Source organism: Amaranthus tricolor, chromosome 14 (assembly GCF_026212465.1).
Source record: "Amaranthus tricolor cultivar Red isolate AtriRed21 chromosome 14, ASM2621246v1, whole genome shotgun sequence".
Lineage (NCBI taxonomy): Eukaryota > Viridiplantae > Streptophyta > Magnoliopsida > Caryophyllales > Amaranthaceae > Amaranthus > Amaranthus tricolor.
The window spans coordinates 9,969,245-10,041,152 of NC_080060.1; the positions used below are offsets into that span (position 1 = coordinate 9,969,245).

Sequence of the window (71,908 nt, forward strand, 5' to 3'; positions counted from 1 at the left end):
GTTGGATCTTAGTTATTGAGAAGTTGTACCAATGGTTGAGGAGTACTTTTGGAGCTAAGGATCGAGGTATGTCACATGGGGTGATTTTTAAAGGATTTAAGAACAAGTTGGGAAAGTTTTGTATAAACTTGTTTTTTTTGAAAAAAAAAAGTTCCCAAAAGGAAGTTCTTAAATTTTGAAAAATGATATCAAAAAGATAATTTTGAGTATGGAATGATTTATTACATGTATTATTATTGTAGGCATTATGCATGTTGATTTTTTGAAATGTTGTATGTTTAAAGGCATGATTAACACTACTTTGTGAAATTAATTGTGATAGAAATGGTTATATGGACTTGAAAAATATTTGAAGTGCATTTTAAAAGTATTTTTCAGTAGCTATATGTTAAGAAAATCTCTTGGATATTTTTTTTGAATTTATTCGTTAAAATGATATTTTAATGGAATTTAAGGTGTTAAATACTCTTATTATGAAACATGGTATTTGATAAACTCTTGATCATCAAGAATAATTAATAACATCATATTATAATGTCTCCAATAAGATTTGGCCAAATATAGTTAGTTTGGAATTTTTCATGATTTTTGAGTAATTGTTAAATTGTTTATCGGTAAATGTGAAATAGTAAAATATAAAATAATTACCAAATAAAGACATTTAAACTTGAAGTTTTTATCACATACTCATATGGACAGTAACTAATATTGGTAAAATTTTGGGAAGATTTTATTGACATTTAAGGACCTTAATAAGTTTTATTCGGTTATTAATAATCGGTAAGCTAGAAAACGGTAAAATATAATATACATACTGAATTCCAATTAGTCTTTGCCTTCATAATTCGAGGCGGTTACAATATTGCTAAAATGATTTGTTATCAAACTATCAAAAAAAAATTTGATTAAAAAAAAAAAAGAAAACTAGGCTTAAATGTTTGTGAGTTTAAAGGCGTAATATAAGAAAACAATTATTTTAATTGGATATCTAGTATTTTGCTCCTGTGTAAACTGGATATCCTATTTAACCAAACCAGGACTAAATCATGGTTTATTTTTACTCTGCGAAAAACAAAATATCTAAATTGATCCAATACCTAGATTTGAACATCCATACCTTAGGGGTGTGCAAAAATAATCAATCTGGAATATCCGGTATTTAAGTGCGACATACGAAGCTGTCTGGCTCAGAAGGATATTGATCGATCTACAACATATGCAAGAAACACCAACTACAATATTCTTCGACAACATGTCAACTATAGCAATAACAAAAAATCCAGTGATTCATAGCAAATCAAAACACATCAAGATACGACATCACTGCATTCGCGAATTGACCGAGAAGAAAGAGATCAAGCTACAATTTTGCCAGGCGGGAGAATAGCTCGCATATATTTTCACTAAGCCCATATCAATAGCAAAATCTATCGAGTTTAGAAGACAATTTAAGGTTCTAGATTTTTCAGATTAAAGGAATTGTTAAAAGTAATCTACGAAAATCTAGGACTTTAAAAATATTCAATTAGAAATGTCTTGACTAAATAATTAAAAAATAAAAATAAAAAATCTAAGATATTATCATAGAAGTTGCTAGAAAGGATTGAAGGAGTAAGCTTATAACCCACATTGATCACTATAAATACCCATTTATGTAATTATTTGTAGCAATAAAAAATAAATAGACATTTTACATATTTGCTCATCTTGCTCTCCAAATAAATCAATTCACTAGTTTTTTATCTAAATTTTCCTACATTCTTGACCTGTAATTGACTAACTACTATCAATATTTATTGATTTTCTTGTTTATTGATATTGTTAAAATACTATTATCAACGTATATAAATTAGCTCTAAAAAACACGATCAACTTATCAATCATTGAGCGCAAAACTATTTAACCATGTATTACTCCATTTAAATGAACTCCTACCACTCATGTAATGAAACGTTATTCTTAGCAATTTAAAGTTGATAAGAACATAAAGTATTCATCTTGAGTTCTATCAAATGCATGCAACGGTTATTATTGGATATGTCCATTTAGATGTTCAGGTAAACTTTAATTATAATATCACAATTTGAATTAATTTATTCTTAAGAATTCATAAATATATTGATAATCTCATTCTAATTCATATATGTCAATTATTTTATATTATATTAAATAACACTCAATTTAAATTAATCAGGTGAATTTTAAACAAGTAGGTATATCCCTTTGCCTTAAAAACACGAAAGCCAACGGTCACCAATGGATAAGAGGGTTGACCACAAACCAATTTACTTTTCCTCAAGTTAAGCTAAGTTGGGCCTACCATTTTCCACCAAAAGTCACATGCAAATCTCAATTATCACAAAGTATAAATTATGACTCCAATTAAAAAGAACTCCTTCCTTCTACGATAAGCTTCTAGGTCCTCCAATCAAACAATATAAGTACACTTTTTTTCTTTTACTTACTCGTTTAAGTTACCATAGCTTAAAAGTATTTCCCCCAAAATAACCTCATTTACATATTAATTTCTTACAAGAAACAAACAATTTTGTCGGAAAAAAACTCAATTAAAATTTTTTGCCTATAGTTAAGATATGTTATAAATTTATTAGGTCTTTTTAAACAATTTTTGTCGATCATGTTAAAAACCAACTTAATTATAAACTCAAAATAATAATTGTAACTTTATTAAATACTTCTTCGTTTCACAATATTGATTACATTTTACTCTTTGCACATTTTTAGTAAAAATTCGAGTCCAATTACTTATTAAGACACTTTATAAAAAAATATTAAAATATATATAAGATTCTATACATTGAGTCGAATCAAACTAAATTTGATTATGCAGACTTCTCTTGGATTATGACTATATTAGGATGCAGGTTGGGTTGGTGTGTGAGAATTCAAGGTCTAGGACTTAACTCGATTGATCATTATGTTTTTCGTTGTACTACGTTTTTCTTCGGATCTATTAGTAGCTTTTTTAGACGTCTTAATTACAGTTATGAAGTTGTATTTAAATCGTTTAAGGAATTTGACGTTCACTTTCCGCTATTAACTCTTTTATCTTTATGCTTGTATGTTTTCTCTATCATCGGAACACAATTCTAAGATTAAGATTAATTTTTAGTTATTACAAGTTCTTCACTGCATATTTTTTTAGTTAACAATTTGAAATGCCACTCGAATATTACCATGTGGTAATTTTATCTAGATCGATTTTATTCGGACTACTAGAGCTGGTAATAGGGCGGGTGTTTCGGTCCAAAAATTGTGTAAAGAAAACCAATTACAATAATGAGAGTTTAGTAGTGTTAGGTTAGGATTTGATGTATTCCTTGCTTCGTGCTTTATGTGACCTCGTATTCTATTTTGTTGTGTTTTGGTTGTCTTGGTTTGAATTATTTTTATTTTATGGTCCCTTACTTGACTAGTGACTAGTGAATGGATGTAGTGTTATGCATGAAACAAATGGATAAATAGAAGGCACAAATAGAAATTCAACCCCATGAAAGAGTTGGAGGCCAACCTAGCCTACATTACATGTCGTTATGGAGGGACGTAGAAGTATTAGTTATGTGGCAGTTACATGAAGGTGAAGGCCTTTACCAATTTGAAGAGAGGGTCGATATGATCTAGGTCGAAGCTTTGAGCGTATACGAGAATCCTGAGTCTTATTGGATTAGGGTTACTAAACTTTTAAAAGGTATGTCTAATGCCTGCTGTACAACTTATTGAAGTTGTTGTTCTTAAACATCGCTTTGTTGGTTATATATATAGTTATGTTCATCATAGTATTACAGCGGCTCATCACGTTGAAGTCGAGTTGAGTGATACAAATGTCAGTGTTTTGTATGGAAATGTTTTACTAAGTTATCCTTAATTTAACTGCTCATGATTTGAATTAATAAAAGTTATAGCTTAAAGTTTAAAAAATTATGAGCATTTCAATCATAGAACACTAAAAGAAATAAGTAAAATAGTAATGAAAAACATCGTGATTAAATTGTCGATGAAAACCATCACTATAATGGTTCTACTAGAAACCTAAAGGTTACAGACAAACTTAACGTTGTCTTTTTTGTTTCGTCGCTAATTTTACATGTTTTACAATTTTCTTTTAAATTTTTGTTGTCGTTTTAGTGTTAGCTTGTCGCTAGTTTGTCATTATATAAACATTAATGCTAGCATTTATTTGAAAACAATATAATACTTGCATCAATACAAACATGGGATTGATTTCTAAAATACCCAAAAGTTCTGGAATTGGGGTGGTAGAAAGAACCACGATAGCCATATTTTATGGAAAGTCTATTTTCATTTTAACTATATATATATATATATATATATATATATATATATATATATATATATATATATATATATATATATATATATATATATATATATATATATATATATAATTGTTTGATTTAGAGCTTTGTTAGATATTTTAAAACATTACTTGATTTTGGACTTCGTTGGATAATATAATTAAAATGTGATCGTTGTACATTGAAAACTGAAAGACTTGATGAGAATTTTTGTTTTAAGAACTTGAATATTAGAAAACGTCATATATTTGGTTGCTCATTTAGTATGAAGTTTTATAAGATCCTTGTTGGTTGAAATTGTTTTAATAATTTTATACGAATGGACAAATTTTGTTAATATACTAAAAAAAATATAATTTTTTTAAACCTAGATTCGTCAGACCCTAAGGATATGAGACTATAAGAAATTTTTCAGATTCTGTGGTTCTTAGTCCGAATTTGCATTTGATAAAAAAATAGGGTCTAAATTTGGGTCTAGTTGAACTTGACCCAAATTCTCGTTCCCCAATGTATAATAATTTTGCCATTTTATCCAGCCCGTCTGATTATATTTTCTTAATTTTTATATTTGTTTATTATCCACACCGTTACATTAATTCTCATCCACACAATTATTTAAATTTTCATCTTAACCACAAATTACTCCCACTATGTAAAATATGTTTTTTTACCGCTTTTCTCACTTAACTTAATTTACATATAATTTGTACTTTTAGCAAATATAATAGAACAAAAAGAGTATACGCACATGTTTGCTTAGTGATCGGGTCATTATTGGATGAGTCATTTTCTAGTCGGGTCAATTCCTAATCGAGTCTTTTCAAATTCGGGTCGGGTTTAAATCGACTCAAGGAGTCAAGAATTTTGAAAAATATGTATTTTTATATTCTTAAAAAAAAATATATATATCATAAATTTTTATTTTAAAAGAAAATATTTTCTTATTAAATGGACTAATACATCTATTTTAATGTTACAATATAAAATGTTGACTCAATATATAAAAATTGACTAGAATTATAATGTGTGTTAGCTTAAAAATGATAACGTGGAACTGAAAATGATGATAAGTAACTGAAAAAGATGACATAGAACAAAACACAGGTCAAAACAATCAAATTTAACCAATTTCTTTCCTGTATTTTCGGGCTATGAGTCAAAAGTTTGGGTTGTGACCTACTAATTTTCAGTTGAATTAGGTCAATTTCGAAGCAAACTAAATTTTGATAGGTTTACTAATAGCTGTAAGTTAATTGGAATAATTGATGAAACCAACTGATTTTATCAATTGGTTTGACCAAATGTTTCAATATGCCTATAAGAGCAATTTATTCAAAAATATGTTTATAATAAATATTCCCTCCGTTCTTTTAAGTTCTTCCACCTTACTATAACGGGTAGTTTCATAAGTTCTTTCACTTTAGAATATTTTTTGTTTTTAGAAAGTTTTTATCCCACTTTTACCCCTTAAAACCCCCCATTTTTTTTTGTACCCGGAATAATCATCTGGATTCTTTAAGTTTTTTGGGCGTTGGGGTTTTCATTATTACCCCTAGTAATTCCTACTCCTCCTCCTCCTCCTTTTGAAGAGTACTTTCTCTCTCCTCTTTAAAACTATTTTCATGGCTTCAATTGCCCTTTTCCCCCTATTTGTTCTTCATTTTTAGTGCATTTTAACTGCATTAAAATATAAATCGGTTTATTCTCATCATTTTGAGGTTCGTTTTGTTTGTTTTGGCAAAGTTTCGAAATTGCATGCCCCCTGTTCTGGAATCCACCATTACCTTCTTCTTGAACCTTTAATTCTTTGCAATGGATAACAACGAATCTAAGAGTGACTCTACAATTCCTTCATATCTTTATGATGGTCTATGCGATTATGGTGAGTTGTGTTCTTGTTCCCTCCATGGTCGTTTCCATTTTTACTCAAATGAAATTTTGAAGTGGTCAAAAAAGAGCTTGAGGCATATCACAAGTCTCTTGAAGATGATGCCACATATTTGTATCATGAATCTCCACCAACTTCTCCTTCTGTTGAAAAGGAACCAACACCAATAATTGTTGAATGGATGTTGACTCCCCATCTGAATTAAATCCATTAACTCCAACTAATGTAAAAGAAGATCAAATCAATTTGGTTGTCCCTGACACTCCTGAAGATGTTATTACTTCTAGGGCAAAATTGAACCCTAAAAAACGTGTTTGATGATTGTAAGGTTATTCTGATTTTTCGTTAGTTTTTTTCTGTACTTAAATTTGACATATTGGTGCTGGTTTTATGTGTTGCTGTTTTCTGCTGGCTTATGATGATCTTTAATTTATGTTTGATGAAATTTTGTTGATATTGTGTTCTTTTGTTGATGTTCTTCTGATTTATGTTTAGGTTTATATTCTGGGGTTTTTTTGGTTCTTACTATTGGTATTATGTTGTTGTTTGCTGTATATGAGTAATTTTTTTCCGATCTGATTTATGAGTTGATGTTTGTTGCTGGTTTTATGTGTACAAACCCCTATGATGTCAGTTTGTTGAACCTCTAAATTCTGAAAAATTTACTTTAATTACTTGGTTGAGTAGCATTTGGTAAACCAAAACCCATCACTTGATTTTTTTTAGCATGTTCAGTTACTTCATTTGTTGATGAATAATTATAATCTGAGAGGTTTCATAACCTCTATGAAGAATCAGGGGCTTTTTTTTTCTGAAATTATGTAAAATAATGAAGTGACTAATTAAAAACATGCACACTAATCATTAATATGGGTTGTGATTGACAAATTGTTGCTCCTAAGTTTTAAAAGTCACAATTTTAATGATGATTTGAACAAAATAAATTGAGGGGCTTTGATGTTTGTCATCCTTGAGTTTCTTCAATTGCCTGATCATAATCTTCTTGAATGATCTCTATTGTTTGTGAGTCTTGTCTTAGGCTGATTTTGTTGCTGTGGTTCTATTTCTTCCATATTTGGTGGTTCTTCTTCTGATTCAGAACTGGATTCTAGAACGTATGAATTCGATCCAAAGTACCAAGCCCGCTGTTGCTCATCTTCACTTCCTGAAGCCATTGAAGGCTAATGATGCGATGATCTTTTTTACAAACTGTTTGGCTACTGTTTTGGAAGATACTTGAAGAATTTGTGGACTGTTAATTATGGCTTTGTTGCTGAATTTTGGTTTACTGTTTTGCACAACAGCCTTTATAGTGTGATTAGGAATTGGTAAAGTCTTTTTTTTTTCAGATTACGAGATTGTAATTTCAGATTAGAGGAAAAAATGATGTTAATCCATATAAAAATAGATTGTCCAATACAAGGCTGTTTTGTTTTTTTTTTGTATGAAGGGATTAACTTTCCTCATTTTTGCTGCTGGTTGGAGCTCCAAACTTTCCTAATTTGGAAAGTTTGTTAATTTCCTTTCCAAATGTAAGGTTCTCTCTCCTCGTTAAGTGTTTAATAAAATCAGATTTTTTTTTATTTAGTTTTATTTATAATTATTTTCTCTCTCATACTTCCAATACAATCATTACTTCACACTACTATTTTATTAAAATAATACCCACTACAATCCAAGATTCTATCTTCCTTAATATGTGTGAAAAACTCAAAGTGAAAAAACTTAAAAGAACGAAAAGAGTAGCTGTTTTAACCAACTAATTTATGTGATATTAAAACTAGATTATTTAGACAAAATAAACTAAATTTGCTTAATAATCCTTTTTTTTTCAAAAACAACCCGTTTACGTTTTTGAGAATATCCTAATCAAACCATAGTCAATTGGCTATTTTTATTTGGTAAATATAAAGAAATTAAATTCCGCAGTAAATAAAGCGCTCCCTCAACAAAAACCTCGACTGACTGCCCGAGACTCTTTTACACCGACATCTCAGTCTCTCTCTCTTGTCCCCCCTCTCTTCCATTTCTCTCTCTAAATATGCAGCGCCAATCGTTAGGATCTCCAGGCAGAGGAGGAGGAGGGTTAGTAATAATCGCCAAAGATGACACTGTTTCAACTTCCGATGACCAAATACGACGCGAATCATCACCGTCTTCACTCACCGGCGACGATGACGAAATCAAGCCGGACAAACCTCTTCGGCGATGTCATTCTCCACCTGAAAAATTCATTCACTGTATTCCTATCCTCATTCTTATCTCCTTCTTAATCCTGTATCTCTTCTCTCACGATCCTTCTCCTAAAGGTATTTCAATCTTTTTCATTCCACTGGTACCAGCATCCATTTTCATCTATTGTAATCATATTCATGAAACTAATATTTCCACTGCCTTTTCTTTTCTATTGAATGTAGATTTGGCTCAGTTTCCAGGATTCACGAATCCAGAGAAAATCATCGGTAATATTTTCATACTTTTACGGCTGTATTTGATAATTGTTAACTACCTCTATTAAGTAAATGAATTCGAGCAATTGATTGTATTTGCTTTAAATTTTCAGATTCGACGGACATTGACGACATTGGAAGAGTTGATGGCAATAACTTGAAAAGAAGTGGTGTGTTTGCGATACGAAGTTTGCGGAATTTGCAAGAGGAAGATAATCAGAAATCTCGTTCTCATCGGAAACTCGGCGATTTTTAGTATGCGTACGAAGCTCACGAAATCTCACGCGTATAAGCATTTCCCGTCGAAAAATTTGCATACTAAGTTTTGTTATTTCATTTTAATTTATTTTTTTGGTTTTTTTATGATCTGAAAAAAGGCTGATGTAATTTGAAGCTGGATATAATTTTATAGGCAATATTTGTGTACAAATAAAATTCGTTTAAATTTACAATAAACATCTGCCGACACAGAAAAAAACAGGGGGAATTTATGAAGAAAAAATCAACTCCTATCTCAGAGTAGTGACTAGTAATGCTAAATTGCGCAGAAAAGGGGCGCAATGTAGATAGATATGCGCTGGTTGTTGGAGTCCAGCTGGGAGGATCGCGCCATTACTCTGGTGACCTTGGAGTGCGGTTAATGAGTTGGAGTTTGGGCCTGCCAGCCTGGAAATTATGTTATTTTTAAAATTTTGTTAATTACTTTATGAGATAGTACTAATTCTATTTTATTTTTATTACTGGGCTCCGTTGTCTATAACGCAGAGGAGGGTCAAGGGACAGAAGTGGGGAATTTCTGAAGGAAAAATCAGGTATTGCTTTGTCTAGATATTAGAAAATGGGCCTAATAAAGTGAAAGTGATTTGTTTTAATTTATTCATACTCAGCTTTAGTAGTTTTGTCGCACCCTGATATGTACAAATGGTATTAGGATCCTCTTTATTAGTATTTTTCTATTATTCATGCTAATATTTTAATATTTATTTTAAAACAAAAAATAAAATATCAAAATTATTCCTATTAAAACTCCATTAAATAATTATAATTATTAGATTAAATAATAAATCCTTTATTATATTTTAAGTAACGGAGAGGATAACTCCTACAAATGTCGGTAAAGAGTATTTACATTACATTTATTGAAATGTCTTTAAAATTAGGTGGTTAATTATTTTCTGTAATTATACTTTGCTGTTGTGATTTCTGGTAATGATCTAATTATATTATTACAATGTATGGTGTTCCGTTTCACCATCTACATGCTAACAAACATTGATGATGTATGGTAATTGTTAATACATGCTATAACAAGAAAATCGGGTTTCATCGTCATTAAAGAGAAAATATCACTTTCTTTTACATAAAAATTATTGGTTCGATTATCACCTTTTTCGGCCTAACTTGTAATGGAAAGTATATGCTATGGTGGTTTATAATCTGTTTTACTTCATTTGTTTTTTTTTTTTTTTGTTTTTTTACCTTTAAAATGTTTTTGTTTGACTTTTTTTTTTAGTTTTTAAAATTGGGAATAGGATGGGTTTTCAATTTCATATCCTCTGTAAGTTAATTCTTTCTCTCAGTAGGTTGTAACACTCTAAATACTTTTGCCCTGTTGGTTAATCTTTTGGTTTCAACATATAATTTAAATATCATAATACAACGGAATTTGGTGAATTAAATGCAAGGATGAGTTAAATTGGATGTGTTGTTTAGGACACTTCATTCTTTTATACTTGTTTTTGAATTTGCTTAATTTGGGAGTTTTTATAAAGTCAGAAGTGGTAAAAACTCAAATGCATGGAAAGGGTATCTAAAAAAGACCGCCCATCCTAGTTCCTTACATGTTCCTACTCCCTGTGATCTAAACTCAGATATGCCTATCAATTTCAGGGTCATTAGGGTTGCCAAATTATACTGATTGATGCTTCTCTTTGTTTGTGAAAACGTCCTATTACAGACAAGAAAGGGTTGCCAATTGCAAAAGACAGATGGATGAATATTGAATATCATAAATTGAATCCTCATTTCCCCACCAAAAAATAAAGATATGAAGACAAATGGAGGATCAAATAATTTACTTAATTTAATCGTGTCTCAAATAATACTTGTATAACTTAGCAATTAAGTAGTAAAAATCAGCCAGGTGTCCAAATGCTAGAGCTATGCATCACCTTTTCTAGGTATATAGTATAGATGCAGGCCCGGCCCTGGGGTAGGCCCAAGGGGCAACTGCCCAGGGCCCAATCTAAAATATCATAAATTAGGTTTAAAAAGGACCCATGTTTCAAAGCAACACTGAAAGGCAAAGGGGCCCAAATTTGAATGAAATCGTAACCGTGAATGGCTTTTGGAAACCACAATCAAATTAAAGAGGGTGGGAAAAATTAATCTGGAAAGAAGAATGACTAAATTCATACTTGTTGGGAATATCAATGGTGATCATAGACTACGATGTTTGAAGGATATGATTCCCTGTGTTTAAACAATGCCATTAGCCCATTATCTGTGTATTATTATTAAAGTCTATTTGCATTAATTTGGATTGTTTCTTTATTACCGTTCAAATTCTAACCTACTTTAATATTATATATTGTTCTTGAGAAATATAAAGAGACACAAAAATAAGATGGAAAATATGAGTAACAAATTACTTTCTAAATAAAGAATCCATAAATGGAGGGAGTAGTATAATTTGTCAGTCCTTTTTAATGGCTACACTTCTTCCATACAACTCTCATATAAAAAGAAGTGGAGCTACTATAAAAAGTGTAAAAGGAAATATTTTTAAATAATTTTAAGTTGTTTAAATAATTTTCTATAAGAGGCCCTTTTTTTTTATTTTGCCTATAAAATGTGGAAGACAGATGATGGCTTTAGTGGGGTCTATCCTCAATCTCACTTTCATTACAAGTTTATCGTGGACTTGATATTGCCCATTGTTTTCTTTTGCTTAAAAGTTTCTCTTATGTTCCATAAATCATATGCTTTGTTTAATAATTTAACTATTTAAGTATTATCCATGAGAAATGCAATTTTGGCATCTTTTGTTATTTTGTACTTATATTACCTACCTTCTACCGACAATACGTAAATAACTAAATAAATTTTGTGTGAAAACTCTAAATAACATTAAACGGAGAACTAATTTAATACTCATATACTCATTATTACTTTCATAATTTTTCATTAACCAAGTATTATTCTAAAGGCTCAACCAAATTTACATAGAAAAAATTACTTAGAATAATTATGATTTTCCTATAATAATCCCATCTATTGTATAGCCATAAATAATCTCAATTTTAACGGGTATTTTCCTAAAGTAAATTAGGTAATTGGATGACCTGCTATAGCAATTTTATTTTAAAAAAAAAATAAAATAATATCAAAAAAAAATATTTAAAAATGTTAAAATTTCTTTTTCCTAAATTTTTTTATTATTTAGAATTTTTTATGTAGATATTTAAAATTTTTCTTTGATTTAATATTAATTTTTAATTTAAATTTTATGATAAATTACCTACTATAACTTGCCATCTAGTTACCTGAGTTTACTCTAGGAAAATACCCTCTAAAGTTGAAATTATTAATGATTAATCAATAGGTAAAATTATTACAGGAAAATTATAAAAATGATATATTATTCTAAGTAATTTTTCCATTTTCATATTCCTTTAGTTTTATTATTTTATATTCAAAGTATGCATCCTATTTTTTCCATATTTTATCGAGTACTTTTTTCAAATATTTTAATTGTTGGTATTAAGGTGGACTTATTACATACATAGACACAAGGACACGAGAATGAGTGATAGCCAAAGGCCCAATATAGAAATGATTTTGGTTGCCATTTTATTTCAAAAGAAGAGAATAAATACAAATTACAATCAATAGTTTTAGGAAATAATATATTTACACAATAATTACTAAGATATGAATATTTACACAATATTCTAATTATTCTATTCTAGCACACCCCCACAGTTGAATCGGGAGGTTTGTGGACGCTAAGACTGGAGCGAAAATCATCAAAGAGGACTTGAGGAAGACCTTTGGTAAAAATGTCGGCAGAGTAGTCGTACGAATAGGACAATGGTGCTCTAGAAGTAAGTTTCGAACCCAACAAGTTTCAGAGACAACATTAGCAACACCACGGTATTCTGCTTCGGCACTGGACTTAGAGACTGTAGGTTGTTGTTTGGCAGACCAAGAGATCAGATTATCACCTAAGAAAACACAGTAACCAGAAGTAGAGCGGCGAGTATCAGGACAACCACCCCAATTAGCATCAGTATATGACAAGAGATAAGAAATGGGAGACTTATACAATTGCGAACCATAACCAAGAGTGCCTTAAATATATCGAAGAATGCGATGAATATCAGCCATATGTTTAACTCGAGGATCATGCATAAATAAACATACTTGCTGAACAACATAAGAAATGTCTGGGCAAGTGAAAGTGAGATACTGCAGAGCCCAAGCCAAACTGCGATACAAAGTAGGATTATCATGAGGAGAACCAGCATCTGCACAAAGTTTTCTGGAAGTAGCAACAGGAGTAGGAGTTGGCTTGCATTGAGACATGCCAGCTTTGTCAAGGATCTCAGAAGCATATTTGTGTTGAGAGAGAAAAAGACCTGTAGAATTCCGAGAAATAGCAATACCCAAGAAATAACTGAGAGGACCCAAGTCCTTCATAGCAAATTCTGAACTCAATTTAGACATAATGGACTGACGAAGAGAATCAGATGAAGCAGTAAGAATAATGTCATCCACATACAATAGAATATAAGCAATGTCAGACCTATGGCAATAAACAAGCAAAGAGTTATCAGAAATACAATTATGGAAATCAGTGGTAGTCACAAAATCAGCAAACCATTGATACCAAGCTAAAGAGGCCTACTTTAGACCATAAAAAGACTTTCAGAGAAGACACACATGATTGGGTCGAGTGGGATCACGAAAACTCAAAGGTTGATGCATGTACACAGTTTCATTCAAATGACCATGGAGAAAAGCATTTTTAACATCCAGTTGATGAATAGGCCAAGACTTAAACAAAGAGATGCTTAAAACAATGCGAATAAAAGTGGATTTTACGACCAGACTAAAAGTCTCATCATAATCAGTGCCCTCCCGTTGTGATTTACCATAACCAACAAGATGCGCTTTATAGCGCTCAAAAGTACCATCAGACTTAGTTTTCACCCGAATATCCATAATGACCGAATAACATTAGCATGAGGAGACTTTGGCACAAGATCCCAATTATGATTCTCAATTAAAACATCAAATTCTTCCTGCATGGCCTGTTTTCAGTTCGGGTCACGAAGGGCATGGATGGGATTTTTGGGAATCGGAGAAAAGGAAATATATATATATATATATATATATATATATATATATATATATATATATATATATATATATATATATATATATATATATATATATATATATATATATATATATATATATATATATATATATATATATATATATATACACATATATATATACACATATATATATACACATATATATATACATATACATATATATATTATATACATATATATATATATATATATATATATATATATATATATATATATATATATATATATATATATATATATATACACATATATATATACACATATATATATACATATACATATATATATTATATACATATATATATATATATATATATATATATATATATATATATATATATATATATATATATATATATATATATATATATATATGGGAGGGATTCAATAAGAAGGATATTTAAAAGGATAAGGATAAGAAGCATTCTACACCCTTGGTTTGAAGTAAATAAAAAAATCTAAGGTCACAATCGAGCTAGAAACACTTAATTATAAAAGTTACTTTTTACACAGAAAATATACTATGTCATAAATCTGAAATATGTTATTAATTTATAAAATAGTATCCTTTTATGTATATATAGTGACTGACAATAAATCTTTCTTATCGTTTAAAATCTTTCTTATTTGCTGTTAAATTTCAAATTTAATCTTTGTTGAGTTAATTAGTATTTATACAATTGTTTGAAATATTTTCTAATGTAAAATTTAATTTATATGCTTATTAATAAAATACCCCACATGCCTTTGTTAGGTAGACTTTGGGAAGCGGAGCTCTATAAAAGGATGGCAATAAGAATTCAACCCCAAATGCTGAGATCCTTCATGGAGAAATAATATATCTACCAATTAAGACAAGACTCGATATTATGTAAGTGTTTATTATGATCATTAGGTCGTTTTTGATTCAGAGTTTTTGAGTCAATTGAAATTCGGATCGTGTGTCACATTAGTGGTATAATTTTAAATTTTAATTGCATTTTTATGTCATTACAAAGTCAAATTTAATTACAAAATTTGTTAAATATCAAAATTTCAAATCTAATTTAAACCCCTTAACCACTTATAATAAAATTAATTTCCTTAATTTTATTGTGGTAAAGACCACTTACCCGAATGATCACGAGAAGATCTTGATAAATAACGGTTATTTGTAAGGTTAATAAATCACTCACACGTAGTAGAATTTGATAGGGTAAGAATTTTATTATTTTAGTTTATTTTTTTTTGTATTTTGTTTATTTTATTATTATTATTTTTATTTTTTTGTGGTAATTTGCAAATCACTGTGATTAATTAGGAATTTTTACTGATCACCGTCCTCTCCACGGGATTATTAACAACTTTTGGAATCTTCTGTTGCAAAGTTCGACTACAATTGTATAGTAATAAATTAAGTTATAAACAATAATGGAAAAACTTGTATAGTTGCAATTTTTTTTATTTTTATTTTATGACTTCATATTGAAAGAAGTATTTTTTTGTTTTTTTATATCCGAGCAGCCTATTGTATACTCCCTCTGAACCATTTTATATGTCCCATTTGCTTGGGTACGGTTATTAAGGATGGTGTAAGTAGTGAAGGGTAATTGGGTAAGTAAGGTATATAGGGGTATATTCGTAATTACTTGTGTGAACTAAGGATATTAAAGTAAAAAAGATTGACAAAAATAGAAATAGGACAATTAAAAAGACTTTGCCAAATAAAAAAAATGGAACAACTAAATTGGTTCGAGGGAGTATTATTTTTTATAAGTGTTTTAATGATTATTTTTGAGAGAATTAAATGCAGTGATGACGTACCTTGAAGGATATCGTGTGTGTAGTTGACGTTTGGGAGGTCATGAGATATTTACACTGTTAAAAGTTCTTAATTATGACCGTTGTCTCACGCCTGCCACGTTCAAGCAGTTGTTTTATTCTTCCGTGCCATTTTTAGGTTAAGTCATTACCCTAGTGAAAGTACTAGACCTGTGGTTGTAGGGGGACTAAGTGATATTTTGCCTTAGCTTGTCATACATGTTTATATAATGGGCATCCATAAAGAGTCGGGCCGAATAAAATTAGGGCTAAATAAAGTTAGGGTTGAATAAAATCTGGTCTAAATCGCAAATCAAACCAAAACAAACCGTAATTTTAGTATTTGATTTGGTCTACGGTCTAACTGGTTGGTCTGTTTTTTCAAAAAAAAATCACGGTTAACAATCTGATCTAGGTTTTTTATTTTTCAAACCAAACCAGACCGCAAACCGAAAACTATGACCAGAATTTTTACTTTGGTCTGATTTTAGTATTAGACCAGACTAAACCGGTCCATGTGCACCCCTATAAAAAGAGTATTAATTCAAAGCATCTCTCTAGTTTTCCATCAATGTGCCTTCATGGGCTTGCCATATTGGAAAATTGCTAATAGATTACGCCTAAATTGAATAGTCTGGTCCACATGCATACAATCTGCATCTCTTACCATTAAAGCATGGTATGTACAAAGCCCATCAGTTCCTCTAGAGGTCAGTTGTGTCAACTTCCCTAAGTGCCTACCGTTCTTAGAAGAGCTTTGTCTTGGTGAAGTCTAAAAGTGGTTCTATAGTTAGAAGAATGTCTATTTAAGACTCTCTTAACACGTTTTTATGTGACCTTGTTTACAAATGATCCTTTGGGATTATAATTCTGAGATAATATTTCTAGATCATATGACTCTGAGAAGAAATTTTTTGGGAGATGTTTCCTGCCCAGATGCTTGAAAGAATGCTCGTTAGCGTGCCACGTAATTTTGTTCCAAAGACTTGACAATCGTAATAAATGCGACAGCTAGGGTTCTCTCTTTTTTTTTTTTTTTTTTTTTTAATCATCATTTGTTACGGCTTGGGCACTGTTTGCATTTAATGCACTTCAAGCTGTCATTTCATTTCAAACATATTTGTTCTGCAACTGTTGAAGCTCTTGAAATGATTTTCTGGGGAAGCTTTGAAGATGAGCCTGGAAGCCAGAGGTGTTGTGCTACTGTCCCAAAGGGTGAAGGGATATCCTCTGCTGGAACTCCTTTTCCAGAGATAAAAGATCATGTCCCTTCTTCCCTTTTTACAAACTTTGTTAGAGTAAATTTTTCCTTTTAGTGGGAGTGTGTATGCCCATATATATATATAGCGACCTATCAAGTTTCAATTAGTGTGTTTAACGCCTGATAATGGATTAATTCAGATCATAAAATCTAGACATTCGATTTTTCTTATGCTACACAGATCCTATGCATTTAAATAGAATATTCCGATTTTGAATAACAAGTCTATGTCAAATCGAATATCAAATATCTGATTTAAAAATTAATGTGTGCTTTTGCATGTAGGTATTTAAATCTACTTCTCTTTCTTTAACCAAAATTATTTTAATAATTTGGAAAATAATTCATATACGCAATATGATTGGGTGTGTAAACGGCTAGGTTAATCAATAATTGATATTATTCAATGTAATTGTAGTTGAAAATTATCATGTTTAATGTCTAAATAAAATTTTTCCAAAAAAAAATTTAAAAGAATTTTAAATCGGATATCTAGTTTCACTAGAACCCATATTCGGATCCAAATCGAATATTCAACCTGAATTATCTAAGGGTTTCAAAACATGATAAATTATCCGATTTTTAAATCGGATATTGAATATTCCAAATCGGATGATTATGTACACCTTAGTTTCAACCTTCTACACTATTCACATATAATTGTGTTATTCATACCAATCTCTATGGATAGTTGGACCTGAAGCATTACAAAGTGACAGAAAGAAAATTAATGGTTGGCGTATATATAAAGTATAGATAATAACCAAATATACAGAGTACCTTCTACAACGATGAAGCCATGAAGGCTCAATTCACAGTCTACAACCGACGTGCACATGACTCTTTAAACCAAAGACTGACCAATACCATTAAAATTTTCAAATAATCAGTGTTCATAGAAAGGGATGTTAAGATCCACGAAATATTTGAACATGTTGTCATTTGGAACGTATAATGGTTATCGGAAATAATAAATTAATAATTAATTGGAAATATCCCAAGATTGCAAAAGTTTATGTTTTGGTATAAGATCAGGTTGCAGCTCGCGACATTACTCGCGCCTCGTGAGTTGGCCTAGTAGCGGCTTGCGACTTTCGCGCTGGTTTTGCAATGTTCGTTTTATTCGGTTTTGTTAGTTATGCAATAACTACCTACGGTTAATATGATTATATTAACTGAATAATTGGGATGGATTGATTTAATATTGACATTAATTAGTGAATCGATGTTGCGGTTCATGAAGTAACATATTATTTCATGAATGGTTGTATGCTTTTCTATAAATATAGAAGGCATATGTAAGTTATTTCTTACATGAGATATATATGGAATATACATGTGATTTTTGAATTTATTATCCTCTTTAACACTTTACATAGAGAATTTACAATCACTCGATTGTAAATTTCCATTTTCTTCTTCCACTTAAGTTTTCTCATATGGTTCTAATTACTTGGTGCTAGGAATATAATAAAATTCTTTATATCTTAGAACATGTTTTCGGTTTATATTCCCAAGCATCGTAGTAGGAAGGAAATGATGTTTTAAGATAGAGTATCTCGCTTAGAATTTATATCAAGTCACATACAAAATCTTCTTGTTACTATGTTCGACATATGGTGATTCCCGATAATGAAGTTCACATTTGGTGTATGTAAAGCAAAGGTTTGAACTTGTCATATGTTTTGTAACCTACTAAGTTTATGTAACTTTATTTTATAAGTTTAATTATAAATTTAAAGTCACAAAATACAACAGAACATCCACTTATAAAGCCAACCTTGTTACATTGGAAACTTCTGAAAGTTGATGCAATAATGATAGTATAATTCTGGGGCAAAAAATATATACATTGAAAGCGCATATTGAAGGACAAACCTTATGCTGTTTCAGGTTTTGTAGATTACTGCTTTTCAGTTTGGGAAGAATCCTTGGGAGCAGATTCAGCTTTGGGTGAAGACTCGGCTTTGGGTGAAGGCTCGGTGTTTGGTGATAATTCAGTTTTCTGTGATGATTCATCCTTGGGGGATGATTCAGCCACAGGCGAGTCAGATTCTGATAGATGAACATGAGCAAAGTCATCCACAATTTTCCTTTTCTGTTCATCCTCTACCATTTCCACTTTCTCTACCGTTTTCTGCCCGACTTCACTAGCAGCTTTCGTCACCCTGTTATAAGCCCCAGTAACCCAAGTCGTACCAGTAAGAACATAGCGGTTCTTCATAATAGCAGATCCTGCACTATTGACCTTTTCCTCAGCAGCAGCAAGTGCTGATTTTGTTTTCTCAGAAACTTGGTATTTTTGATCCAGATCCTTCACTTTGTTGTTGACAGCAGAAGTACCCATGCTAATCTTTTCTGTAAGACCAATCTTCTGGTCCAGAGATGCAATTTTATTAGACGCTGTTGAAGTTAGCTGATGCTTATTGTCAAAGGATTTTGCCTTCCCTATTGCATCTTTCCCTAAGATAAAGCCCTTTGCTAGCATGCTGGTCACAACATCCTCTGCTTTTCTCAGAGCAGCTTGAGCACCTCCGGGGGCATCCTGAGGGATTAGGCAAAGTTAAAAATGTTTGAACAGGACTAAGTGAAAAATGAAAATTGCGAGTAGTTTCTTACAGCAGGAGCTAAAGCTTCAGGAGACAGCTGATAGTCCGGATCCAAAGCAATTGTAACGGTCTTGTCAACTATAGTTGCCCCCTAGTACAAGCACAAAGCGATTCGAAAAATCAATAAAAAAAGCAGAGATCCGATAAACAAGGACATTTACGGATACAACAGTCGTCTTCACCAATTTCAAGTGTACATTAGAAATCAATGAGTGATGAAATCACATCATTCTGAAATATATAAGATAGTGAATATCTGATGCTAAATTTACAAGGCTTCCTACTGAGTAATACCAAATGGAATCAAAAACAGATGAGGAAAACACTAGTTGTTTGGCTAACATTGAACATAGCTTTATCCAAGTCACAAGGAAAACACTGAAAACATCACGGACAAAAGCTAAGGATTTGTGTGGTAACAGATCACCAATATCAATGCTGAAAGGTGAAACACAAAATACTCCACAGATCTTAATTCCAGACATGATTAAAGCAGAATGTTAATGATAGAGGCTCCACACTCACTGCAGCATGCTACCATTAGCACTTTTTTTTTGGGTAACAGGGTATGTTGAGTGAAGGGAAGGGCTAGGTGAGATTTGATACTAATAAATCACAATTGAATGATTAGGACAACTTTTTTTTGATTATATCATAATAGACAAGGCAACTAATCTTAATATCTATGAGACGGCCGAGAAAATTTCACTATAGTTTTTAAAGGCGGCTGGAATCTAAAAAAGAAAGCAGCAGGAGATTTCAATTTAAAAACTGCAACAAAAAATGAGTCCATGAAAATCACATCAGACTACTCTAACAAGTCAAAGATTTGATTGATGTTTGCCTCAAGAATAATAGAGTGATACTGAGCTTCAACAAAACATTGAAACATGTTCACAAATGATCAAGCAAACATCAACAATATTCGCTGACGCTATCAACCTCAAACAAATAATGTCATCACAAGAATCGAAGAAGATAGATGAAGTGAAAGTAGTGGCTATGGTGTAACACCACCAATGGAAAGATGTTCAAGGGAAGAAAAAACTCCAAAAGAAAACTTCATATCTGAAATTTTTAGATCTTTTAATCCCACAAAACAGGAAGCGTAAAAAGGACAAGTGGAGAAGAGTTTGTCGGAGCATCTGATCTGGAGATGACTTACACCATCTACGTTAGTCGTAGAATCAAGGATAAGTGTGGAACTAAGAGGCTAAGGAGCTAACTGTTACCCTGAGTAATAAAATGTCACGACTGAAGGGCAGAAAAATACAATTGTGTATCGTAGGAGGAACAAATGAGTTAGTATAGGCCATAACAGAAAGTTGTTGAGAAATAGGGAATTCTTTAGAATGGAAACTTTTGTAACCAATTTGTAGCAGCAAGTTTTATAAATACTATGATGTAATAATTGGTTAGGTATCCAAAAAGTAAAACACAAATATTCCCTTCTCATTCTCTTCTCTAAATTTCTGAACTCTTTTGTACTCTCTCTTTTCTTCCCCTTCTCATTCTTCTTTCTGTCTCTTTCTTCCTTTCTCTTCTTTTTGTACTTGATATCTAGCTGTTGTGCTTGCTGGCTCACCACATAAAACTAGAGGGATCAGACCAAGTGATGGAGAGGGTGTGACAGATTCATTGGGATGGATAGATTTCCAATAGGGCTGAAGCAATAACCATTGCTTCAGCTTGAAGATAATGTGGCACTTACGCCCATGGGCATTGCCATGGATCAAACAAACAATCCATCAAGCACAGAATATAATTAGAAGAGGAAGCAAGCAAGCAAGAGACAACAAGAGGCTGATGCACCTGTGTATAGTTAGAAACATGCCAAACAAAGATGTTGGCTAATGCAAGAAAGTCAGGGTGTCCTTGATGATGTAGGTAGAAGTATCTTCTAGACAAATATTTTGTATTAGAAGTAATATTGTAGTTTTATTTTTGTCAAAAAGGCTTTTGCAGTAAGGCTAGAAATTAGAATGAGCCTATAAGTATAGAGGAGAGGATATGCGAATACTTCATCAGAAAACTGTAGAGTTTTCACTTCTTTTCTAAGAGAGAACAATCCTCTTAATAGCCTGTAAATATTTTGTAATTTTTGCCATTAATAAGTAGACAACCTTACCCTAGCATCTTTATATATTGACCACATTTTCTTCATTCTTATTTTCATTGAATTGCAAGTTTAGTTTCATTTCTTTAAGTAAAAAGGAATTATTGCTATGTAAACATAAAAGAATAGTCGCTTCATATCATCATGCCAACATACAATATTCCAAAAGCATCATGACGAAACAACAAGAGTAGAGACATATATGTCCTAGTGACTTACATGTTTTAAACTTACATGAAGTATTAAAAATTGTCCTTTTTCTCGATAGAGCAAAAAAAGGCTAATTCTTTGATTAAAATTATATAATGAACCATAATAATATGACTCATTAAATCATGCAATTTTCATTTATGTCACACTACAATTAATATGTGCTACCAAGGATCAATTAAACACAACTTTGTTTAACACAGTGAAGATGCGTCCATCGAAGACCCCTTAACTCCGCCTAAGTGGAAGCAAGAGCCACTAAAATGGGTGTGGCTAAACCAGATGTTAATATCAAACAATAGACAAATTACCGTAAGCAAAACAGCCGTCTCGGCTCCTTGCAAATCCGTAAAGGTAACATATGCTGCTTGGCATTCTTCACTTTCTCTACAAATTGAGGCAAATCATATTGATCAAGAGCTAATAAGTAACAATGACCAACAAAATTAAACATGTACATGAATCAAACCTCTTCGTCTCCAAATAGATAATATCACCAGAAAAAGAAAAGAACTCCTTAAGCTCTTTTTCAGATGCCTTTAGAGAAACATTGCTTACTTTTACTGTGCTTACCTAAAATATAAAAAAAAATAAAAACAAAGTTAAGCAGCAATGATCATAGTTCAACTTAGTTTTATAAAGCACAAGGCACTTTAAGGTGCAAAAGGTCCTTAAAGCCTAGGTGCAAACCACATGATGAAGGCGCAAGCTTTTTTAGGTGAGGCACAGTTTTTTCTAAAAAGCTAAAATATACTTAAAACAACAAGGTGTTTATAATATAATAGCAACAAACTTAAAAGCATTCATTATTATTGTAATAATACTACTTTTGCACATAACTATTATAATGAGAATATGAAGAATATTCAAAGTTATTTTCTTTTTCTTCACTTGCTTTTCTATTTTGTATCTATATAAAAACAGCCGTTTCTTGAACTTCTATTTAAGTCAAGTTATATTTATTTTTCAAACAAACAAACTTAAGTTAAGTACGCAGCCCAACAAGAAGACGCACAAGGCGTGAAATGCATCTATTTAAGTCAAGTTTTATTTCTTTTTCAAACAAACAAACTTAAGTTAAGTACGCAGCCCAACAAGAAGACACACAAGGAGTGAAATGCAGCTGGGTGCACACCTCTTGTAATGTATTTTGCCTCACCTAGCCGAGGCGTTATCAGTCGAGATTAAACTCAAGGCATGGCACAGGCGCAAAATAAGGCTCACTTTAGTAAAATTAAGTTGTTCAAGAACTAAACTTCTGCCAAATACACGTAAAAATCACATGCTTACTTAAAAAAAAACGAAAAAATGACCAATAAAAATCCAAATGGCCAATGGGGAAAGATACGAGACAACCATCAGAAAATGAACTTTAAAATAATACATAAAATTTTCATAATTTGTTTTGTTCCCTTTATGAAATTCTTGAACAATTAGTTTTTCAAATATTCCTGTGGGTTGTGGCAACGGAGTGTTGTCAGGTGTAGCACAAGTTTCACTATATGAACGGTATCAGGTGTCATCATTTCAGAACAATGAGATGGCAATGTTCCAAGACTACTCACCACCCCATCGACTAAGCTACTTTTGCTCTCTAAAGCTATCACATTGAACAAGCAAATGTAGCAAATTGAGTGAGACGGGTGTATATACCATCTTCACACAAGATGAACAAGAATCCAATCGCAATCAAAATTGTCTTAAAGTTTAAACAGAGAACCTAGATGTTCCATAGCTGTCTTTGTTTTGTTTTATCCCCACCCTAAATTCTCTCATCAATACAGCACATCACAATTCAGAAGTGCGCAGGCATATGAAATTTTTTTTCTTTGCAAAAATGGCCGTCTAAAATTTTCCAACACAACTCTCATCTAACATTTCTAAGTGCAAACCCAAGTACAACATAAATTTCTGAATTGTACAAAGTAAACTGGATAACAATCGAACAACTATGATAAAATGGAGTGAAAAATGCATTTAGTTTTTTAGCTATTCTGTTCTCTTCTGTTCAACTCCATCACCAATCAATCCATTTTCCAACTTCAAATATTAGAAAGAAACACTCCATTTATAAGCAATCATTCAGGTCAAATACTGTATCAATTATTTCTGAAATGAAAATTTCTCACAATTTAATCAATCAAAGAATAAAAGTCAAAAGTTTAATTGCAAACCAGATAACGCGTAACTCACTAACTATTCTGATAAAGTTCAACTCATTCACCATTAAATATTTATTTTCAAAAGGAAGGCCAAGACCAAAAGTATAAAAACGTTATCCAATTGAACGTGATATTTTAAATATTTCTTTTAGTAGGTGAATAAGATAAAACAAAAATCACCTTCAAAACCACATTATAATATTGAAAAATTACAAAATCAAACAAAACAAAACAAAGCAAAATAAAATCATCTTTAGAATTCGATAAGATAAGCAGAATGAATTTGCAAAATGAATTACAATAATTACAGATCTAACGGAAATCTAACAATAAATGTCATCCGATTCAACAGAAAATAATCAGAATGGAAGCGAATGAATTGAATCAACAAAGAAGAAAGAGAAAAAAGATGAATGCTTACCGACGCCATATTTGATTGTGCGAGGGGAATGGAATTGAAAGTAGACAGGGAATTGAGGTTTTAGGAAGAAGAGAGATAATTTTAAAACTAGAGGAGAGGATGGACAGTTTTTATTTTGGTTTGAAATAAATAAATACTGCAAAATTTCAATTTTCAAAGGGGGGAAGTCAGAAGAAAATAAAGGGGACGAACATAAAGAAGAGGGAAAAAGGTATGACCGTATAGAGGGGTTGCCGGCGAGTGAAGCACGTGAGTTGTGGGGGTTAACCTTGTATTTTTTTATTTTTTTAAGCACGATCGAACGAGTTTTATTCCAATAATAATTTAGTATGTTTCAATTTTTTTCACAATTCTTAAACATCGTCATCCTTTTTATTTTATCGACATTCCTATTTTAATAAATTGACGATATGGCTCCTGGACTATAATAGTAATAATAATAATAATAATAATAATAATAATAATAATGATAATAAATAAAAAAAAACACTCATCTTCACTCCCGTTTTCTCTCTCTAAAAACCCAACCTTTGGTTCACCATTGCTACCCTAGCATGGTTGAACCAGCCAAAGCTAGAGGTCCCAGGCGGCCACGGAAGACGAAAGTTTAAAAAACAGCCACGGTGTCAACCCACGGAGGAGATCCAATGGTGGCTGTACAGTCACGTTCAGATGGAGCGGCGAATTCCAAATCTAGTATAACACCCCTGAATTTCCAACCCATTAAATGAAACCAGAAATCGTGAAGGAAGGGAGGAAATTCGGGTGTTACATAAAAAGAAAAGGGAAGGTAATTAAAATAAACGCTAAAGATTGATTAAGAAGGTGGGTAAGTGAAAATTTCGGCAGCATCTCGGTAAAAACTGAGGGTGTGACAAGGATATATAAATGATTAACAAAACTAAACTAATCTAAGGCTTTTAATGCCTTTCAAAATACATCACGACGGAATGAATCATCGTCGGCTTCTCAAATCATCAACTCTAACGAGGATCGTGGTTCCAGTGTTAACGCATCGATTTGACGGATGCCAAAGGAGTATTCTCACTACTATACATCCAAAAACTACGCAGCGAAACTATGGATCATACAAGGAGTCATATGGCTCCATACGAAAGAAATTATACAATCCCAAAAGAAAATTTTACAAGTAATATAGAAGCTACAAGCATTAAGCAGCTTATACACAATTATTACGACCGTACTCCGCTCTTTTCCCTAATGCAAAGCAAAAGAAGCTCCTATACCTGTCATGTCAAGCTATGATCCTCCTGTTGCTCAACATAATGACCATAATCAGATGTGTCATAGCAGGAACATCATAGAGAGTCATGAACAAACAACAACAAATGCATACACGTCAGTAATTAATAAACTTATAACAATTAGAGTTATGGAACAAAAGTATAGACAACGATATAGTACGGCAATAACGAGTCTACTCGTCTGTCTAAACACCTCTATTTACTCAAAATTTCTCTTTCAAATTACTAATCTCTCGAAGTATATCCAAAGGTAGTGGATCTTTTCTCTATTCATCGCATAGTGACACGGCCAAGGGCGTTATCTGCCACCCGGCGCCCATGGCAAAGTATGAGCTCATGCCCCCTCCAACTGACCCTTTCGGGTCCTACCTTTGGGAAAAACTAACACACTGGGGTACTAAACCAGTAAAGAAGCCACCATATTGGGGTTTGCAAGGCCCGCATGGTAACACCTCGGTCAAGGGGCGATATCGGCCACCCGGTGCCCAATGACCCAAGCATGCTCATACCCCCCTTACGGTGGTCCCGTCGGATCTCACCTAGGGGACTACTAAATCAACCGGACATAATCCAGTTGAGTCACGCCAACTAATCATAAATCAAGGCTCTATAAGTAGGAAATCACTTTTATACCACACACAACCATGGTGCATTCTCTACTATTTAGAAATTTGTTATCATAGTCTCCTAATGCTTTCATTCTACTTGCCTATATCACTATTATGACTATTTACTAGCATGGTTTACTTTCTGGCGTTCTATAATTCTAATGCGATGCATATAATCATGTAATATTGATAATACTTTGAAACGATGAATATAATAATTAATTACTGCGTGTACGTACCTGCAAGCGTCACTGCACGACCACAAGTTACAAAAATCACCTGACGAAGGTTCTACTTTCCTCTTATGAAGTGGTCACCTATATAAGTTATGAATAGAACTAATAAGTTTCCTTAACTACTTTGTCATACCAGCTAAAAGCCAAAGTAACCACTATCATCCATTCACGACAAGCTTTCAATTACTTCTAGCACAAACGCATCCCATTCAACACTAAACATAATCGTCAATTCAACAATAACACAAGTCTTTCCATCAACAAATAATAAAAGGATTATGTCAAGTGTTTCATTACACCAGCTAACTTTGAGTTATAACGATTCACATTATCTTAAAATAAAACGACGATTCACACTTAAGTCTCACAATGTTAGTGTAGTGCTAATATGACGACAAGAACAAATCTTAAGGTTATCGCATTGCAATATCATTTATTATATCCTCTAAGGTTAGAAAGAACTAAAATCAAGACATCATAACAAGTAACTTTAATAATTCTCAACAAGTTGACACTATGTTCATGGCCTTACTAATATCATTTAATTATAAGTTCGATAACCTAACGAGAGTACTTGTAATCAACATTAATAATTTCTTTTACTTCAACAAGCCCAACTAAGACTGCCATGCCTAACAAAACTCCCACATTCAACACAAATAAAGTTACTCATGTACTAAGACACCATCAAAATAGCACACAACCATTATTTTCATTCATACTTCAAACTCTAAGCCATAAATATGTCAAACTCATCAAACACACTCTTACCCACAAAAAGGTTCAATGAGAATAATACAAGGTTCAACATTTTTCATTCATATTTCAAAAACCCAATTCATAAGTACATTCAAATCATCAATCAAATTTTTGCCCAAAACAAGATTCAATGACAATTATACAAAAATCAACATCAAACTCATAAACTTGTTAAAATTGCAATTATAAACTAGTAAAAAAATCAAAACAATGGAAGAAGAGGTGGTTTACAATGGTGGGACTAGAAAAAGAGGTGAAACTATAGTTAATTGTTGTAGTGATGGTGTCGTAGATGGAGCTCGGTGACGGTGGGGAAGCCAACACAGCCGCTGCTGCTGTCAGGAGAAGCAAACGCATCAGCTGCTGCCCTTGGAGGGAGGAGTTGGGCCGGTTGCTGGTGGCTGTCGTGGGGAAGAGAAAACGTAGTCGGTTGCTGCTGCTAGGCGGCCTGCTGCTGTGGTTCTCGTGGGCTGCAGATGGACCGTGAGGGAGAAGGGAGTGAGAGAAAGAGAGAAAAGAAGAGAGGGAGTTAGGTTTTGAGCATTTAGGGTTTCATGGGTTTTTATCCTTGTTGTTGTTATTATTATTATTATTATTATTATTATTATTATTATTATTATGTTTATTTATTATTAGGTTTATTTATTTATTATTATCTCGATTCATTTTCTTACAAGACCCAACTAAGAGACTCACCTTCGTGGGCTCACTCATTTTAATAAAATAATCATTTTGATTCGAACTTCTTTATTAAGAAATTGTAACTATATTTTTAATGTATATATATATATATATATATATATATATATATATATATATATATATATATATATATATATATATATGTGTGTGTGTGTGTGTGTGTGTATATATATATATTTGGAACTAGATTGCTAATTTTAAAGATATTTGTAGTTTGTATATTGTTGGATGTATTTTGGATTTCAATAAATATTTTATTTATTATCATTATTATTATTATTATTATTATTATTATTAATAATTAAAGTCTATATTTTTATCGCTATTTCAATCTGAAGCAAAATTCGATCAAATGTACAAAAATAAACTTTGACCAGTTTTAAATCCGAACCAGAATTTCATTCCATAAATACGAATTGAGGCCTGAAGAATTTGGACATGTAGATTCAAGTTCGAATTTGAATGGTCCATTAAAAAACAAAATTGGATCGATGTTTACTTGGAATTGTTATCCTTAGTTATTACTAACTATACTAATACGAAAATCTCCTACATGAATCACTTTAATCTTGAGTTTTAATTTTATGGATTATAAAAAGTCAAAATAAATTTGAAGATTAAGAGGAATCAAACTGAAATTTTAAATAAGTTATCTTTAGTTTTTTTTTTTTTTTTTTAAATTTTTTTAATAAAATGTTTAAGATTTATAAATAACTATGTAATAGTTGGTTGATTCTCCAACAATTTACTCCCTCTATCCTATTAGAATTCAATCAAAAAGAAAGTGAGAGTCTTTTTAAGAAAAAAGTGAATAATTTTAATTAATTAATAGAGAGAATAAATTGTGTAGTTGAAATTAAAAAAGAGTTAAAATGTATTTTTGAGATTAAAAGAAAGTAGTAGACCATAAAAATAATGCAAATTAATTAGGACATACTAAAATGACAAATAATGCAAATTAATTGGGAAAGAAAGAGTATATTCATCCTGCCAAATTTTAAACAGCTACCCTTGTGAGAGACCGTTTCTCAAAATAAAAAATACACATTCTTATTTTCTCTTTAATTTGTATTTATTAGACTATTTAGCTCATATATATATATATATATATATATATATATATATATATATATATATATATATATATATATATATAATGCGTCTCTCGAAACTCTCTCACAACTCGGGATGGTCATGGGGCGGGTCTGGAGCGGGTCTGGCCAGATCCGGACTTGGACCCTTTTATTTTTTTGGATCCAGACCCGGATCCGCACCCTAAGGGTCCAAAATTTTCAGAACCAGACCCGGACCCTACGGATCTGACGGGTCTAGGGTCCTTAATGGGTCTTATACAAAGCCTCTTTGATTTGTCAAAATTGAACCTTTTTCGAGTCTTTTTGTATTTTTGCAAGCAACTTATTATCGTATTACAAACACTTGTTCGAGTCCATGAAATTCAAATACAAAATAATTACTAGAACGTAAAAACACTTGTCTAAATACATAATTAAAAATCAAATATAAAAGACTAAATGAGAAATATATATGCAAGATAAGATAATGTAGTGGTCTGGTTAACAGCCAAATCCATAGAAATATGATGAACGAAATAAGTAGAATATCAGCCAATAAACGTAGGCACTCACTGTAGTCACTGGTAGTGTTCCTGCATTTCCTTCAAGCATTTTTCATGAATTTCCTTTAAGTAGAATAAGCATTTCCTTCAAGAAATCAAAAATTTAAAAGTTTAGGGTCCGGGTCCGGTTCTTCATCTTAAGACCCGGACCCGTCAGATTTTTTTGGATCCAGACCCGAATCCGGATCCGATGGGTCTCAAAAATTAAAATCCAGACTCCTAAAAAAGGGGCGGGTCCGGAGCGGGTTCAACAGAGTCCTGGACCCATGACCATCCCTACTCACAACAATTGCAAATTTTGATTTACCTTATTTACATCCGTACATAGTTTTTACATTCGTGCCACGTGTTGGTCAAGTTTAATCACACAATGTGAGGACTGAGGATTCGAGAAAAAGAGCGACATAAAAGAAATGTGCGGCAAAAAAGACATGCAGGCATGTCTACAAAGGACAAACCACAGTCCACAAGACACAAGGGAAGCTAATAGTAAATTTATTATACAAAATTCACTAATACTTGACCAGCGGGAACCCCTCAGTTTTTACACCCTAATGAAAAAAAAACCGAGACCCAAAAACAATCATTCTGTCTCTAATTCAACTTTGTTTTGTCCAGAAATTCTCAGGACTTTTTTATTTTCAAACTTGCTATCCTTTGTTTTGCAATTGAATTGAATTGAATTTGCGTAAAATTGATAAAAAGAGATGAGTTTTCAAGATCTCGAAGCGGGTCGTCGGCCGCTGGCTTCGAGACGGGATTTGATTAATGCAAAACAACAAGAACCTTCGCAGGCCGTCGCTTCTGGAATCTTCCAGATTAACACTGCTGTTTCCTCTTTTAAACGCCTTGTTAATACTCTTGGAACTCCTAAAGACACCCCTCAGCTTCGTGATAAACTGTATGTCTTTTCTTCTTATTATATTCTATTGTTCTTCATCTCAATTTTGGTTGATTTTGTGGTATTTTTGCTAATTTATTTTATTGGTTGTGGTTAAGTGTTATTAATTGATTGAGGGATAGGGTCAATTTTTCTTGTTTTTGTGCTAATTTTGATGGGTTTTGTGTAATTTTGTTGGGTTTTGTTTTAAATTTTGATGAGTTTTGTGTTAATTTTGATGGTTATGTCTTAATAGAGTTATTTATGTGGTATGTTGGATTGGATTTGCTTGATGTAAGTAATGGACTGTAAATATGGGGAGGTTTTGAGGTTGTGACTTGAGTGCACCAATTAAGTTGTGGATTCAGTGTGTGCATTCAAAGGTGGTGTTAAAGTGAGAGTTAAGTGTATTTAAGTGTGTGTGTTGAATGTTGATGCATGATGTAATGACTTAAACATATGTTATAATGGTGATAATACAATGTATGTTAATGTACTTAATGGGGAGTTTAGACATTCAAGAATCTGGCCCTGAACAATGTGCTCGAACAAGGCATCCAAAGAAGCATTGTGCCTTGAAACGAGGCATAAGATCAGAAGCAGACAGAAGGTTGTTGAACAGAGTGCTCGAACAAGCACCTGTCAAACAGAAAACAGAAAGTTCAGCTGGGATCTGCTCAAACGAGCACAGTTATGGCTCAAACGAGCAGCATGGTCTGTCAGTGCATTGGATCCTGTTGCGAACGTTTGATGCTTGGGATAATTGTAGCTGTTATGACTTTTATTGTTCAAGTATTTATGTAATAAATTAAGTACATAGTCTATAAATAGAGAACTTATATGTTTATTGTATTCATCCACAAAAATAACCCCTAGGCCTAAACACATAGCTTCAATCTTCTCGTATTCTCAATTATAATACTTCATTGTAAGAATTCTTGGAACTCCATTGTTATAGTATAATCATATACTACACACCTCCGAGGGCGTAGCCTACATTGGGTGAATCTTGTAAATCTTTGTGTTTGCATTTTATTTCCTACAAACATTGTCAATTCATTCAAAGATTAATTTTTTCATCAAGACACTTCATACCTTTGATCTTTATAATATTAGAGTTTGTGTTTTATATATTAGACTCTAAAATAGCTCTCATTTAAGAGGTATTTTTATTTTTGCGTTTGGGTCAATGAAGTATTAGTAGGGAAGTATGAGTTAGCTTCTCTTCCTTGATTTTGTTAAGTGTAAATTTGTTTGCTTTACCTTTTGCATCTTGTGGTAATTTGTATGAGTTGAGCTCTCCTTGTGGTTTGATATATTTTTTTAATAAAAGGAAATTCCATGTGATAATCCTGATTTTACGACTTTTCCACATGGTAGACCAACATTTTTTTAATCTGCATGGTGACCCCAAGCTTTCAACTTTTTCACGTAGTAGATAAAAGGTTAAAGTCTTTATCAAATTAAGTACTCATTTCAAATAATATTTCGAACATATGTCCATAAAGGTGATCGTGACGTTTGTGTTTATGACAAAAAGTCGTCATGATGGTTAATAATAACGTAAATTTTACAAAAGCGTAAATTTTACAAAGGCCAAGACTACTCTAACTTGGAAAATCTCTAGAAACATATACAAGGAGTATTGGGATATTTTTGGGAAGGTTTCAATTGTCGTTGTCTTTTGGCAAAATAGGTAGTGTTTTGATTCAAAATTCTTTTTTGATGTAGCTGCAGTTTATATTGTTGATTCTTAGAAAGCATTTCAAAATATTTTGTGATATAAGAGTTTAAGGTCGACTATTTTGCCATTTAATGTACAGGATATATCCTTGTTATGGACTATTGTTTAATAGTTATTCCTTGATTGTATGCTCTGATGTTGTCTGTTTATCCTACTTGAACTAATATGTTCTTAACATTCTTGTTTCTTGTTAAAAGCCACAAGACAAGGTTACATATTGGGCAATTGGTAAAGGATACTTCCGCAAAGCTCAAGCTAGCTAGTGAGACAGATCATGAAAGTAATGTCAGTGTAAGTGGTTTTTCTCCAAACACTCTGGTTCTTTGAATGCATGTCCTTTCATGCATGCATTTTTTTTAATTAAATTCGATTTGTGGCTTATCTGGGAATCTTGTGTCAAAGAATTAAAGCTGTATGTAATCTGCATAATCATGTATAGCTGCTTTCCAAATGTTTATTTTCTTTTCCTTTTGATGTATCCAGGCAAGCAAGAAGATTGCTGATGCAAAACTTGCAAAAGATTTCCAAGCAGTTTTGAAGGAGTTCCAAAAGGCTCAGCGTCTTGCAGCGGAGCGGGAAACAGCATACACTCCATTTGTTCCCAAGGCTGTTCATCCTTCTAGGTACTTAATTTTGGAAATTTGCATCTTCATAATCTCACGAAATTATGGTGTTCATTTTAGTGATCAGACCATTGTTCTGACTGGCTTTCCTTTTTCCAAATTCTAAACATCATTGTAGTTAAGCAATTTACCTAAAATGAAATTTTGAAATATTAAATAAATATTCATTTTGGTGAAATTCTTTTTAAATTTCCTAGTGAAGAATTTAGCTGTAAAAGGACGCCTTCACAAGTGCCTATTATCTTCTTATAATCTTCTTTCTTCATGCTCTTTCCTTCCAGCTTATCCACTTATAATGATGTTGCTGTATTCTTGTAAAGAAACACATACAGTTCGATGACTCTTTTGAGTGCATGATAGCTTGTGTGTTTGTGTTTATATTTATGTGTATGTGGTTTAGTTAAATATATTTCATTCAAACCTGCATTTTTTATCTGATTTAGTTAGGATTTTAACCTTTAAATCTTATCTAATATATATCTTTTTAACGTGGGACTCTTACCCTAACACAGTCGCATTAGATTGGAAAATAGAATATTCCAGCAGTGTCTTATGTACACTAACTACTACTTCCCTTGGCCTTCTGTTCTGTTAGCTACACAGCCAGTGAGATTGACATCAGTTCAGATAAGACGCTGGAGCAGCGAGCTTTTCTTGTAGAAGCGAGAAGGTGAGGTTCTAGTTCTCATTGTTCATTCATTTTGTTTGTCTTTCCATTTGCAAAGCAAGCTACTCTGTGTATGTGTTGTTGCTTACCTGGTATGGTAAACTACCTCTTCTTTCTTTGTCCACTTTTGACTGGTCACGTAAATACTATGGTGCACTGGTATAGGTTAGGGCTATTGCTTATATATTGTTTTTCGAGCTTCATGTATTGTTGAAAGCAGATGACAAAGCCTACTTTTAGCTGCATGCCAGTGTTCTTGTTTTAGCATATTTGAATACAATCTTGAAATGAATTGTTTGTAAAAGTCAAAGGGGGTATATTTTTTTAGTGAGAAATTGTTCGATGTGGGATTTAAGGAGAGGGAATGATTGAAGTCTCCGCAAAATATTTTTCTACTTTGAATATTGTCAGCAGCTACTTGAATTTGCAACTCAAATTTTGACCCTGAATAGTGTTTTGATGATGGCACAATATAAAGCATGGAATCAATCATATCTATTGTATAGAGAAAGTATCAATCAATAATCGTGTGTTTGCTTGTGGATTTCACAGTTTTTAGAATTTAGCCTGCAGTAGAGTGGATCACGGGCAGCCTGGTTGGGTAATGGCAAAGGAATTTGGCGATAGATGTAATTTTGCTCTTACATGGTAAATTTTGGCTGAGCAGGACTAAACAAATGGGGTTTAAAAATGCTTTCTAATGGGGCACATTTTTGAGCCGAAATTCCCTTGCCAATGCCCGCTTATACCAGGCTTCACAAGTCTACTGTTTATCAGCCCTTCTGTGGATAACTGTGAACTGATACTGAATTTTAAACAAATGAGTATCTTGCCGAATGCAATGCCATCTTATTTCTATGATGTTGTGCAGACAAGAGGTGTTGCTGTTGGACAATGAGATATCTTTCAATGAAGCTATTATTGAAGAAAGAGAGCAGGGAATACAGGAAATTCAGCAGCAAATTGGTGAGGTAAATGAGATCTTCAAAGACCTTGCTGTGCTTGTCCATGGTCAAGGAGTAATGATTGGTAAGCTGTTTTCTAATAATCTGCCTAGTGTTGAACTGGGGTACAACTTGTTGGGAGTGCTAAAATGGTAATGGTTTTGCACAGATGATATTGGGTCAAATGTAGAAAATGCCCATGCGGCAACTATCCAGGCAAAAACCCATCTTGCAAAGGCATCAAAGACCCAACGATCAAATTCATCTCTGGTGAGTTCTGATATTTCTTGCACAAGTGTCGTGTCTACTGATTTTATCTGGGAGCAAATCAGATGGTACCAGATTTTCTGATGATAACAATCTCTCGAATGCAGACCTGCTTGCTCTTGGTGATATTTTCTATCATTCTCCTCATCGTTCTTATAATCGTTGCAGCTTGAGGAGAGGGTTTTGGAGTTTCCTCTATAGGTGAACTGAACGGGTTTTACACTTTCAAAGGCATAATGTTTCCGTTCTTCCTTCGTCAACTTTCGTATGTCTTGTAGGTTTGGCCAGTGACACTCAGGAAAAAAATGCACTCGGGTTTGCGTTACAAAAAAGTGAAGCTTTAGTGGTTTTGCGTCATGTTCAGGTGACTTAACATGTAAATGGATTGGGGGGAAGATGTTTTAGCTGTCCAACTTCATCTATTTGTTTAATAATCCTTTGTTCAATTCTTGATTCTTTGTTATTCATTCATTTTGTTCGTAAAAATTTGTTTGGTGTCTTTATTAGGAATTATGTTTTCGTCCTCCCTCATATTGTTTGTTTGAAACGTTTTTTGCGGCTGAAGTTTTGATAGTACCATCTGTATTATAGTGTTGCATCCCTGTGGTTGCACATGTACTGCTTTGAGCCAGTGAAACTTGCCTTGTCATTCTGGAGCCGAGTGCATTTTTTGATATTTGCCTTGTCATTCTATTAGCATCAGAATTGGTGCGGTGAAATGTTGATGTATTGCTTTGAGCCAGTAGAACTTGCCTTGTCATTTTGACTCCGAGGGTTTTGAAGAATATTTCAATGAATGATAACTTTAGCTACATGTGTTCAAAACAGATCCGATAACTCGATACTTACCTGACTTTAGAAATGAATCCGACTAAAACCCGCTTTAAAATGAATTTAAAAAAATGTAAAAATTAATATGGACAGATAACAAGACTCGATTTTGAACCAATTCGAAACACTTGATTCAAAATTAATCTATAAACACCTTTAATTTTAGTACACTTTTCCTGTTTTTACAAAGGTACAGGAAAGTAAAAAAAAAAAGGACTTTGGATTGAAGGGATTAATATTAAACTGAAGGCACTGTTGTATTATTACTTTAATTTATAAAATAAATAATAAAATAAAGTTACAACTTACAAGTTTGCAGAAGAAAAACAAATTACATATGACAATCAAGAACTATGTTTTTGTACACCACCGAGAACTCCAAGATACCGATCTTCAAACCCGAACAAAGTAAAAAAAATATTTTGTATTGAATTTGATATTAATTCTAGGCGAGATATTCTTTTCTAAAATATTTCCTCCCTACTGCGGTGCTTGGGAATAAACTAAAAATATGTTCTAAGATACAAAGAATTACACTAAATTCCTAGCATAAGGAATTTAAAATGATGCAAGAAAAACTTAAATGGAAGGAGATATGGGAAAATTACAATCGAAAATTGCAAGTTCTCTATGTAAAGTGCTAGAGAGGAAAAGAAATTCAGAATTTGCATGTAGTGCCTAACCACACAAGCCTTCTATATTTATAGAATAACTTACACCATTTCACGAAGCAACATGTTACTCCATGAAACACAAGATCGATTCATGAACCAATGTCGTCTTTCAATCAATCCATCCCAATATATCTGGTAAATATAACCATATTAACTATAGGTAGTTATATTATAACCAACAAAATCGAATAAAACGAAATTCGCAAAAATCAGCGCGAAAGTCGCGGGCCGCCACCTGAGCAATTTCCAAAACAGAAACTTTGTCTTCAAAATCTCGCGATCCGCAAAAATACTTTTGTACAAAATAATAATTTTGCAATATTGAGATATTTAAGTTAATTAATAAATAAATTAATTAATTTGATTTAATTTATTAATTCTCAAAATCATTATACGCTGTAAATGACAATAGCCAGTGATCTCTATGACATTTGTCATACATGTAAATTTGCTTTGGGTATCAAACATTAATAGTGTGAAGAGTGAAGTGTGAAGTGTGAAGTCTGTAAACCTGATATTAGCTTGTTCTCGATATTCGTTTTACATATCAACTTTTGTACAAAATAATAATTTTGCAATATTGAGATATTTAAGTTAATTAATAAATAAATTAATTAATTTGATTTAATTTATTAATTCTCAAAATCATTATACGCTGTAAATGACAATAGCCAGTGATCTCTATGACATTTGTCATACATGAAAATTTGCTTTGGGTATCAAACATTAATAGTGTGAAGAGTGAAGTGTGAAGTGTGAAGTCTGTAAACCTGATATTAGCTTGTGCTCAATATTCGTTTTACATATCAACTTCCCCAACTGATTCGCAACTCCATTAGGAGTATTTAATTTGATTTATAAAATTCATTTGATTGTATAAAAATTTAAAATATTTATGCTATTTTTGGATAAAAGTTTAGAAAAAAGAAGAGAAGGAAATGGGGAATGATAAGAAAGAGAAAAGAAATGAAAAAAAAATAATTCTTCTTTGTTTACAAGGGAAAGAACGAGAAAGAAAAGAATGAGAGAACAAATTTTTCTTTAAATATTATACCTTTAGAAAGATTGAGACGTAAATAAAAATTATTTATCTAAACCTTTTAAATTTCTCCCCTCTAAATATCTTTTCTTCATTTTAATATCCAAATAAGAAATTTTATATCCTCTATTTCCTCTTCCTTTCTTTTATTCTATTTTCTTTAATTCATCCAAACACAACCACATGAACAGTAATATTAAAGTGTTAATATTAATACTGCCAAACCAAAAAAAAGTTAAAAGTGGATACAAAAGAGTGATTTATTAAAAATTAAAAGAAATGTGTAAATAAGATAAATATTAAATTAAATGTATGGAAGGGAATTGAAGAAGAATTCTTGTGATCGCCAAAAATAAAATTATAGTAAATTTAATAGGACAAATCAAAATGAAAAATATAGCACAAGTCGTGTGTTAAATAGAGTAATATGTAGTTTGCTACCTGAATGAAAGTAAATCACTGTTAGAAATTATCGTTAATAAAAAGTAACTATCAAGCATTATTTGATATTCTCTTCTATTCACTATATGTGACATCCTTTTCATTTTTGCAATTTATTTAATGTATTTTTTAATTTAAAATATCTCTATTATACATAATAAAAATTATAAAAAGTTAATATTAATAAAATTTACATTGAGATGAATTAAATAAAACCTCACTTGACTGTGTTTTAACTTATTGATTAAGAATAAAATATATATTAAAACTAAATAACGTATAACATTAAAAAAGCAAATAAAACATATAGGTAAATAGGAGAGAGTATTAATATATACTCCTAACTGATTGAATTATTTATTAGACAAAATAAGTTATTCAAGGAAAAAGAGGGGTTCTATGAAATTAGAAAGGTATAAGTAACACTCTCAGTTCCCGCACAAGGCAGGGTTCGGGTGTGGGTTTTCTTTTTCCTAAAAGATGCGGACAAATCATATCCGTTCTCCCATGTTCTCCTAAGGAGGGAATAAAGAGAGATGTGCGCAGTCAAAAAACCCTCCAATTGATACCTGCATCTATTAGAAATTGAATCTTAAACCTTTTACTCCGCATGCAAATGTTCTATCCATTGAGCCACAAGTGCTTTCGGTAGAAGTATATCTAACCTAAGAAAGTGAGCATTTTAAGCACTGCACCAAATAATTGAGTGTTCCTTTACTCTCTATCCCACCTGACACTTAACAATAATAGGTGCACTTAGTCTGTAGTTTGTGTACACTACAACAAATAAATGAGTTCTAAAACCACTTTCTGCTGATCTTGAGGTATGTTTTTATTTTTTGAAATTATAAATACCTTTAGTTCCACTTTTTGTTAGTTTCTACTTCCTTATTCATGTATTAAACTCTTGTACTTTGATGCTCATCAGGAACTGTTGGGATGATTCATTCCATACCGACAAATTAAAAATAATGTGTATATTTTATAAGTTATTTGAGTCTTTCCTTTCATTGTCATGTGATTTTAGGATGATAATACCTAGGTTTATAAAGTGTGTGCATTTCGTATTCCCCAATTATATACTCACATTGACAATAAGTTTAAATGATTTATCGTGAACTAAGTTGTACTATCAAGAAAAGCTAAAACTTATATAAGTTTCAATGTTTGAGCTGCATCCAAACTTAGTGAACTAGCCTAGAGTATTTTCATGCTCGCTTTATCAATATACTCCTATCATGAACTGGACTGTACTTTTGAGAATTCTTAAACTTTTATAAGTCCGTTTGGTTAGTGGTACTAAAGGGTGGTAATGAGAATGATTTATAGTGCAAAATTTCAACAAAGGTTCCATGCCATTCCCATGATGATGAAATTTTGATCACAAAAAAGTTTTTTTGTTTATGAATAAATCTCCATTACCACCTAATACCGCTTCTCCGAATTAACAATAAAACCGAGCATAAGAGAGTCTTGTCCTCTTTGTTCATGATAATAAATATAGCTTCTTCCTTAATGATATAATACTGTGCTGATATGTGGAGTCTCTTTAACTCTTAAAATTTTAGGTTGAAAAAATGGTTCAAAGCATGGCGAAATGACAGTGCATCACCGAAACTTGTTCGAATGACAGTGCAGATTTGGATCAAAGCAATTCAATCCACTTTCGTGATCCTAAGTTCTACTCAAAGGTTTTTGTTTCCGACTTCCTTTTTTCTCTCTATTTTGTTATCAATACTTAGAATCATCTATTTTGTACAAAAAATTTACTAGTGTTGGCAATATTTCAAGATCACAATTTTACACATAAGCTTAAGTCAAGAAATTGTGTCATCGCGATCCAAGATATAGACTTTCCATTAATTTGAATTGATTTTCATTCTATTTATATCAAGTAAATATGCAAAACATTCAGGTCTTCAAAGAATGTCGCGTGCAAGATGAATCTGGAAGCTTCTATGAACTGTCCGTGGTTGGTGGCAAATGTCATATGAACAAGGTCTTGATTCTTGAATGCCTCTTTGTAGTGTAAATTTAAGATCAAACTTTTTGAATGGCCATTTGATTAATGGTACTAATTTGTGGTAATGGAAAAAATTAATAGTGTAAATTTTCATAATATGTATCATGTCATTACCATGGTAATAAAAGTTTGACCATAAAAAAATATTTTTTGTTCACAATCTTTCATTACCACCTAATACCACATGTTTAAGTGGTAGTGCATTGGAATAAATTTTGTGAAGAAAATGAGCTTGTTGAAAGAATAAGTATGGTCAATAAATTTTTCAAGAGATATTCTTACCAAAACTACACTAACATTCTATTACCATTTCCACCATTTAGTGCTAGTTACAAACGGGCCGTTAGAGTTCTCATTGTTTTTATTTATTGTTTCTTATTAAGTTAATTATTATGTCTTACTGACGGCTGACCTTGGGTTTGTTAAGATTTGCTGGAAATGGCAGAAAGTTGGTTCAGAGGAAGACAAAGGGTTCCAACAGTTTCTAGATACTGTCCAGTACAAAGCTAGAAGCATTCTCCTTTATGAGCGCGTCTTTGGCCCCCGTTAAGTTAGCCCTGGAGGGATAGGTATGCGTAAACCCAATTACTTGATTATTTCTTGATTTAGTTTGTTTTAGGATTTTATATAATAAATCCTCCTCGTAATTGTATATATATTACCTTCTCTAGTAATAAAATTACTGATTTTATGATTAAATTCTTCCACTCTCTATATGGTATCAGATTTCGATTCTCTTCCCGCGCTCCAATTGAATTTATCATCTTCATCTCTAATCCAATAAATCAGTCATCAAGAGCATGTTGAATCCAATAATCAATTACCATAGCAATTTCAAAGAGTGGCCTATTTTCAAGAGTAATCAGTTTCTGTTTCTGAAATCGAAGGCCATTTGGTTTTCAATTTTTCTGTAACACATTGATCTTGTTTCTGTTTCTGTAATCATCTTCCTGTTTTTGTTTTTGGGCAACTTGATTCCGTAATCCTGTTTCTGTAATCATCTTTCTGTTTCTGTAAACGTATCAATTTCTGTTTCTGTAATCAATTTCTGTTTCTCTAATTCCATGGTTGTCGCATCCTTTCCCCACATTCTTCCCAATCCTAATGACCCAAATCAACCATTTGTTACTCTTTCCATCTCCAATGTCTTCAAATTACATTCCAAGAATTACTTAGATTGGAAGCTTCAAATCAAAGCCATTCTCAATGGGCATGATCTCATGGGGTATATAGATGGTTCTTGCCCCCAACCGGCTGCCATGATTTCTAAAAACAATACCGAGAAATTGAATCTGGTATTCACTGCTTGGTTTCGTCAAGACCAATTGATCTTTGGTGCTCTTGTTGGCACTCTTTCACCAAATCTCATTTCTCTTATTTCTCATTCTAAAACATCCAAAGAATTATGGGATAAATTGGTAGAAACATTTAACAAAATTAGTCGGGAACACATTAAGCAAAAGAAAGATCAACTCAAAGCCATTTCCAAAGGTTCGTCCTCCATCACTGAGTATATGTACTCAATCAAATCCATTGCCGATGATTTAGCCTCCATGGGTAAGCCTCTTGATCATGAAGATCTTATTGATTGCGTTCTTGATGGGTTAGACTCTTCGTATGATTTATTTGTTGAGCAAATTAATAGCCGTGACTCCTCCATTAGTTTTGAAGAACTTCATGAAAAATTGATAAATAAAGAACTTGCATTAAAAAAACAAGAATCCTATCGTCCTGTTTCGGTACCCGCCACGGCCTTTACTATGCATTCACGGTCACATAATTTTTGCTCTCGTCCATCTCGTATGAATCCGGACAATCATTTTAGAAATTTTTCTCGACAGTTTGTCTCATCGGCTGGAAATGGACAACTTTCACAACCGGCTGTCCATGGGCAGTTTTCGGGTCCCTCATCTCGGTCCTCTCAACATTCGGGGTTGTCAAAACCATTCTTGGGTAAATGTCAATGGTGTGGAGAACGTGGTCATGTGTTGTCTTAATGTTCTCAATTCACCCAACAATTTCCCTCCGCTCATCCTCCTTCTACCATTCCAAAGTCCGATGGTCGCCGTTTTTCTACTCCATCTCAAGCTCATGCTACAAAGCTTGCTCCTAATGCATCTACTCAAGATCCTAATACGTGGCTTCTCAACAGTGGTGCATCTCATCATGTCACTAATGATCTTGCTAATCTTTCCTTACACACTCCTTACGATGGCACCGAAGAGCTAATTGTGGGCGATGGTAAGCCTATTAGCATTGTTCATACAGGTTTTACTAAACTTAATGTCGCCTCTAATTCTCTTATGCTACGCAATGTTTTACATGCTCCATCTATTTCTCGCAATATTATTTCTATTTCTCAGTTTTGTAAGGATAATAATGTTGTTGTTCAATTCTCATCTAATTCTTTTTGTGTGAAGGATATACTATCAGGGAAGATTCTACTTCGAGGCCCACTTAAACAAGGCATCTATGAAATTCTATCTACAGCACCAGTTGCATTTATCAATCATGTTACACCTACATATAATGTTTTGCATCATAGATTTGGACATCCTTCATTTTCTATTCTAAAACAAATGTGTTCTCGTATTGATATTTCTGTTTCTAAAGAACAAGTATGTACATGTATTTCGTTCAATGTGAATAAAATGCATAAATTGCCGTTTGCCATCTCTACTATTTCATCTACTGCACCTTTAGAATATATATATATACAGACTTGTGGACATCTCCTGTTGTCTCATTTGATGGGTATAAAATATTATTTGATATTTGTTGATCACTTTACTAAGTACATTTGGTTTTATCCCCTTCGACGCAAATCCGACACTAAGGATGTTTTTATTCGTTTTAGGGCTTTAGTTGAAAAATATTTTGGCATGTCTATACATCACTTATATTTAGATAATGGCACTGAGCATCTCGCTTTAAAAGACATTCTTGCTTTAGATGGTATTACTTGGCTCACTACCCTTCCTCACACACCGCAACATAATGGATGTTCCGAGAGACGTCATCGTCATATTGTTGAGACTGGTCTTTCTCTTCTACACCATGCTTCCATGCCTATTCTTTATTGGTTTCTCGCTTTTTCTACAGCTGTTTATCTCATCAATCGCATGCTTACTCCTATCTTGAAAAGCATATTTCCTTTCACCAAGTTATTCTTTACACAGCCTAATTACACTAAACTAAAGTCTTTTGGTTGTTTGTGTTTCCCTTGGCTTAGGCCATACACTAGTCACAAATTAGATCCAAAGTCGATTGCTTATGTTTTTGTTGGCTATTCTTCATCACAAAGTACGTACTATTGTTTAGATCCTAAATGAATAAAATATTTGTTTCACGACATGTCAAGTTTATTGAAAATATATTTCCCTTTAGTACTCAAGCACACACTTCTTCTCTTCCCCCTGCTGATATCTGGTGTCCTATGGATATCATGATTCTCCCATCTCCGCCTCCATCCTCTACTATTCCTACTCTGATTTCTGCGTCATCTTCCTCTTTCCCTATCTCTTCTTCTCCTACCTCTTCTAATTTGTCTCCCAATTCTACTTCATCATCTTTATCTTCTCCACCAAGACCATCACATCAAATGATCACTCGTCTAAAAGATAACATTCGCAAACCTATAAATAAATTGAATCTTATGGCTCAATTAACTTCTTTGAAGACTACACCCAAGACTGTGACTCAAGCCCTTAAAGACCCCAAGTGGAGTCATGCAATGGATTTTGAATTTAATGCTTTGTTTAAAAAATAATACTTGGGATTTAGTTCCACCATGTTATGCTGAGAATGTTATTAGTACCAAGTGGGTGTTCTGACTGAAACGTGATTCTAAGGGTTGTATTTTCCAACATAAGGCCCGTCTTGTTGCTCGCGGTTTTAATCAACGAGAAGGGATAGATTTTCATGAGACCTATAGTCCTGTTATAAAACCTGTGACCATTCATATTGTCTTAACTCTTGCTACTGTTAAAGGATGGAAGTTACGGCAACTAGATATCAATAATGCATTTCTTCAAGGTTGTTTGGATGATGATGTTTATGTTACTCAGCCTCCTGGATATATTGATGCTACTAACCCGCATTATGTGTGCAAATTAAAAAGGCGCTTTATGGGCTTAAACAGGCTCTCCGGGCATGGTTTAAACAATTGAGTTCTTTTCTTCTCTCTATGGGTTTCAAAAATTCCATTTGTGATTCTTCTCTTTTCATTTATCTACATAATAATTTATGCATTTATGTCTTGGTTTATGTTGATGACATAGTTGTTACGGCTAATGATGACACTGTTCTTGACAAGTTTATCACCAGGCTATCTGCTCGATTTTCATTAAAAGATCTTGGTCTTCTATCTTACTTCCTTGGCATTGTGGTTCAACACACTTCCTTAAGGACTTGTTCTCAATCAACGACAATACATTCTTGATCTTCTTGTTAAAATCAAAATGGTTTATGCTAAGCCTGCTGTTACACCACTTGTAGTTGATCCTCATCTGACTAAAGTCGGTTCTCTATATTCCAATCCACTTGAGTATCGTGCTCTTATTGGCAGTCTACAATATCTTGGCCTTACACGTCCCGATGTAGCCTTTGCTGTCAACAAATTAGCACAATATATGCAATCTCCTACCGATGATCATTGGAATGCTTTGAAACGACTTCTTCGCTATCTTGTTGACACTATTGATTATGGCTTGATTCTCCGTAATAATTCTCTTTCTCTTCATGCTTTTTCGAATGTGGATTGGGCTCGAGACAAAGATGATTATATCTCTACCTCAGCTTATATTGTGTACCTTGGCTCTAATCCTATATCATGGTCTTCTCGCAAACAACGCACTCGTGCACGCTCGTCTACGGAGGCCGAATACAGAGCGGTCGCTTCCACCACCGCTGAGCTTCTTTGGTTGAAGAATTTATTCATTGAAATCGGTCTACCAATCTCCTCCAAACCGGTTATTTATTGTGATAATTTGGGTGCTACATATGTTAGTGCTAACCCCGTCTTTCATTCTAAGATGAAACATTTGCGTCTAGACTATCATTTTGTTCGAGAAAATGTGCAAGCTAGTTCTCTACGAGTTTCCTTTATCTCCGCCCATGATCAAGTGGCTGACTTGTTAAATAAGCCACTTCCTCGGTTGTTATTTCAGAATTTTGTTAGCAAAATTGGTCTTCTTACTCACAAGCCCATTTTGAGGGGATGTAAACCCAATTACTTAATTATTTCTTGTTTTCTTGATTTGGTTTGTTTTAGGATTATATAACAAATCCTCCTTGTAATTGTATATATATTACCCTCTCTAGTATTAAAATTACAAATTTTATGATTAAATTCTTCCACTCTCTATAGTATGGCTTAATTACAAGATGATGCTTGTCGTATTGGCTTTTAGCGAGTATTTTCCGTCATGTTCTAACAACGTAACTTGCAATGTTGCATTCAATTTTGAGCAAAAACTACGAGAGAATTTGTGTCAAAACTTGACATGTAACCTGGGCAGAAGGTTCTAGATGTGGGTTATGGCATAGGCGGAGTCAATTTCTACATGGCAGAGAATTTCAACTGGAGGTGGTGGGAATCGATTTTTCCATTAATATGATCTCCATTGCTCTTAAGCGTGCAGTTGGGCTCAATTGTGCTGTCAGAGTTTGAGGTTGCTGCTTGTACTACCATATCATTTCCTGATGACAGTTTTGATGTAATTTACAACCGTGATACCATCCTCCATATTCAGGTGATTTAACTTGATGTTTACTAAATATTGCTCATGTGAACTTTAGTCTGTAATCTAGGGTTAATGAGAAATAACGTCTTGTTATTACAAGGGGAAGGTTGAGTATATGTACATCCCAACTGTTAGAATATTTAACATATCCTGGGGCCTCAACCATCAGCTTAAAATTTTGGTTGAGTTGATCTCTTGCCATGGTATCAGAAGCCAATGTGATAAGAGGTCACGAGTTCAAATCTTAACCACTCCTCATTTAAAGTGGAATATTCAGTGTATGTGCACATCCACACTTCTATCCCAATGGGCACTCGTGTGAGGGGGCGTATTAGAATATATAACATATCCCGAGGCTTCAACCATCAGCTTAAGTTTTTGGTTGAATTGGTTTCTTGACACCGACCACCCCCAAGTCTCGCCTATGGGGAAGCTACTTCACATTGGGGTAACTGGAAATGTCATGCGTGTGCTATACTTTCTTGTTGGAATGACTTTGCTATATTATTTTATTTTCTCAGGATATTTAGATCATTTTACAAATGGTTGAAACCCGGAGGCAAAATTCTAATTAGTGACTACTGCAGAAATGCTAGTACACGTCCCATGAATATAAAGCAAAGGGGATATGATCTTCATGATGTGCAGGTATATGGCCAGGCAAGTGTAAGACCTGTTCAATTCTTCTATTCTGTTTGATAATTCTAGAAGCTCTTTCCATTAAGCAGGCTGAAAACTCTACATTGTTTTTAAGATGCTAAGAGACCCTGGATTCGATGAAGTTATTGCCGAGGATAGGACTGATCAGGTTCGTTAGTCGCCCTTTTTATTTCCCTTCGTATACATTCTACATTTGCTACTTATGGTGTTATGTTATTTGTTTAGTTCCTTAAAGTTCTCGAAAGGGAGTTCGATGCAGTCGAGAAAGAATAAGAAAGATTCATCGCAGACTTCTATGAGGTTTGTATTCAGTTGCTAATTGTCAAGGAACCAACTCAACCAAAAGCTTAAGCAGATGGTTGAGGCTCCAGGATATCTTATATACTCTAACGCGTCCCCTCACACGAGATCCATTGGGCTAGAAGTGTGGATACGCATAGACGCTGAATATTCCACTTTCAAAATGAGGGGTGGTTGAGATTCAAACCGGTGACCTCTTGTCACGTTGGCTCTGATACCATGTCAAGGAACCAACCATGTCAAGGAACCAACTCAACTAAAAGCTTAAGCTAATCACTCCTACTCGTGTTTGGATTTAGTTTACGCTAATAATGGCCTTGATCAGGAAAAATACAATGACATCGTTAGTGGTTGGAAAGCAAAGATGGCAAGGAGTTCAACAGGCGAGCAGCGACGGGGCTTGTTCGTTGCTGAGACGATTGTGAAGCACTGATAGATCTTTATTGGTACCTTAAACTGTTGGTTTTGTTGTGGTTTCAACTATGATCATATTTATCACAATAATAGGTCTACTTGAATGAGATTCAAAGCAGTAGATCAGTTGATTCTATTGATTATCTTTACTTATGTAATGATAATAAAAAAAATCAAAACTGTTTTTGTTCAATGATTGCATATAATAGAGCTATAAGGTGATGTTCTTTTACCATTTTAGAGAATTGATGCTTGCATCTAGGCATGGCCACGGGGCGGGTTACCCGGAACCGAACCGGTCCCGAAACGCTTGGAACCGGATCCGGAACCGGAACCGTTTGCGACAGGTTCCGAACCGCGAAACCGTGAAACCGCCGGAAAAAAAGTTGCCGGAACCGTGAAACCGCCGGAAAAAAACGTCGTGAACCGGGTAAAAAACCCGCGGTTTGGAACCGGAACCGGTCCGGGAGAACTGGTCCAACGGTTCCATGGAACCGGTTCTGGAACCGGAACCGGAACCGGAATCGGTCCGGTTGAACCGGCTCAACGGTTCCGTGGAACCGCAACCGGGACCGGTCCGGTTGAACCGGCCCACCGGTTCCATGGAACCAGTTCGCCAAAATGTTACCGTTTATGACCGTTAACTAGCCGTTGGAGTTTCCTCTATATATACTTATCACTTTCAATCATTTTCATTCACAACTCATCTCTTCTCCTACTCTCTCTACTTACTCTCTCTACTTAATTCTTTAATTACGCAATTATTCTCTTAATTACATAATTAGTCTTTTAATTATTTCTTCATTTAGTTAGTTACATAATTTATTATTTATTTATTTCTTAATTTTATATTTCTATTATTACTTCAATATTATTAATCATGTCTTCATTTTTGAAAAAAGCCTCAAAAAAAGTTACTAAAGTGGCAAAATCATTGGGAGGTTCCAGTTCGTCCAAAAGAAAGGCCACTGCTACTCCGTCGGTATCAACAACACCTTCCATTAGTAATTATAATTATGAACATAATTATCCTGAAGGGTACGACCCAGAATTACATAATTATGCAGAAGAAGTGGAAAGAGAAATACAAATTGATGAAGAAGAACAACAAGAAGAGGAACCAACGACCCCTATTGGGATACATATATCTCGACAGTCATCAACAAGATCACATGAAGAACAACAACAACAAAGACAAGCTCGTGGTAAACGAGTCAATTTCCAAACTATCGGTTAGTTTTATAATTTTATTCTTCAAATTAATTAAATTTTAAATTATTTTTTATTTAATTATAGTTTTATAATTTTAAATTATTTATTTAGATGAAGATGAACCAGTAAGACAACCTTTTCCTGCAATGCCACCTCCTAGTGGTAGAGCTGTTTTACATGTGTGGTCGTATTTCACAAAAGAACCAACCGAGAATCCAGATATTTTCTTATGCACTTGTCAAATTTGTGAAAGTCAAGGAGTAAAGCCCTTAGTTGCATACAATTTCGCCAGAGGTAAATACTTTTTAAGTTTTTTATACATACATTATATATTCATATTTTATAAAAATTTATTTATTGTGTTTTGTGAATACGTGTTAGGTGGTGGTACAGGATCTTTTAACAAACATTTGGCAAAGAAGCATGGAATCACAAAAGAAACTCATGCAGCAAGCGGCAGCGGGACCACAAGTGGAAGTGGAAGCCGACAGACACAGTGGGACATTCCCAGCACAGGTATGCCTTTTAGATATAATCGTAATGATATGATTGATGAATTTTCTAGGTATGTAATTTGTGATGAATTGACTTTTAACCACGGTGAAAGTAGGGCATACGAGCGTTACGCTAGAAAAACTATGCAACCACAATATAGAGCAATCCCTAGGAGCACTCTTAAAAGACGCACAATTAAATTATATGAATCAATGCGCTATGAATTAGTTGAAATGTTTAAATTTTTTAATGGTAGGGTTAGCATAACAACTGATATTTGGTCTGCTCCCCCACATTTAGAATCTTATATGTGTGTAACAGCACATTGGATAGATCAAAATTGGATTATTCAAAAAAGAATAATTGCTTTTGAGACAATGCTAGAAAGACATACCGGTGAAAACATAAAATATAGATTAGTAGAGATATGTAGAGAATGGAACTTATTAGATAAGATATTTTGTTGTTCAACTGATAATGCAACCGCGAACATTAAATGTCTAGAACTTTTGTATAACGAACCTGCATTTAGTTTTATCCTTGGGGGTAGCTTATTACACATACGTTGTTGTGCGCATATAGTTAACTTATCTTGCCAAGCTGGCATAAAATAATTAAGCGATTTATTAGAACCAATTAGGGATATAGTGAAGTGGCTTAGGATTGGAAAGATAAAGAGACGATACAAACAATTATGTGACCAATATCAACTTAAAAAAGTGTATTGGTCATTGGATACTCCTACACGTTGGGGCTCAACCAACGATTTATTAAGAAAGGCGATTGCTTATCGTCCAGTTATAACACAACTATATAGTGAGTGTACAGATAGTTACATAGCTGATGACACTTGGGAATTAGCTATAGGTGTACATAACATATTAGAAGCGTATGACCACGCGACTAAGATTTTTTCATATGTTTATGAACCGAACGTTCACTTAGTAATAAGTGAGTGTGTTACTATTTTTTATCATCTCCTTAAATATACGCATGATGATACTAACCCATATTTGAAGCCGATTCTTGCAGATATGATGGAAAAATGGAAGGCATATTTTACCGAATTTCCTTATATTTATGGAATCGCAACCATTTTGGACCCATGTTTTAAAACTGAGGTCCTTACTAAAGTAATAGGATTTTACTACCAATCGTTAGATCGCCTGCCTACTGATGTACATAATTATGTAGGAACATGTAAAAAATATTTAGCAGAACTCTACGATTATTACGCTAGTGTGTATAACCCAAAACGCGATACGTCTAGGCGTGCTAGCGTTTTGGCACGTCCCTCTTACTATAACTTGGTAATAGATAATATAATGAGTCAAGATGATAGTTTTATAGGATCATCTTCTTCCTCGACCTCATATTTAGAACTAGATAGTTATCTTAAACACCACTTTGAAATAGACCAAGGTAGTTATAATATTTTAGAGTGGTGGAAAGAAAAATCTGTAAAATTTCCCATTTTATCGAGAATTGCAAAGGATATCCTTGCAATTCCCGCGTCAACAATTGCGTCGGAGTCTGCTTTTAGTGCAGGTAGAAGAGTTTTGGACGAAAAGAGATCTTGTCTTGCTCCACAGAGTATTCAAATATGTATTTGCAAGAAAGATTGGGATCAAGCAGAGATTCGAACACAAGGACTAAGGAATGATGATGATCAAGACGACGATGATGATCCATGGATGATGATGGATACATCTGCATCATCGTCAGGAGGAGAGTCAGCGGAAGCATCTAACCAACCACATGATGATGACGAAGACGAATAGGATCAATCCGACAACGATAAATCAACATTCAACAACTATAAATAAAAGGTATGACAAAGAACTACGTGGGCTTTGATTCCTTCGGGATACGTAGGCAGCTTAGTATTCCTTTGGGTACTACTAGGTTCAAGTCCATTTTCTCCCTTTTTTTATTAATCATCTTTATCGGACATTATCATTGATTCGTTTGTTATTAATTTATTTTTTTCATTCTTTTTAGTAAATATTTCAATAACGATGACAACTTGACATGCAATGAATTTCGCTAATAATCAAGTAATCATCAAAGGTACGTCCGCAATATTATAGTATTTTTTTATTATATAAATATTTAAAGAAAAAATAAAAATGGAACCGATGATCCGACCCGCCCGTCCCCTGAGTTGGAACCGCCGGAACCGCCTCATGAACCGCCAAGGAACCGTTTGGAACCGCCCGGAACCGGAACTGTTCGCGACAGGTTCCAAATGGAACCGGAACCAGGTGGAACCGGAACCGGATGGAACCGGAACGGAACCGGACCAACCCGGACCGTGGCCATGTCTACTTGCATCTAGCAACCTTTCCTCTCCCTAGAATCCATTAAAATCCTTGGTAGAAGTGTTTAAATCAGACCCGATGACCTGATATTTACCCAACCTTGTAATCGAATCCGCCTTAAAAATGCATTATACTTATGTTAAAATTATATGGACACAAAATCCGATTTTAAACCAAATTGAAATATTTGACCCAAAACCGACCCGATAATCATAATGAAAAACTCTGGTCCTTGGAGAGGTAGTATTTAAAGTTTCATGGGGGACAAGCAGGTATTATGCGGAGTGGATGAGTTTGGGGTTGTATAAGGCCACATATTCCACTATCAATCACGTACACATTACTCAATGCGGGTAAGATATCGCATACGGCATACTATCTAGTGTCACCAAATTCATACTTATACACGCATACACCTCAACTGAGCCAAATGCACTACGAATTTCTTAAATTTTTACTATTTGTCATCATATTTCTAACTTATTCAAAAAAATTTTGTATAATGGTCAAGAGAAAATATTAACAATAAAACTTATTTTAATGGGAGTTTTATGACCAACTTACTAATATTGGATATTACTATACTTGATGTTTTACAATTTCAACTTAAGCAATATAATTATTGAATATTTAGTGTATTAAAATTAATTTAAAAGTAAAATAATTTTTTTTTGAACTGATAAAAATATTTTAAAGTAGCGTAATCGTTAAACTTTTTTTTTTTTTTACAAATAAAACTACGAGAAAGTCATCGGATGCACTATGCACAAGGTGCTATAAAATACAAATTTGATACTTATGGCTAGGGGTGTGCAAAATGAGGCCGGATTGACGGTTCAGACCGAAACCAATTCAGATCGAACCTCAATCGGATTGGACTAGGTGCGTTTGGTCTAGACTTCGGGTGTTGCTTATTCTTCATTCCGAGTTTCCCGTCCGGTTCGGTCTAAGCCCAGAAAAATATGAGTTGGACCGGATATATATAAAAGTAATTTCGAAAAGGATTGATATTTACGATTTTTATTTATATACTTATCTAAAGAGCTTTATATTTCTTATTTCTAACACAAAATAATTTTTAACTTAAATATTTTATTTTTATAGTAATTAATTTGCTAAATTATTTTAAAATCTTTCATTTTTTAATTTTATTTTTGGTATCAAAAATTAATCCAACCGTGAGGTAATCGGATTAGACGGGGAGCGGATCGGATGGAACCGGTCCGATCTCTAGCCTTAACATAGTCAAAAGTCCAGTCTTCCGGTGCAATAGGTTCTTGCCGGTCTGATCCGGATTTGGAGAGGATTTGGAGAGGTGCACACACCTACTTACGGCTATCTCGAGGATGCGAGATTTTGCACGAGATGCTAAACCTTTCTTGCTGTGTAACTTCATGTTTAATACTAAATTTTTTAAGGCTGTTTCACCGTAAGACGATTTTAGTTGGGTCAGCCCAAATAATAAAAAAAATACTGTTTCTTGTATGAATTCAGATTTTATTATTTTTATTTTATTTCTTTTATTACTGAGCCTTTTGTATGAATTGTCTTACGGTGAGATGGTTTCATACAAGAGGGGCTGCATGTTTAATTACTAGTTTTGCAGATTGTGTTTGTAAATGCTTCCATTCATTTAACAAGGAAACTTGGACGAGACCGTCAATTTGTGCTGGCCCAATTCACGCGTATAACAGCATCATATGTTTTTCTCGTTTTTTCCATTTTCTGGGCATTTATCAATTTTGACCTTAAAGCTATCAACTTCAACGTAAAGTAAAACTTAAGCAAATCAATTAAAACAAAAAATTTCAATTTGGACCAATAAGTGATCAATTTTGACGTTAAACTGATCAGTTTCTATCTAAATATGATTCTGTTTTCACAATTTCAAAACGAAGTTTAATGAAATGACGTTATTAATGGAACAAAATAAAACGATCAATAATAGTGTTAAAACAACAAATGAAAGTCAATAAAACCATCAATAATAGTGTTAAAACATTGTACAATATAAGTACTCTTATTTAATGTATACATGATGGTTTTAATTGAACATAAGAGTACTTGTACTCTTTAATCATCGATAATAGTTATATTGCTCTTTCCTCAACAATTTATGTGCATAATGAACTTGCAAATAAAGTTGTAGGTGTAGTGTTTGCTTACCCTGGATGTGAAGGTGGAGAAAGTTTCGATTTAGAATTATATTTGCCAATTGATTCAATGAATGCTCTTGGAAATGACCAAGGGTTCAAGACTTTTTTGTTATAAAAAATTTCAATTTTAATCTAAGAATGATCAATTCAGACCTTAAAGTGATTAATTCTGATCAGTTATAACTTATAAAAAAAATTCAATTTTAATGTTAAATGTGTTAATTATGACCTTAAATACATCACGTATTGAGCGCATATTGAGAAAAATTATAATTGGGCTGATTGGGCTATCCGTCTCATATTGAAACGGTCTAGTTCAAAACCAGCTGTTCATTTATAGTGTCTTAAGACCGTTTCACAATAAGACAGATCTATAAAAGAAACCCAATTATTAAAAGTAAGTATTTTAATTACGAAAATAAATTATTTTGAAATATTTAGTTCAATAAAAAATTGTATCACATTAAGACCACCTTGAACACAAATTTGTGAATAGGAAGATATAATGTATCAAGGACAACTTTAAAAAAAAAAAAAAAAACCAATCTCAAGTTCCATTGACAATTTAACATAAAAAAAATAAAATAAAAGAATTCGGAGCAAGGTCTTCAATCTTCTTACACAATATATCGAATCGCTTGATGATTTACCTCTGGATAAGGTTTTTATCTACGATTAACAAAGTTTGAAAATACTTTATATTCATTTTGCTTATGATCAAGTTTTTGTAATAATTGATTGATTTGGAGTTTTAGTTAACATATCAATGGTTATGAAAACAATTTATTTGATTTAATTTTTCACTCATCAATGAAACATCAATAATCACGGTCTTTGGTCCTAAAATAATCATCTTATTTCTTGTTGTTAAATTATTAAAACTTTTACATTTCCTTTAAAAAATACTCTCACTGTTTTGTGAAATTTGCTCAATTTTCGTTTTTAGTCCATTTCATCAACTTTTTCTAAATATGTTTTTGACTATGACCCACAATCCTTTATTTATCTCCATTGTTAGGCCTTACCGATAATGAGCGTTGAGTTGCATACACACTTGGTGAGGTTCAGTATTCTTTTTCAAAACCATATGGTAGTAGGAGGAATATCAATCAAATATTATATGCATCTATTTTAGTGATGTATGTAAGATCTTTCTCTTGTATGAAACACTTCATATCCAAGAACCACCTTCGACTCTTATACCATGTTAATTTGTCATTGAGCTTGTAAACAAGACCCGTATAAAAGGAGAATTAACCGCACACAAGCTCTATGGAATTCCATCCTAAAACCAATTGATAATAGGAAAAATATACCAAAATCAAACTTATATGTCAACCTCTCTTTAATAATCAATATGGGATATGTGGGTTATTACCAACATTCACACGTCTAATGTACCTTTTTATCTCATCTATAAATTTCTTCCACCTTTTCATAAAATACCGCTTTAACCACTTTTTAAAGTTTTTCATCTAATTGTCATTTTCTTTACTAGAGACCAGACACCAACAATTCTTAATTAATAACTGTGATTTGTAAATCATTATAAAAGGACAAAAAAATAATAATAAAATAAATAATACCAAAAAAAGATAAATTAAAATAACAAAACTCTCATCCTATCAAATCTCTACCACATAAAGATAATTTGTTAACTTTACAAATAACCGTTGTTTACTAAGACTAATAGAGTTTGGTGAAATTGAAAGTCATGTTTTTGCTCCCAATCACATTTTATACTTAGGAGTACCAGTATTTCGTTGTTACTGTCATCTCACACACTTGGTTCCTACTTTCCTCATCTTTTTATGTACATAAACCAGAACTGGGTATCTCTCCATTGACTGGACTGCCTTCCCAAATCATAACTTCTGGTAACGATCTTTGTCGGTTAGTTCATCCTTCATCTTTTATGATCTCTTTTCTTAATCCACTTTTTATGATCTTCCTTCATCACTATTCAATTTGGGTAATCCTTCAATTTTTTCTTATTATCATTTTGTACTGTACCTCTTAAATTATGCTGCTTTATGGGTCTTGATTGTTGATGATCTTGCAGACTTCACCATTTATTTATCATGCTTAATTGTCTTTTGGGTCTAAAACTGTTGTCTGATTTGACCAACCAATATTATTTGTTGTGGCCGATCAAAGAGCTCATTCATATTTTACTTTACAAAAACTGTTATATGATCATCCATGTAAAACATTTCATTTACTCCCTTAAATTTTATTTATATTTTATCAACTTTGCGCTTGTTTACAAAGAAATCAAATCGAGATGCAAAAATTTTGCATGCAAAACTTGTCAAATGATTTCTTTTACATTAGTATTTAAATTGACAATAATTGCGTTTCATGCTATTCCCAGGGGCGAACCAGAATTTTAAATTTAAATTAGTAGCGGTCAAATTGTTATTATATTAGCAGATTATTTACTATATTAAAATTACTTGAGCTATAAAATCATATAAATTGAAATGAACTTAAACTTTAGCAAAAATAATAATTAACAAATGAAATTAAAGCTTTCCTATAATTATCCCTTTTGAAAACATACTAAAAATGTGAAATTATGAAAGAAAATAGTAATAAAATTATAATATAATTTTATTAGTCTATAAAAAATAACAGTTAGAATTATGATTAATCCCTTAACCTTCGATTACAAATGTGTTACTCCAACATTGAATTGTAGTAATTTTTGTTATATTTTTGCACTTTTTAATTACATGGGGCCAAAGCCAAAATGTGTTACTTCGAAGAGTATTTGAATATAAAAGTTCATAACCAACTATTTTAGTAATGTAAGATTTTACTCACATTTGAAGTATTTGAAACACTGTCTGCACATGTGAGCCACAACCACATATGTCTAATACCATGTTAGGCCGTGACAATTCGTCACATAATCAGCCCAGCCCATGGGCCCACTCATCAAGAATTACAAATTCAAAAATGAGGGCTGTGACTTGTAGTGAATTGGCTTGAAAACTGAGCATGTATATAGTGTGTTGAATCTGTACAACTTTAATTGAACATCAGTTTGCTAGATAACTTACATGCCTGTGTAAACAGGATGAATCATCTATGCTGAAAGGGCTTTCTGAATAGGCTAGACATGTGTTTGAATGATCGAATATCAGATCTCCCCATAGATGTGAGGAAGCACATTCTCTCGTTCTTGACTACCCGAGATGCAATTCTTACAAGTGCCTTGTCCAGGACTTGGCGGTATGATTGGCTCAGTCTCTCATCCTTCGATTTGGGGCGAGATTTTTTCTTAAAGCGATGGAAATTCGAGAATTTCCCAAGTTACAGACTCGCCTCCCAAAATCTTCCTGATCTTGAACAGGCACTGGCATTCCTCGAGTATTTCGATAGAGCTATAGTAAGCCGAGGACTGTCAATTCAAAAGCTACGGCTCTATCTTCCTCCGATACATGACTTGAGTTCACGAATTGCATCATGTTTGGAACAACTGATTGTTAATGAGCTCGAAATTGAGGTCATAGGCGAATCAGAAATATCAAATCGTAGTCGCTTTCACTATTTACCAATGTGTATCTTATCGAGCAAAAGCATGACTAAGTTATATATACATGGATGCAATCTAACTGGTATATCGGTAAGTGAAATAGATCTCCCTGCATTGCTCGAACTTTCTGTGTGTCATGTTATAATGGACCAACAAGTGGTTGAGAGCCTCATTGCTAGTTGTTCTGGTGTCGAGAAGTTGAGCTTTAATTATTGTCAAGGCTTTCGATCACTTCAAATTTCGGGGCTTCCTCAATTGAATTATTTGGAACAAAAGTGTAATCGGCACTTGGAAGTGTTTGAGATCAACGCAGAAAATCTCCGCTCTCTTTGCCATTTTCCTGATACTCGTTGTCAGCTGGCATTGTCCGACTCATGCCAGAGCTTAACTCAATTGGAGTTGATTGGTAAGACTATCATTTGCTAAGACCTTGTTCTCTTAACTCTAGGAGTAATGTTCAATTAGATATGGTTTAATCAGTTGAATATGATAAATTTTTTTATCGGGCTTGTAAACAAGACCAATATAATAGAACAATTGACTGCATAGAAACCTGATGATGTTTCATCCTAAAACCAGTTGATTATAAGTGGAGTACCACATCAAACTTACATGTTAACACTGTGAGATGGTTTCACCGTGAGACATGCCTCAGAATTGTGTTAAATAACCCAATAATAAGAACTTTTAGCTTATGGGCTTCTTTTTTTTAGGTCGTCTCACCGTGAGACGGTCTCATATTCAATGTGAAATCACATTTGGGTTATTTTTCCAACAGAATAGAACAAGTTTCTAACTGACACTTCTATTTCAGAATGTAGACTTTATGATGAATTTGACATCCGTATATGTCGAAACTTAACAATTCTAAAATTGTTAAGATGTGGCATAACGAATGAGTTCTTAGATCAGCATTTCTCCCAACTTTCCTGCCTAGAAGTTTTGGAGATTGCCTATTGCACTGGATCAAGATCTCTGAAGATTACATCGAACCATCTTCGAAGTTTAACTATTCGGTGCGACAGAGAGTTGGACCATGCTGAGATCAATTGTCCGAATCTGGACGACTTCAGTTTTTGCACCAACAGATGCATAATCTCGCTCTCCACGGAAAGCATACTAGCTCCGACTTATGTTCGCCTACAATTATTCATTAATGGCACAAGCGATAGTTTATGGGATGTCAAGCTTGTTAAATTTCTCGAGCAACTAAGGCTGTCTAAATACTTAACTATTGAGACCGAAATCATTGAGGTACGACCTATTTTTCAAGGTTTTAAACCGAGTCACTTGGATAAGCATGTAAACTAACTTTTTCGTTTTGTTTTTGTACAAGAATGTGATAATCCCAAGCACGTTGAGGCAGACATACACCTCACCGATGTGTCAATTTGAGCAGTTAAAGTTGTTTCCTCGAGGATGTGTGAGCAGTCTCGATGCTACTCGAACCATTGATGCCTTACTTTGGTTATGTCCGCAGCTTAAGACTCTTTACATCATGGATGGAAGACTCAGTCCACTCCTCTTCCTTCGGCCTTTAAAGCAGAGCTTACCACAAGATTATTCAAATTGCTGCTCAAGGTGTGTTTTCTTGAATCTCATATTTCGAGTTAGAATAATCTCATTTGACAGCTAAAATTTTGATTGGCATGAAAAAATGTACAAAAATGCTTTCTCAGTGCATCATTTGGCTGCCAATTGCCAATCACTCCATTTACTTGTTGGAAATACTTCACCTGTGAGGAAAGATCCCAGATCATTAAAATTAGGTTGTGGACTTGCATTTATTGAGTAATCATCCTAATGCATATGGGTTTGGGAAAGACTGAAACTCATCATATTTTGTATGAAAATTAACGCTCATTACTGGGGGGTTTGTGGGCCGGAACTTATGAGTTCCCTGTGGGTGTGTCTACACAAGTGGGCTCATGGGGTGATCTTGTGATGAATTGTCACGGGCTCACAGCCTAACATTACCGTTATTTTGTGCTTCAGTTGAATTACAAGGAGCAAACTGATTTACCTCAGACAAGCTGTGGATGCTACCCTTCGCTTCCTGTAAATTGCTGGCGCCATTCGTTAAAGAATTTTGAAATTATAGAACAAGAAGGTTTTGAAGACAATGATGGAAGCCTGAGAAGATTTATTGAAAGTGCCACTAATGGAATGTGAATATGTGATTATATTGATGGTGTGATGCCTCTTTCCCTCTTGAACTAAGTACTGAATATACTGTCTTATCTACTTTAACTGTTTTGGAGAGTTCAAAACAGGGGTTGCCGATGTGGCAATAGATTGCACTGTTTTATTTCGAGGTGTGCATTTGAATATTTGGTTTTCTAGATGAGGTTTAAATATGTCTGGTCTAAGTCGATCTGTATGATGTTGGTGTTGTACTGCAACTGAACAATCCATCTTAAGGAGAATTGTAAATTTGTAATGCAATAGTCCGCAGGTGCTCATTCGAATCATCGGTCCATTTCAGCTCACATGTTTCGGGTTGGTTTAAAACATGTTATGCGTCCACGTTGATTTTTACATAATTTTAAAATTATTTTGATATCGGGTTCAGTTACAAGGTCGGGTAAATATCAGGTCGTCAGGTCTATTTGACTGTTTTGAACACCTCTAGGACATTAGATTTCTTGAATTTGTATGATCCTTATAGAATGCTTATAACCTTGGCTTAGAGGAAATTTAGGGAGCTCCACAAGTCATGGTCTTGTTTGCTTTAAACTATATAATCTCTTCAAACGCATACTTCTGGTTTAGGAGTTTTGCTACTACTTATCATATTAAGTTGTCCTCTTTACTTTTTTATAATCCTATATTTTGGGTTGGACTTACATTTCTTCCAGTTAGAGTAGACTAACGAATGGGGAAGCGTGGGCCTAAAAGTGACACGAAAATTTAATGACCATGGCTTGAAGGTGCACTAATGAATAATGGTTATATGCAAGCATTAAGGTGATTTAAACAATACAAATAATATAAACATGACACCAAGTTTTAAGCAAACAACAGGTGCTAGGCTGTTTTTGACGCCTCTTTCCAACTTGTTGAACAGTCTTCTAGCTTCTCCATGGTCTCCTCTATGCTCCCATAGCTTCATCTAGCTTGTGTGTACTACATTGCCTTATATGTCAATGACAAATCCATGTGAACACATTCCATACACTTGTTTTATGCACAAAATGAGAGTGTGTACTACATCATGAATGGAGTGTCCATTACTACTCATAATAGTACATGCTTAAAGTCTAGTAATCATAGTTTGCTACTTTAACCTTTAAGACTAAACTCTTCTACACAAGACTCAATTCACACACTCTTTCACTTCCCTGATTTGGTTCATCAGCTCATTTTTTCCTCTTTATCTTATCGACACATTTCTATCGCCCACTTATTTTTTGTCTATTCTCCCACTACTCTACCCAATATAAAAAATCTCAATGATAAGGGGACAAAGGAAGTGTACCCTATATTTTTGCGTGTAGTGATGGGTACGTGTCAAGGAACCAACTCAACCAAAAGCTTGAGCTGATGGTTGAGACTACAGATATATTATATACTCTTACACCACTCCTCAAATGAGAGTCCATTGAGCTAGAAGTATGGATATAGATAGGCGCTTAATATTCCACATTAAATGAGGGGTGATTGAGATTCGAACCCGTGATCACTTGTCACGTTGGCTCTAATAACAAGTCAAAGAACCAACTCAACCAAAAATTTAAACTAATAGTTGAGGCTACAGGATATGTTTTATACTCTAACATTATGAGAGATTGTGTTGAGTATTTAGAGCATGTAGGACACTATTCAAAGGCTTAAGGCATAGACTAAGCAAACACGTAACAACGGAGCCAAAAGAACCCGCTCGACTAAGGTGCTCGTTCGAGCAAGAGGGTGCTTCATATGAGATGGTCTCATTATGAGACGTGCTTCATATATAAGTAAAATAGCTTAATAGTACAAATTATTAGCATATAAACTTTTTATTTTTAAGTGGTTTCATCGAGAAAATTTCTCAAAAGAATAGCTCATTGAATCGGTGCAAAAGCAAGATTAGAAATCCACAAAGGGCCCACATCACCCTCACACCTCTTTGGAGTCTGGTCTCTAATCCCATTCAACAGTCGATGAAATTGCACAATTGAAGGTTCATAGTTTGTCAAGTCTTCCACTAAATCCCATTAACCCCATATGCTTTTTCATTATTTTAAAAATAGAATTACTTGTCTAACGTTTTTTTGTTGTTGATTATATTATTCATTTACTTAAAATTTTCAAGCTATTTGTTTATTAATCATTCTAGTTTCGATTTTTATAATATTGTTTTATGTTTCTATTACTTTTCAAATCGTGTGTTTAACTCTTGTAAATTAAATGACCATCGAAAAAATTCGTGGATATTTATGCTTCTTATACAAATCATTAATTTTAATCAATCTTTTGTCTTATTCAGATTGTGAAGCCAAAAACTTAAAAAAAAAAAAAAGAAATAAAATTTAATGTTGATCATGTTAATGCAACTGATTAGTATTATAACCTTTTAGAAAATATGACTACTGATAATGAAAACACAAACACAAATAAATGATCCAAGTAATGCCAACTTTGGAAACGTCCCTAAAGTTCAACAAATTAACATTCCTATTGAAGATAGAAATCATCATAGGTCGGAAAATTTCAAGTGTCACAATTAAAGAGATTTTTATAAATAAAATTTATTTATTAGCTAAAACAATTACATGGCATTTAATCTTGACTAATATTTTTATCGTTAGAGTATCTTTGACTAGCAATTATTTATAGTTAAATTCAGTAAATAATAAAACATAATACACTGCATAACATATTGTAGAAAATTTTCACAATTATAGAGTTAATTTATACATATAACTGTCAAAATTAAGTGTTTATACTACATAATATCTTTGACTTTATTTGTTTAATATCATATATTTATATACATCATCATCATCATCATATCCAATGTATCCCGCCCATAAAACTATGAGTAGGGTCTGGCGAGGGAAGGACGGCTACAACTCATACCCAAAAGGAGAGCGCTGCCAATGAGTTATATAGTTATATACGTCAATGCTAAAAAAATCGTGCAATGCACGAGTTTTTACACTAGTAAACTATAAAATAAGCTTTTTAAACAAAAAAATTTCCAACATAAGCTTCGAAAATTTTTAATGAAAATAAGTCTTTTCGTGAACGAGCCTAAAGTCAGGGATTATTCGCTGTTACTAACAACAAATAAAAGAAAAAAATTACTTTGTTTTTAGTAACAATGAACAAAAAAGAACAATGTCATAACGTTTAAAAGGACAAAAAATAAGAAATAATTTTTTCGCTGTTATCAACAGCGAACAAGTATGTTTTTCTTTTGTTTTTTGTCCCTTCAAACGTTATGACATTATCCCTCTTTGTCCGCTGTTACTAACGATGGACAAACTAATTTGCTTTCTCTTATTCGCTAATATTTACAGTGAACACCCTAACCTTAGTCTCGGACACGAAAACGCTAATTGTGAAAATTAATTTTTTTCGAAGCTTATTTTGAGAATTTTATTAATAAAAAAGCTTATTTTATGAAGATAACCCATATGATATGGAACGTAAGCCCACTAGAGACGGTCTCTCAAGCTCAGCCCATTAAACCTTAATGTCCACTTATTGTATTCTTAATGCTTACTTACATTATCCTTAGTGCCTACTTACAATATACTTAATGCCCACCGAAAAAGTACTAAAAATGTCTACTGCAGTATTATTAATGCCTATCGAGAAACTTAGCCTACTAGCCTACTTACCGTATTCTTAATGTCTACTTACAATATCTTTCATGCCTACTTACAATATACTTAATTGCCACCGAGTAAGTACTTATGTACTTATAATATTCTGAATGCATACTTACAATATTCTTAATTGCTACCGAGAAATTTACTCAAAATTTTTCATTTTGGGCCAGCTCAATTAATTAGAGATGGTCTCTCAAAGAGACCGACTCTCACAAGAATTTGCGTTGACTAAAACTCGCAAGTAATGGTATTATATTTAGACGATCTATATGGGCCGACCCAAAAGCCAAAAACAAAAAAAATAAAAAATGGCCCAAATTTCATAAATTAAAGAATAAAAAATTAATTTTACCCTTAAATTGATCAATTAGTATTCCTGTATTATAAAAAATTATAATTAAGCCGATCAGGTCAATGGTCTCAATATGACACGGTAGCTCACAAGACTTTCTGAATTATATTTAGTAGTGTACATTAAAAGTTGGTTGAGAAAAATTATGATTTAGACTCTTTAATTAATGATTTCACTAGTATGAAAGTTTATAGGCTACAATTCATATCTATTATTTTTGTATAACTAGTTGTCTCGGGGCGTGTGTAAATTACTTTAAATATATTTTTTGATAAATCTCTAAAACTAGGTAAAATCCCAAATACTAAATAGGCATATGGGTGTAAGCCACCCATTAAGTTCACAAACATGAACTATAGATCATCGAAAGCCATCAAATATACCCTATTAGATCTAAGACATCCAAGCAAAATGCAAGAATGAATATGAAATACAAAGGCAAAGCCGATCTTCATAACTCATTGTTGGATAATCTAATACATAATACACATATATTGATATTCCAGATTTGATTAGCAAATACTTGAGCAAAATAATCATTCTTGTTGATGCTAAGTACCCAAAAAGGATTAATGTTGGTACACTAAGTAGCTAAAACACAACCTTTTAGTAGTAGAAGTAGATGGGCAAAGTTGTTCAAATTTAATTGCTAAGGAGATTTTTAGTAACCAAAATACAACCTTTTAGTAGTAGTAGAAGTAGATAGGCAAAAGTTTTTCAAAAGAAAATTCCAAGGACATTTTTAGTAGTAGATGTAGATGGGCAAATGTCGGTACTATAGAAACGGTTAGAGATAACAAGAGGGGTTGGTGAATTGTTGTTTAATAAGTTTAAACGTTTTTGTCCTGTTTTTGCGGAATTAGAAGCTTAAACTTAAATGCGCAAACTTAGAAAGAGACAACACAATTTTTACGTGGAAAGCTTCTAGGCCTAAATAGGAGGAAAAACCACGAACCCTTGGAATTTCAAATTCTCTACTATGTTTTAGGCAATTAGTTACAATTACATAAAACAAATAAACAAAATTAGGCCAACTTCTCTTTCTTTTTCTCCTTCTCTTGTTTCACACGAAGCTTCTCTCTTCTCCTCTAGATTTCCCCTAGTCTAGTTAAACAATTCTCTCAAAATCCCTTTTACAAAGGCCAAATACCTAAGGATAAAATTATTGAGTTGCATACGAAATATTATCAAGTTGATTCGCAATTTTTAAGCAAAGAATATTTCTTGATATTTTTCAATACTCATGCCTCCAAAACAACCGGTCAAAACAACTCCCTTTTATATAGGAACTCACGCAACTTTGTGAGAAAAAATAACTACCCACTACATCTTTAATCCTAAAATTAAGGAAGTGTATGTGGTACTTGTGTTGCAAGAAATAAAGCTACGGTTATAATTTCTAAATTAGGCAAGTTAGTTTTTCTTAATTAAAACCAATAATTCAAGCCTATTTATGTGGTGAAAAATTAGGGAAAGTTTTCTCCACCTTTTTAAAAATGTGCCGGTTATTAAAAAGTGCTTATAAAATCCTTATGCCAACTAACTTATCAAATTAATGATGCAACAAATTAATCTCACCCATACATCAACTAAAAAATTAGAAAAATATTTTCTATAAAATTTTCAGCTGACGTTGATTCTTCCAGACTTTAGTCTTGGGAGCAGGCCACTGTCTCCACTCATCGACAAGTATCGTCAGATTATGAACTTAGGAACATTAGACCTCCTGTCTATATTTGACTTCCTATAGCGATCTTCCTTATCTAACTTCCTTGGATATTTTTGACATGTACAAAGTTCATAGACCAGTCGTAGGCACTATCAACAATCTTTATCAAGATCAAATATCGACCTGTACACAATCTCTAAAATACAGTTGTTTATCTTAAGTGTACTCATCATCAAAACCTAAAAGGGCCAACAAATTTCCCCTTTTTGATGATGACAAACTTATCAACAAACTTATCAACAAACTTAAGTAAATCTAATGTCATAGAGTAAGTCAGAGATTAAAGCTACTCTATATATAACTTAGAAAATTAAATCATCACAATAGAATTTACTAAGCACCTTATCGTAAAACAGATTACTCTAATAAACAAACATAAAAACATAATACTTAATATTTTTAAATAAATATAAAAATAAGTATTAATAGACAACATAAGTTACTAAGTTACTAAGTGCTAACAAAATAGGAGCAACGAAAATGAAAACAGTAACTGACACTACTTTACAAAACCAAAGCATAATTTTAGCAGAGCATCCAAACTAAACCAACTAAAAACGAGATCATCTAACTAGCATTACCTTTACCTAGGTGAAACAATCAAGAAAAATAGGAACAATGTCATACACCAAGCCTACCTATTAAGTTTTTGCAATTATTCCCCCTTTTGACATCATTCAAAAAGGAGAAGAGCATTTAAACCACAGCACTATCAATACTTGTATAACAAAAGAAGGTAAGCAAGGAACAATAGTTAAATAAAGCTAATAATAATAGATGCAGTCACAATCATGCAACGATTAAACATTACAGACCAAAAGTTGATGAGAGCAGCATTGTTCAAGACCATCAAAATACAGTACAGTACCCAACATGGTACAATAAAAAACCAAAAAGTGATTGTTTGTTTGTTAGACCTAGCACATAAAAATGATAATAGTTAAGCGAATCAAGCAGCAGGATGGTCTTCTTCGTCCACATATTCGGATTGGACCTCAACTGTATCCAGCTTAGCACCTAAATGTGCTTCCCTTTGATTGAGTTGGTCAGTAATAGAGGCAAAAGTGACACGAACTTCATCTTGGAAGGAGTAAAACTGGGACTAAAGATCCTGGAGTTTGTTGAGCACAGGGTCTAAAGTAGCTGCAGGAACTAAGGAAGGATTAGAGAAAGCTGTCAAACCAAGGCCTGGTGAAGTGTGTGGGTGTGGTGAAGCAGGTGTAGCAGTTATTGGTGGAAGTGTGGAAGGAATAGGAGAAGGTGGAGGTGATGGTATGTGATGTATAGGTGGCGTGGCCGGTTTTAGAGAGGGAGGTACATTAGTTTTTGGCTCTAGGGTTGTGTGTGAGGAAGAGTCATCATCCAGACCAACCCCTGGACATTTATACTTAGAAGCTAGCCTACAACTTTTCCTAGGAGTCACTACGGGCTTCTTTTTAATTGGCATCCTGACCTCCTCATCACTGGATGTATCATTATCATCATCATCATCTAGCTCCTCACCTTCTTCTTCCTTAGAAGCTTCCCCCTTAGTCAAAGCTTCCTCCTGCTCCCCTTGTTCCTAATCTTCCTTTTGTGCCTCATGTGAACCAACTTTTGCCTCCTGATGAACGGCAGTGGGAACAGTCTCCTGGTCCTCCTCATCCTCTTTCTGATCCTCTTTTTCTTTTTCTTTTTCTTTTTCTTCTTCTTTTTCTTAGTCTTCTCCTATAGACCCCTCTTCCTCCTCATCACCAGTGGAGGTTGCCTCTAAAATCCCCTTGTCTGATAGTTTAAGGTGCAAATTTATGAGACACTTTGCACCTATCTTATTATTGGAGCTCATGGGGAATTGCAGCCCTTCCAAACGGACGCCAAACTTCTTAAAAATCCATGTTAACAAATCACCATATCCATCCATGTACTTGTATTTAATGCAATCAGACAAGTGTGAAATCATAAGTGAAGGGAAATTGATTTTAATGTGATTAGCCAACCAGTAAATCAGTGTCGCATCTCTCAAATTCATTTCACTACGCTTGGAATTGCGTGGTAAAATGAATCGTCGGGCAATATCCTAAAGTGATTTATGCAAAGGGACAGTGTATTGTGACTTATTCTACCATTTTTCTCATGGATCCCTAAAAACTTCAACATAGTCTTCTCATTTATCCTAGAACTGACAATTTTCGAACCAACATAGTAAGTGTCAAAACCAACAGCGGGTACCCCAAACCATGCTCCTAACATCAAACAGTTTAACTCAATCTTAATGTCCTTGACAACACTTGAACAAACGCAATTTTCAATAGAAAAATTAGAAATAAATTATCGCATTAAATTAGGGTAAATTGTGTTGCAACAATAATCAGACATGAGTGTTTCCCAATTTTGATTTTTTAGTATGGCGTGAAGTTGTTAAAAAGGATTAGAGACATACCAATATTTGTCAAGCCCAAAACCAACAGACATTTATTTTGCAATTTCATCCAGACTGTCAGTATCAACGTTCTTACTCTTCTTTGAAGGCCTGGATGATGAACCTCCTCCTTTAGGGGTAGTGTTTGGACGTTTAGAATCGGCTTGCATGGTGGAGGAACTTGGTTGATCGGACAGTTTTGGTGAAGAAGAAGATGATGGTGGTGCAGTATTAAGGAAAATGGGTGAATGACTTTAAGCGGTTTTGGTTCACTTGATTTAGGGTTCTTTTTGCTTAATTTCTTGGTCGATTTTGAAGTTTTGGGTGTTTTCATGGTTGGGTTAAAGAGGGAGAAGAAGGAGTGTTAATGATGAGTAAATGGGGTTGACAGTTTGGAGGGAGTAAGTAATGAGTAGTTTAGGGAGTAGTAAAGTGATGTGAGGATTTAGTGTGTGATTGAGTGATGTGACGTGAGGTAGTGGAAGTGAGAGGTTAATTTTTATAAGGGTGTATGGACGGTTTCATGGGTGGTTACTAAAGAGATTAATTTGTTTATTCACTTAATTAAAAAGTGTGAACAAAATTGGATGATGCAAGGTTAGTGGGTAGATTCATGGAATAAGGAATCAGTAACGGTTTTTCAAAACAGTTTACTTGGTAATGATCCGACTACCCATTATTAAATTTTTTTTATGTTGACCAACAAAATTTTTTTATGGAAAATGCAATGAGGTTCATTCGCCAACTACCAGGTTGATTGCTAGTCAAAATAGAAGAGTGGGAGGTGGATACTAGAACCCTGTAATTTGAGCAATGGGATGCATTTAAATATTATTATGAATTTTGTGTTTTGGAGGACTTTAATTTATTTTCTTTCGCAAGTATTTTTCATACTAGACGTTATTTCATTTTGAAGAGGCTAGATGGTTCTCAACTTGTAAGTCTTAGACTTCCGCTGACTTTATTTCTTTTTCTTTGACGCTTATTTATTTCTTTATCACTAGAACGTCGTCGGACCTATAATTTGGTTTAACTTAAATGTCCGATGTGTACCTGATATTTATATCTACGTGTGAATATCTGGTTCACTTTAACTTGGACTATTACCGTTCATCATCAAGTGAAACCCAATATTTTGTATATCCAAAACTATTGATTACAAAACTCATCAAGATGAGGTTTCATAGGCTTACCTTCTTGCAATCAGAGATCATACAATCTACGCTTCAAGAGTAATCGGTTGATAACACTCTTAGCATTTGTGGTTAGTAAATTGAGTAGATTTACTACTAACTCGGGTCCCCATCATTGGATGGTGATAAGAAGAGTATTATGTAACACCCCAATAATAGGTTAAATTTTCAAAAACACTTTTAATGAAAACATAGAGCCAAAACCTACTCATGGGAGTGTTACCGACACATCTATTTCTAAAAAAATAAATGTAAGGCTTAACGATTAAGAAATAACTTCATAACTTTAAATCAACTAAAAGGTCTTACAATTAAAGAAAAGACTTAAACGCAATCTATGTCCATATAAAACTTGAACAACTGAAATGAGATATGACTCTAATAAAACCTATGTTTCTATGTGATCCTCACTCCACGATCTCCACGTGATCAATAACCTGCAACATAAGAATGCAAGAAAAACAAAGGAAAAACTCTCAAAATTAGAATGAGTAATTCCAACTTCATCCCGTAAAACAATTAAGTTTGAAAACAATATAAGAAAACAAAATATAATTTGAGTTGAAAGTAATTTTGGAATATACTATAAAACTGAGTTAAAAAAAATCAATTTATGAAAAACAATATAATATCACATAAACCAATTAATTTATTTGATATTTAATAATGACAACACATATATCCAATTATTAATTTGAGGGAATCAGAACGCCAGTAGGCCGAAGCTTTATTCCTATACCTACTTCATCAAGACGTCGTCACCCCAAATAATTCATCAAGGCCAGCGGAGTAGTCTTAGGTAACCCTAGTGTGCACACCCCTTCTATTTGGATCACAACAAATAGAAGGAAGACCAAACATCGTATTAAGTAGCAGAAATAATAACCTGTCGACAACTATACTAATCAAATAGGGCAACCTATTCATCACCCTTATACTTGGATCACAACAAATATAAGAGCTTTATTTCCCTCATGTTTCACTTTACGTGATTTAATATATTTTAATAATTAGTTGTTATTTATTTTATTTTAGGATCATAAATTTTCCCAAGAAAAATTTATCTCAATAATATCCAACTGTAATCTTATTTTCCAAATCATCGTTTCAATATCAATTGGTGGCAACAGGAATTAATATCATTAATATTTCTCTTTCAATTTCAACCATATTTTAAAATCGTTATTTAAATAAAATAATAATATAAATTTCATCAAAATAATATTATAAATTAAACCGTTAACAAAAGTAGTAAATATAATTTGAAAATAAAATATAAAAAGTATAATATCATACAAAATCACGCTTTCCATTTAAACACATCATGTATTAATTAGCACATAATACTAACGGGATAACTCTAATTAGATAGGCATTGAGAATTACCTTGTCAAGCGATCTTATATAAACGTACGCTCCTAATAATCTCTGCCTACGAATCTAACGTCTACACGATAAAATAATATATCTCAAATTAATATCCCAATCAACCCAATCAAAATAAATAAATTAATAAACTCTCGTTTATATATATATATATAATTTTATTTAAAATTGGCAGTTTCAAAATGTAACTAGAATTTTAAGAGTAATATATAAAAAAAAGGAGAAAGATTAAAACAATAATATGATTAAAAGGATTTAAAAAGAAAAGCAAACAAGAAAAAGAAAAGTAAAAAGAAAAAGTTAAAGAAAATGCTTATCATATAATTAGGAACTTAGAGAAAATGGAAATTGGGTTATACAAAACCCAAATCCACGAAAACAAAGGAGAGAGGGAATAAAGAGAGAGAAGAAGAAAGGTAGAAGGAGAATGGCTGGCTGCCTGCCAGCGGTAGCTCTAGTGGTCACGGAGGCGGTATTCGAATGATCGTTGTGTCGCCGGAAAACTAAGATAAGAAAAATATTATTATTTTTTTTATATCACTTTTAAAATTAAAAGACGGATATTTTGAGTTTGAGATTTTTAATATAAATTTTAAGTTTTGAACATAACATATAACAAATGGATGAAATACATACCTTAAATCCCAAAATTTTACCTTTTATTGTTTGAATTTAAGTAATTAGATGATGAAAGAAGTAGTTTGTAGGAGAAAAAAAAAGTGTGAATGATAGTATGAATGAATTAAAGGTAAATTAGTTTAATTTATAGTGGCTATATTGAGTTAGTAATAAGGATTAGAGGGAGGATTAGGAAGGAGTGGAAGTTATTTTGATAATGGGTGAGGAAAGTTGAAGTAGAGTAACATATGGTTTGGTTTACAAAATCAGTTTTTTTTTTAATTAAATTTCTGATCTTTATTTATTAACTTCTTTTATTTAATTTTATTAAAATTTTTTTTTCTAAATTATCGGATATTGCATATTACGATATTTGAAAGGAACCATAAATTATGGTATAACTTATAGTGGTGAACCTCCTGTTTTGGAAGATTATTCCGATGCTAGTTGGATCACTAATGAAGAGGATAATTCTTCAACTAGTGGTCGGGTGTTTGTTTATGGGGGAGGCGCCATTTCATGGGCTTCCAAGAAATAGTCGGTTATAGCTAATTCCACTATGTCCGCAGAATTCATAGTGCTTGCCTTGGCGGCAAATGAAGCGAAGTGGTTAAGGAATCTCAAACGGCTTTAGGTAGAGCTCATAGTCAAGTGTATAATGGTGAGTCGAGACATATTGCTCTTAGACAAAGTCTAGTGCAAGATCTTATCATTCATGAGGTCATAACTCTTGACTATGTGAACACCATGTTCAATTTGACTAATTTTTTCACGAAAGCCATGAGTAAGTTTCAGTTGAACAAGCGGCAAATGACTATGTGTTATTGGTTTTATGTGTATTTAATCTTCAAGTGGTTGGATGGGCTAGTTGCTTCAGTCCGTAGTAGGGACATCATTCTAGCTCGAACACTTGTGAAGAGTTTTATACATGGCGTTAATTCAATCTGTAGGGACATTAGCGTTGATACATGAAATGAGATTATTTACTTAATTTACGTGTAAAGGAAGAAGAAGGTACGATTATACTCTAAATGCGGAAGGATTGTTGAACATTTAGAGTATATAGACCTAAATTTATATATAGTACATACTAATTATAGTAGTGGGACTAATATACATTATATTACAAGTCCAAAATATGAAAATAAAATCGCAAAAAGGAGATAGAACTTAACGTTGAGTCGTCGCTCCCATAGGCGATGAGCCGTCGCTTAGTTTTGCCTGTGCAATTTTGGGACAGAGCCCAAAGCCGAGTCGGCTTTGCGCTGAAAGCAGAGTCAACTTTTTTAGCGACAACTCGTTGCCAAGGGCGGTGACTCGTCACCTGCTGTTGTCTGTTATTTTCGCAGTTTTGTTCGTTTTGTTAGTGTTGCTTGAGTTCAATCATCACTAATGGCTATTAAGTTTTGATTATAAGTTATTTTTGGATGAGACATTCATTATGTTTCGTTGATAAGCATAGGTGAATCATCCCTTTGGTTCATATGCTTTTGTTGATAAAACACATTTGTTTCATGAAGAGGCAATGATTGATACTCCACTCTATAAATAAAGGGAATATGCTAAGGGACA

General features: G+C 33.2%; 7 protein-coding genes and 1 pseudogene across 9 annotated transcripts in view; 5 read left to right on the plus strand and 3 right to left on the minus strand.

The window, feature by feature from the left end:
- The first annotated feature begins 8,052 nt into the window (after positions 1-8,052).
- On the plus strand, positions 8,053-9,701 carry LOC130799609 (uncharacterized). Its single transcript, XM_057662759.1, has 3 exons — positions 8,053-8,534; positions 8,643-8,687; positions 8,789-9,701. The coding sequence occupies exons 1-3, from the start codon at positions 8,267-8,269 to the stop codon at positions 8,929-8,931; spliced, it is 456 nt and encodes a 151-aa protein (XP_057518742.1). The 5' UTR covers positions 8,053-8,266; the 3' UTR covers positions 8,932-9,701.
- A 2,931-nt stretch (positions 9,702-12,632) lies between these two features.
- On the minus strand, positions 12,633-13,901 carry LOC130799271 (uncharacterized mitochondrial protein AtMg00810-like). Its single transcript, XM_057662374.1, has 3 exons — positions 13,618-13,901; positions 13,101-13,482; positions 12,633-12,995 (listed from the first exon to the last, which is right to left on the minus strand). The coding sequence occupies exons 1-3, from the start codon at positions 13,899-13,901 to the stop codon at positions 12,633-12,635; spliced, it is 1,029 nt and encodes a 342-aa protein (XP_057518357.1).
- A 4,990-nt stretch (positions 13,902-18,891) lies between these two features.
- Positions 18,892-24,897, minus strand: LOC130799610 (binding partner of ACD11 1). Its single transcript, XM_057662760.1, has 5 exons — positions 24,660-24,897; positions 22,546-22,649; positions 22,388-22,463; positions 19,761-19,841; positions 18,892-19,686 (listed from the first exon to the last, which is right to left on the minus strand). Exons 1-5 carry the CDS (start codon positions 24,666-24,668, stop codon positions 19,045-19,047), a joined length of 912 nt encoding a protein of 303 aa, XP_057518743.1. The 5' UTR covers positions 24,669-24,897; the 3' UTR covers positions 18,892-19,044.
- A 5,435-nt stretch (positions 24,898-30,332) lies between these two features.
- LOC130799611 (syntaxin-22-like) lies at positions 30,333-35,666 on the plus strand. Its single transcript, XM_057662762.1, has 7 exons — positions 30,333-30,766; positions 32,687-32,780; positions 32,973-33,112; positions 33,708-33,782; positions 34,651-34,808; positions 34,893-34,993; positions 35,098-35,666. The coding sequence occupies exons 1-7, from the start codon at positions 30,573-30,575 to the stop codon at positions 35,161-35,163; spliced, it is 828 nt and encodes a 275-aa protein (XP_057518745.1). The 5' UTR covers positions 30,333-30,572; the 3' UTR covers positions 35,164-35,666.
- A 928-nt stretch (positions 35,667-36,594) lies between these two features.
- Positions 36,595-47,135, plus strand: LOC130799272 (phosphomethylethanolamine N-methyltransferase-like; annotated as a pseudogene).
- Positions 47,136-47,718: 583 nt separating this feature from the next.
- On the plus strand, positions 47,719-48,959 carry LOC130799273 (uncharacterized). Its single transcript, XM_057662376.1, has 4 exons — positions 47,719-47,755; positions 48,184-48,348; positions 48,440-48,615; positions 48,939-48,959. Exons 1-4 carry the CDS (start codon positions 47,719-47,721, stop codon positions 48,957-48,959), a joined length of 399 nt encoding a protein of 132 aa, XP_057518359.1.
- A 6,098-nt stretch (positions 48,960-55,057) lies between these two features.
- Positions 55,058-59,332, plus strand: LOC130799612 (F-box/LRR-repeat protein At3g59190-like). Of its 3 annotated transcripts, none has more exons than XM_057662765.1 (5): positions 55,058-55,272; positions 56,382-57,247; positions 57,656-58,095; positions 58,178-58,422; positions 58,837-59,332. In XM_057662765.1, exons 2-5 carry the CDS (start codon positions 56,425-56,427, stop codon positions 58,838-58,840), a joined length of 1,512 nt encoding a protein of 503 aa, XP_057518748.1. In that variant the 5' UTR covers positions 55,058-55,272; positions 56,382-56,424; the 3' UTR covers positions 58,841-59,332. The 3 variants fall into 3 exon arrangements, with proteins under 3 accessions (XP_057518748.1, XP_057518746.1, XP_057518747.1); XM_057662763.1 differs by having other exon boundaries at positions 55,058-55,193; XM_057662764.1 differs by having other exon boundaries at positions 55,058-55,177.
- A 3,330-nt stretch (positions 59,333-62,662) lies between these two features.
- The window catches only part of LOC130799624 (uncharacterized), a 417,568-nt gene continuing 408,322 nt past the window's right edge, over positions 62,663-71,908 (minus strand). The window contains exon 4 of the mRNA XM_057662778.1: positions 62,663-62,686. The gene's annotated coding sequence lies outside the window, so the exon portion shown is untranslated. The remainder of the gene's footprint in view (positions 62,687-71,908) is intronic.

What these genes read in the sequence shown, in the direction of transcription:
- LOC130799609 (XM_057662759.1), top strand. Translation starts at nt 8,267, where the DNA reads ATGCAGCGCCAATCGTTAGGATCTCCAGGCAGAGGAGGAGGAGGGTTA. An exon ending in TCACGATCCTTCTCCTAAAG is followed by an intron (nt 8,535 to 8,642) that starts GTATTTCAATCT and finishes TATTGAATGTAG; the next exon opens with ATTTGGCTCAGTTTCCAGGA. An exon ending in GAATCCAGAGAAAATCATCG is followed by an intron (nt 8,688 to 8,788) that starts GTAATATTTTCA and finishes TTAAATTTTCAG; the next exon opens with ATTCGACGGACATTGACGAC.
- LOC130799271 (XM_057662374.1), bottom strand. Translation starts at nt 13,901, where the DNA reads ATGGATATTCGGGTGAAAACTAAGTCTGATGGTACTTTTGAGCGCTAT. An exon ending in CCCACTCGACCCAATCATGT is followed by an intron (nt 13,483 to 13,617) that starts GTGTCTTCTCTG and finishes TTATTGCCATAG; the next exon opens with GTCTGACATTGCTTATATTC. An exon ending in TTTCTTATGTTGTTCAGCAA is followed by an intron (nt 12,996 to 13,100) that starts GTATGTTTATTT and finishes CAATTGTATAAG; the next exon opens with TCTCCCATTTCTTATCTCTT.
- LOC130799610 (XM_057662760.1), bottom strand. An exon ending in ATCTATTTGGAGACGAAGAG is followed by an intron (nt 22,464 to 22,545) that starts GTTTGATTCATG and finishes CTCAATTTGTAG; the next exon opens with AGAAAGTGAAGAATGCCAAG. An exon ending in AGACGGCTGTTTTGCTTACG is followed by an intron (nt 19,842 to 22,387) that starts GTAATTTGTCTA and finishes TGCTTGTACTAG; the next exon opens with GGGGCAACTATAGTTGACAA.
- LOC130799611 (XM_057662762.1), top strand. Translation starts at nt 30,573, where the DNA reads ATGAGTTTTCAAGATCTCGAAGCGGGTCGTCGGCCGCTGGCTTCGAGA. An exon ending in ATCATGAAAGTAATGTCAGT is followed by an intron (nt 32,781 to 32,972) that starts GTAAGTGGTTTT and finishes TGATGTATCCAG; the next exon opens with GCAAGCAAGAAGATTGCTGA. An exon ending in AAGGCTGTTCATCCTTCTAG is followed by an intron (nt 33,113 to 33,707) that starts GTACTTAATTTT and finishes CTGTTCTGTTAG; the next exon opens with CTACACAGCCAGTGAGATTG.
- LOC130799273 (XM_057662376.1), top strand. Translation starts at nt 47,719, where the DNA reads ATGGAACCAGTTCGCCAAAATGTTACCGTTTATGACC. An exon ending in AAATGTTACCGTTTATGACC is followed by an intron (nt 47,756 to 48,183) that starts GTTAACTAGCCG and finishes ATAATTATGCAG; the next exon opens with AAGAAGTGGAAAGAGAAATA. An exon ending in CCTTAGTTGCATACAATTTC is followed by an intron (nt 48,616 to 48,938) that starts GCCAGAGGTAAA and finishes CGGTGAAAGTAG; the next exon opens with GGCATACGAGCGTTACGCTA.
- LOC130799612 (XM_057662765.1), top strand. Translation starts at nt 56,425, where the DNA reads ATGTGTTTGAATGATCGAATATCAGATCTCCCCATAGATGTGAGGAAG. An exon ending in AACTCAATTGGAGTTGATTG is followed by an intron (nt 57,248 to 57,655) that starts GTAAGACTATCA and finishes CTTCTATTTCAG; the next exon opens with AATGTAGACTTTATGATGAA. An exon ending in TTGAGACCGAAATCATTGAG is followed by an intron (nt 58,096 to 58,177) that starts GTACGACCTATT and finishes TTTTTGTACAAG; the next exon opens with AATGTGATAATCCCAAGCAC.